This window comes from Rhea pennata, chromosome 21 (assembly GCF_028389875.1).
Source record: "Rhea pennata isolate bPtePen1 chromosome 21, bPtePen1.pri, whole genome shotgun sequence".
NCBI classification, from domain to species: Eukaryota; Metazoa; Chordata; class Aves; order Rheiformes; family Rheidae; genus Rhea; species Rhea pennata.
Genome location: NC_084683.1, coordinates 7,127,205 through 7,198,762, shown reverse-complemented (window position 1 = coordinate 7,198,762; position 71,558 = coordinate 7,127,205).

Below are 71,558 nucleotides of genomic sequence, written 5' to 3'. Positions count from 1 at the left end.
GCCCACGGCCACCACGCAGGTGGCAGCATGGCCTTGGCACCAGGGGCTGGTGGAGCATGGCCCAGGCTGCCATGTCATTTGGCCCTTGGGAGATGGAGCAACCTAGAGCACGCCAGCGCTTGGCCTGTCTTGCAACACCTAACCACAACTTGCACAGGGGCGAGACCCTGCCCCGGCAGTGGGCATTGAGCAGGAACCCCACATCACCCCCCACTGCCAGCCCCAGTCTGTTGGGGGGATTCCCAAACCCTTCCTGACCTGTGAGCAATGTTGCGGGTTGCCTGAGCTCGGGGATATGGCAGCAGTGCCTGGGAGGCTTTCACAGCCCCGCATATGCCTGACGCCTGCTATATAGAGGCTCTCACCTTCTTGGCTTGGTCCGGTAGTGGGGTCTTAGTTTTCTCCTTCCGCCCCCTGCAGCAGAGCACCAGTCCATTGACTCGACAGGTACAGTGAAAACCTAGGAGGACAACAGATGCCTTGGCTGTGGGGATGGCCGCATCAGAGGTAGGCCGGCTGGCACACAGGGCTGAATATGACGCTGGCAGCACAGCCTCTATGGCACATTTCTCAGGGGAATAATGTGGGAGCGGGATGGCTGTGAAGGCAGCTGGCCCTTCAGGGAAAGGTGTGAATGCACCCCACGCCTGCCCCAAGCCTGGTCCAAAGAAGCAGTCAGAGCTAGGCAAAACTGAAAGGGGGGAAAGGATAGGTCTGGTTGGCAGGCAATGAGAGAAGGCAACATCATCTCCCTCTCTGCCCCACGACCATGGCTGCTCTGATTCACAGGGTCTGCTGCACGAGCTGAACGCGACACCGTGCTCCCCCACCATCCCATGACATGCGCCCTCTGCCATAGCCCCTCCAAAGCCCTTCCTCACAAGGTCTCTGGCCTCAGATCACTGCTTTCACGATACCTGGGCACCGATGCCATGGGTCACCACGACCTGCTCTGTCTGATGATCCAGCGTGGCCCTCTTGGCCCTCTTCTGAACCTGAAAAAGCAAAGGAGGCATTTGCAGCAAGAGGGATGAAGCCAGCCCTAGTCCTGGCGGCACGGGTGCCTAATGGCAGCATCACCCCACTGCTGAGCTGCCTCCCATCTCAACTCAGGCCCTTTAATACTGGGCTAAGAGCACCACAGAGGAGAGGCATCCCACGACTCTGTTGGGACTTCAGCTGTAACATCCATCTCTTCCTTTGGCTCAAGACCAGCTAGGAAGGTTTCTCCCCTGGAACCTTCTATAGGGTGGAGAGCAGCCTGACAGCAGATCATGAAACATCTCCCTGCCCCTGGCTAGGATCCCATAGCAATACACAGGATCCTTCCTGGGAAAAATCAAACAGAAAATCGCCCATATCTCTCCATCCTCTCCCACTGCCTGAGCCAACTGTCAAGGTGCAGTGGACACCAGAGAGCATTTTGTGCCTCAAAAACACTAAAATGGGCTTCTACATTTCAGTGCGGACACTAGGTCAGACTCTCCTGAGGCTGGTGGTGTGGTGAAACCTGCTGAGCCTGATGCTGGGACTTTGCATTCTGCAACACAAGGAAAGAGAGCCTGGTCCCATTTCCTGGTCCAGGAACAGGGCAGAGTTACAAGCAAAGGCTTGTGATGCTCTGGTACGGAGTCAAGTTGGAAGCCCTGCTGCCTAGCAGCTCAATTTAACCTCTTCCAGGAATTCTATCCATCAAGGGCATAGGGGACACCCAGCCGATGGGACTACCCAGTGCCATGTAGTGCGTGTGCCAGCCAATCAAAAGGCCTCACCTCCGTCTCCTCTGCAGAAGGCCATCTATGCCGTTTCCTTGCAGAGTGAATCCGTGCGGACTCCTCGCCCGTCACTGTAGGTCCTCTGCGCACTGCCTGCAAAGCCACCAAGGGCAGATTGTCCCAGAGCATCACCAGGGGAGGGAGGGGAAGGTGCTCGTGCATCCAAAGCAGCACTGGTGGTACAAGACAAGCCGCACAGAGGGGCACGGAGGTTCTCGACATGCAGCTCCTGCTCAGGGTGCATGTGCGTCCCCTCCCACCACACAAATTCCTCCTGGATGCCTTGCGGGTGCCCAGCACACAAGGGCCCTACTGACACATGCACCCTTCCAGGGGCACGCCGCAAAGGGATCAGGCCCCTTGTCAGGCACGTGCTGCCCACAACAACCACAAAGACCGCCCTTCCCCACGGGCACCGCTCACTCTGCCAGTGCGCGTTCTAGTGCTCGCTCTGGCATGCTGTCTCACACGGACACTGGGCAGAGCCTCCCTTTTCCTCACTCGTTTCAGTATGCCCCTTTTCTCAGCTCTGCTACCAAACCTGCGCCAAGACACTCATCTGCAGAGCCCGCCCAAGCTACACGTGCAGATAGAGCAGCACGAGAGCAAGGAGGATGGCACCTCTGATAGGCGCTTACCTTTTTCTTCACTGCTCGGGGGACTCCGCTTGCCACTCCAGTCCTTTCCAGGCTCTGGAAAGGAAGCAGTATTTGGCACATGAGATGGAAGGAGCCTTCTTCGGCCCTTTGGACATTGGCAGTGAGCTCCCAGCCACAACCCGCCCACCCCATCTCAAGGCAGCAAAAGCCTTGAGGAAATAAGAACAAGCAAATAGCCCAAGAGCCTCAAATCCTTTGAGGGCAGTCCCACCACAAACTGCTCCCATCCGCCTCCACGCTGACCCTTGGGGCACCGCTCTAGGGCCTGCCTCTTCCGCACCATCCCATCTGCAGAGCCTTACAAGGACAACAGAGGCCTTGGCTCCAGACGTCCCCAGCTCACAGGGCAGCTGGCTCCCACACCATGCCCAATACCAGGCCACCAGCACAGCCTCTCCCACACCTTTCTCAGCAGCATAGCGGGGCAGCTGCATGCCCAGGCTGCAGCTCTGAAGGCAACGTCTCCTTCACGGAAAGGGGCGAATGCACCACAAGCCGGCCACAAGCCTGCCAAGAGGGCCAAACGATGCCTCTGCTTGGCGCGGCAGTGACAGAAGGCAACATCATCTCCCTCTCTGCCCCACGACCATGGCTGCGCTGATTCACAGGGTCTGCTGCACGAGCTGAACGCGACACCGTGCTCCCCACCAGCCCATGACATGCGCCCTCTGTCACAGAACCTCCAAAGCCCTTCCTCACAAGGTCTCTGGCCTCAGATCACTGCTTTCACGATACCTGGGCACCGATGCCACGGGTCACAACATCCTGCTCTGTCCGACGATCCACCATGGTCCTTGGGGCCTCCTTCTGAACCTGAAAAAAAGCAAAGGAAGCACTTGCAGCAAGAGGGGTGAAGCCAGCCCTAGTCCTGGCGGCACGGGTGCCTAGTGGCAGCATCACCCCACTGCTGAGCTGCCTCCCATCTCAACTCAGGCCCTTTTCTACAGGGCTAAGAGCACCACAGAGCAGAGGCATCCCACAACTCTGCTGCGACTTCAGCTGTAACATCCATCTCCTCCTTTCGCTCAAGACCAGCTTGCAACGGTTGGGCTTTCCCTGCAGCTTCCCATGCACAGCACTGTCTGCCCCGCGCTGCGCAGCACCTTGCCAGCTGCCGGACAGCAGTCTCCACCACTGCCACCGTCACCCGTGGCCGACGGATACGCACCAGCTCCCTGCAGCCACAGCTCCCTGCTCTCAGCACGCAAGCGCGGGATCAGCGTGTGTCCACCCTGCCTGTTCCCAGCATGGCATCCAGCTCCCTGTTGGCACTGCCAGTGGCTGCTGACGCTGCTTGGCAGCCTGGCACCCAGCAGCACTCACACCAGCGGCTGCTTGGGCTCCACAGCCAAATGGGACACAGTGCCCTTAGCAGCCCACCTGCCCCAGTCCTCCATCCAGCACCCTGCGCATCCAGCACATCTACGGCCAAACGTGCACGGCGGCATGTTGTGCTGAAGGCAGCTCCTTCCTTAGCTCCCCGTCTGTTTCCTGCACAACACCACTCAACCCAATGCACTTGCTGCAGCTTGCCCCACCCTCCGCCTTCTGCAGGCTCTTCCTTATCCAGCTCTGAGACGGCCATCAGCCCACATTTTTGCTAGGCATGCTCAAAGGTGCCTTACGGAAAGATCTCCCTGTCCCCGGGCACCATCCCCTAGCAGTACACACGAGCCTGCCCGCAAAAATCAAACACGCACTCGCCCATCTCTCTCCGTCCTCTCCCACTGCCTTCACCAACTGTCAACGTGCTCTGCACAACACACAGCGTTTGATGCCTCAAACACACACAAAGGTGGCCTTCTACATTTCGTGGCGGACACTAGCTCTCAGCCTTGTGATGCCGGCGCTCTGCTGGCACCACTTGTGCCCACCTTGGGGGCCTCTTTTGCAGCTACACAGCGCAAGACACCCTGCTCCCATTTCCTGGGACAGCAGCACAGCACAGCTGCCAGCACTCTCGGCTGCCCTCTCCCAAGGCCTCACCGGCTCTGGCGTCTCCTCTGCACAACGGGAGCCGGACTGCTGCGATGTGGGCAGCCTCCGTGGGGCCTCCTCAGCCGTCATTGCAGCTCCTCCGCGCACCGCCTGCAAAGCCACCAAGGGCAGATTGTCCCAGAGCATCAACAGGGGAGGGAGGGGAAGGTGCTGCTGCCTCCCCAGCAGCACTGGCGGTACAAGACAAGCCGCACACACGGCACGGAGGTACTCGACATGCAGCTCCTGCTCAGGGTGCATGTGCGTCCCCTCCCACCACACAAATTCCTCCTGGATGCCTTGCGGGTGCCCAGCACACAAGGGCCCTACTGACACATGCACCCTTCCAGGGGCACGCCGCAAAGGGATCAGTCCCCTTGTCAAGCACATGCTGCCCACAACACCCGCAAAGACAGCCCTTCCCCATGGGCACCGCTCGCTCTGCCAGTGCGCGCTCTAGTGCTCGCTCTGGCATGCTGTCTCACACGGACACTGGGCAGAGCCTCCCTTTTCCTCACTCGTTTCAGTATGCCCCTTTTCTCAGCTCTACTACCAAACCTGCGCCAAGACACTCATCTGCAGAGCCCGCCCAAGCTACACGTGCAGATAGAGCAGCACGAGAGCAAGGAGGATGGCACCTCTGATAGGCGCTTACCTTTTTCTTCACTGCTCGGGGGACTCCGCTTGCCACTCCAGTCCTTTCCAGGCTCTGGAAAGGAAGCAGTATTTGGCACATGAGATGGAAGGAGCCTTCTTCGGCCCTTTGGACATTGGCAGTGAGCTCCCAGCCACAACCCGCCCACCCCATCTCAAGGCAGCAAAAGCCTTGAGGAAATAAGAACAAGCAAATAGCCCAAGAGCCTCAAATCCTTTGAGGGCAGTCCCACCACAAACTGCTCCCATCCGCCTCCACGCTGACCCTTGGGGCACCGCTCTAGGGCCTGCCTCTTCCGTACCATCCCATCTGCAGAGCCTTACAAGGACAACAGAGGCCTTGGCTCCAGACGTCCCCAGCTCACAGGGCAGCTGGCTCCCACACCACGCCCAATACCAGGCCACCAGCACAGCCTCTCCCACACCTTTCTCAGCAGCATAGCGGGGCAGCTGCATGCCCAGGCTGCAGCTCTGAAGGCAACGTCTCCTTCACGGAAAGGGGCGAATGCACCACAAGCCGGCCACAAGCCTGCCAAGAGGGCCAAACGATGCCTCTGCTTGGCGCGGCAGTGACAGAAGGCAACATCATCTCCCTCTCTGCCCCACGACCATGGCTGCGCCGATTCACAGGGTCTGCTGCATGAGCTGAACGCAACACCGTGCTCCCCACCAGCCCATGACATGCGCCCTCTGCCACAGACCCTCCAAAGCCCTTCCTCACAAGGTCTCTGGCCTCAGATCACTGCTTTCATGATACCTGGGCACCGATGCCACGGGTCACAACATCCTGCTCTGTCCGACGATCCACCACGGTCCTTGGGGCCTCCTTCTGAACCTGAAAAAAAGCAAAGGAAGCACTTGCAGCAAGAGGGGTGAAGCCAGCCCTAGTCCTGGCGGCACGGGTGCCTAGTGGCAGCATCACCCCACTGCTGAGCTGCCTCCCATCTCAACTCAGGCCCTTTTCTACAGGGCTAAGAGCACCACAGAGCAGAGGCATCCCACAACTCTGCTGCGACTTCAGCTGTAACATCCATCTCCTCCTTTCGCTCAAGACCAGCTTGCAACGGTTGGGCTTTCCCTGCAGCTTCCCATGCACAGCACTGTCTGCCCCGCGCTGCGCAGCACCTTGCCAGCTGCCGGACAGCAGTCTCCACCACTGCCACCGTCACCCGTGGCCGACGGATACGCACCAGCTCCCTGCAGCCACAGCTCCCTGCTCTCAGCACGCAAGCGCGGGATCACCGTGTGTCCACCCTGCCTGTTCCCAGCATGGCATCCAGCTCCCTGTTGGCACTGCCAGTGGCTGCTGACGCTGCTTGGCAGCCTGGCACCCAGCAGCACTCACACCAGTGGCCAATGGGACACAGTGCCCTTAGCAGCCCACCTGCCCTCTTCCTACATCCAACACCCTGCGCATCCAGCACATCTACGGCCAAACGTGCACGGCGGCATGTTGTGCTGAAGGCAGCTCCTTCCTTAGCTCCCCGTCTGTTTCCTGCACAACACCACTCAACCCAATGCACTTGCTGCAGCTTGCCCCACCCTCCGCCTTCTGCAGGCTCTTCCTTATCCAGCTCTGAGACGGCCATCAGCCCACATTTTTGCTAGGCATGCTCAAAGGTGCCTTACGGAAAGATCTCCCTGTCCCCGGGCACCATCCCCTAGCAGTACACACGAGCCTGCCCGCAAAAATCAAACACGCACTCGCCCATCTCTCTCCGTCCTCTCCCACTGCCTTCACCAACTGTCAACGTGCTCTGCACAACACACAGCGTTTGATGCCTCAAACACACACAAAGGTGGCCTTCTACATTTCGTGGCGGACACTAGCTCTCAGCCTTGTGATGCCGGCGCTCTGCTGGCACCACTTGTGCCCACCTTGGGGGCCTCTTTTGCAGCTACACAGCGCAAGACACCCTGCTCCCATTTCCTGGGACAGCAGCACAGCACAGCTGCCAGCACTCTCGGCTGCCCTCTCCCAAGGCCTCACCGGCTCTGGCGTCTCCTCTGCACAACGGGAGCCGGACTGCTGCGATGTGGGCAGCCTCCGTGGGGCCTCCTCAGCCGTCATTGCAGCTCCTCCGCGCACCGCCTGCAAAGCCACCAAGGGCAGATTGTCCCAGAGCATCAACAGGGGAGGGAGGGGAAGGTGCTGCTGCCTCCCCAGCAGCACTGGCGGTACAAGACAAGCCGCACACACGGCACGGAGGTACTCGACATGCAGCTCCTGCTCAGGGTGCATGTGCGTCCCCTCCCACCACACAAATTCCTCCTGGATGCCTTGCGGGTGCCCAGCACACAAGGGCCCTACTGACACATGCACCCTTCCAGGGGCACGCCGCAAAGGGATCAGTCCCCTTGTCAAGCACATGCTGCCCACAACACCCGCAAAGACAGCCCTTCCCCATGGGCACCGCTCGCTCTGCCAGTGCGCGCTCTAGTGCTCGCTCTGGCATGCTGTCTCACACGGACACTGGGCAGAGCCTCCCTTTTCCTCACTCGTTTCAGTATGCCCCTTTTCTCAGCTCTACTACCAAACCTGCGCCAAGACACTCATCTGCAGAGCCCGCCCAAGCTACACGTGCAGATAGAGCAGCACGAGAGCAAGGAGGATGGCACCTCTGATAGGCGCTTACCTTTTTCTTCACTGCTCGGGGGACTCCGCTTGCCACTCCAGTCCTTTCCAGGCTCTGGAAAGGAAGCAGTATTTGGCACATGAGATGGAAGGAGCCTTCTTCGGCCCTTTGGACATTGGCAGTGAGCTCCCAGCCACAACCCGCCCACCCCATCTCAAGGCAGCAAAAGCCTTGAGGAAATAAGAACAAGCAAATAGCCCAAGAGCCTCAAATCCTTTGAGGGCAGTCCCACCACAAACTGCTCCCATCCGCCTCCACGCTGACCCTTGGGGCACCGCTCTAGGGCCTGCCTCTTCCACACCATCCCATCTGCAGAGCCTTACAAGGACAACAGAGGCCTTGGCTCCAGACGTCCCCAGCTCACAGGGCAGCTGGCTCCCACACCACGCCCAATACCAGGCCACCAGCACAGCCTCTCCCACACCTTTCTCAGCAGCATAGCGGGGCAGCTGCATGCCCAGGCTGCAGCTCTGAAGGCAACGTCTCCTTCACGGAAAGGGGCGAATGCACCACAAGCCGGCCACAAGCCTGCCAAGAGGGCCAAACGATGCCTCTGCTTGGCGCGGCAGTGACAGAAGGCAACATCATCTCCCTCTCTGCCCCACGACCATGGCTGCGCCGATTCACAGGGTCTGCTGCATGAGCTGAACGCAACACCGTGCTCCCCACCAGCCCATGACATGCGCCCTCTGCCACAGACCCTCCAAAGCCCTTCCTCACAAGGTCTCTGGCCTCAGATCACTGCTTTCATGATACCTGGGCACCGATGCCACGGGTCACAACATCCTGCTCTGTCCGACGATCCACCACGGTCCTTGGGGCCTCCTTCTGAACCTGAAAAAAAGCAAAGGAAGCACTTGCAGCAAGAGGGGTGAAGCCAGCCCTAGTCCTGGCGGCACGGGTGCCTAGTGGCAGCATCACCCCACTGCTGAGCTGCCTCCCATCTCAACTCAGGCCCTTTTCTACAGGGCTAAGAGCACCACAGAGCAGAGGCATCCCACAACTCTGCTGCGACTTCAGCTGTAACATCCATCTCCTCCTTTCGCTCAAGACCAGCTTGCAACGGTTGGGCTTTCCCTGCAGCTTCCCATGCACAGCACTGTCTGCCCCGCGCTGCGCAGCACCTTGCCAGCTGCCGGACAGCAGTCTCCACCACTGCCACCGTCACCCGTGGCCGACGGATACGCACCAGCTCCCTGCAGCCACAGCTCCCTGCTCTCAGCACGCAAGCGCGGGATCACCGTGTGTCCACCCTGCCTGTTCCCAGCATGGCATCCAGCTCCCTGTTGGCACTGCCAGTGGCTGCTGACGCTGCTTGGCAGCCTGGCACCCAGCAGCACTCACACCAGTGGCCAATGGGACACAGTGCCCTTAGCAGCCCACCTGCCCTCTTCCTACATCCAACACCCTGCGCATCCAGCACATCTACGGCCAAACGTGCACGGCGGCATGTTGTGCTGAAGGCAGCTCCTTCCTTAGCTCCCCGTCTGTTTCCTGCACAACACCACTCAACCCAATGCACTTGCTGCAGCTTGCCCCACCCTCCGCCTTCTGCAGGCTCTTCCTTATCCAGCTCTGAGACGGCCATCAGCCCACATTTTTGCTAGGCATGCTCAAAGGTGCCTTACGGAAAGATCTCCCTGTCCCCGGGCACCATCCCCTAGCAGTACACACGAGCCTGCCCGCAAAAATCAAACACGCACTCGCCCATCTCTCTCCGTCCTCTCCCACTGCCTTCGCCAACTGTCAACGTGCTCTGCACAACACACAGCGTTTGATGCCTCAAACACACACACAGGCGGCCTTCTACATTTCGGGGCGGACACTAGCTCTCAGCCTTGTGACGCTGGCGCTCTGCTGGCACCACTTGGGCCCACCTTGGGGGCCTCTTTTGCAGCTACACAGCGCAAGACACCCTGCTCCCATTTCCTGGGACAGCAGCACAGCACAGCTGCCAGCACTCTCGGCTGCCCTCTCCCAAGGCCTCACCGGCTCTGGCGTCTCCTCTGCACAACGGGAGCCGGACTGCTGCGATGTGGGCAGCCTCCGTGGGGCCTCCTCAGCCGTCATTGCAGCTCCTCCGCGCACCGCCTGCAAAGCCACCAAGGGCAGATTGTCCCAGAGCATCAACAGGGGAGGGAGGGGAAGGTGCTGCTGCCTCCCCAGCAGCACTGGCGGTACAAGACAAGCCGCACACACGGCACGGAGGTTCTCGACATGCAGCTCCTGCTCAGGGTGCATGTGCGTCCCCTCCCACCACACAAATTCCTCCTGGATGCCTTGCGGGTGCCCAGCACACAAGGGCCCTACTGACACATGCACCCTTCCAGGGGCACGCCGCAAAGGGATCAGTCCCCTTGTCAAGCACATGCTGCCCACAACACCCGCAAAGACAGCCCTTCCCCACGGGCACCGCTCACTCTGCCAGTGCGCGCTCTAGTGCTTGCTCTGGCATGCTGTCTCACACGGACACTGGGCAGAGCCTCCCTTTTCCTCACTCGTTTCAGTATGCCCCTTTTCTCAGCTCTGCTACCAAACCTGCGCCAAGACACTCATCTGCAGAGCCCGCCCAAGCTACACGTGCAGATAGAGCAGCACGAGAGCAAGGAGGATGGCACCTCTGATAGGCGCTTACCTTTTTCTTCACTGCTCGGGGGACTCCGCTTGCCACTCCAGTCCTTTCCAGGCTCTGGAAAGGAAGCAGTATTTGGCACATGAGATGGAAGGAGCCTTCTTCGGCCCTTTGGACATTGGCAGTGAGCTCCCAGCCACAACCCGCCCACCCCATCTCAAGGCAGCAAAAGCCTTGAGGAAATAAGAACAAGCAAATAGCCCAAGAGCCTCAAATCCTTTGAGGGCAGTCCCACCACAAACTGCTCCCATCCGCCTCCACGCTGACCCTTGGGGCACCGCTCTAGGGCCTGCCTCTTCCGTACCATCCCATCTGCAGAGCCTTACAAGGACAACAGAGGCCTTGGCTCCAGACGTCCCCAGCTCACAGCTCAGCTGGCTCCCACACCACGCCCAATACCAGGCCACCAGCACAGCCTCTCCCACACCTTTCTCAGCAGCATAGCGGGGCAGCTGCATGCCCAGGCTGCAGCTCTGAAGGCAACGTCTCCTTCACGGAAAGGGGCAAATGCACCACAAGCCGGCCACAAGCCTGCCAAGAGGGCCAAACGATGCCTCTGCTTGGCGCGGCAGTGACAGAAGGCAACATCATCTCCCTCTCTGCCCCACGACCATGGCTGCGCTGATTCACAGGGTCTGCTGCACGAGCTGAACGCGACACCGTGCTCCCCACCAGCCCATGACATGCGCCCTCTGCCACAGAACCTCCAAAGCCCTTCCTCACAAGGTCTCTGGCCTCAGATCACTGCTTTCACAATACCTGGGCACCGATGCCATGGGTCACAACATCCTGCTCTGTCCGACGATCCACCACGGTCCTTGGGGCCTCCTTCTGAACCTGAAAAAAAGCAAAGGAAGCACTTGCAGCAAGAGGGGTGAAGCCAGCCCTAGTCCTGGCGGCACGGGTGCCTAGTGGCAGCATCACCCCACTGCTGAGCTGCCTCCCATCTCAACTCAGGCCCTTTTCTACAGGGCTAAGAGCACCACAGAGCAGAGGCATCCCACAACTCTGCTGCGACTTCAGCTGTAACATCCATCTCCTCCTTTCGCTCAAGACCAGCTTGCAACGGTTGGGCTTTCCCTGCAGCTTCCCATGCACAGCACTGTCTGCCCCGCGCTGCGCAGCACCTTGCCAGCTGCCGGACAGCAGTCTCCACCACTGCCACCGTCACCCGTGGCCGACGGATACGCACCAGCTCCCTGCAGCCACAGCTCCCTGCTCTCAGCACGCAAGCGCGGGATCAGCGTGTGTCCACCCTGCCTGTTCCCAGCATGGCATCCAGCTCCCTGTTGGCACTGCCAGTGGCTGCTGACGCTGCTTGGCAGCCTGGCACCCAGCAGCACTCACACCAGCGGCCAATGGGACACAGTGCCCTTAGCAGCCCACCTGCCCTCTTCCTACATCCAACACCCTGCGCATCCAGCACATCTACGGCCAAACGTGCACGGCGGCATGTTGTGCTGAAGGCAGCTCCTTCCTTAGCTCCCCGTCTGTTTCCTGCACAACACCACTCAACCCAATGCACTTGCTGCAGCCTGCCCCACCCTCCGCCTTCTGCAGGCTCTTCCTTATCCAGCTCTGAGACGGCCATCAGCCCACATTTTTGCTAGGCATGCTCAAAGGTGCCTTACGGAAAGATCTCCCTGTCCCCAGGCACCATCCCCTAGCAGTACACACGAGCCTGCCCGCAAAAATCAAACACGCACTCGCCCATCTCTCTCCGTCCTCTCCCACTGCCTTCGCCAACTGTCAACGTGCTCTGCACAACACACAGCGTTTGATGCCTCAAACACACACACAGGCGGCCTTCTACATTTCGGGGCGGACACTAGCTCTCAGCCTTGTGATGCTGGCGCTCTGCTGGCACCACTTGGGCCCACCTTGGGGGCCTCTTTTGCAGCTACACAGCGCAAGACACCCTGCTCCCATTTCCTGGGACAGCAGCAGAGCACAGCTGCCAGCACTCTCGGCTGCCCTCTCCCAAGGCCTCACCGGCTCTGGCGTCTCCTCTGCACAACGGGAGCCGGACTGCTGCGATGTGGGCAGCCTCCGTGGGGCCTCCTCAGCCGTCATTGCAGCTCCTCCGCGCACTGCCTGCAAAGCCACCAAGGGCAGATTGTCCCAGAGCATCAACAGGGGAGGGAGGGGAAGGTGCTGCTGCGTCCCCAGTAGCACTGGCGGTACAAGACAAGCCGCACACACGGCACGGAGGTTCTCGACATGCAGCTCCTGCTCAGGGTGCATGTGCGTCCCCTCCCACCACACAAATTCCTCCTGGATGCCTTGCGGGTGCCCAGCACACAAGGGCCCTACTGACACATGCACCCTTCCAGGGGCACGCCGCAAAGGGATCAGGCCCCTTGTCAGGCACGTGCTGCCCACAACAACCACAAAGACAGCCCTTCCCCACGGGCACCGCTCACTCTGCCAGTGCGCGTTCTAGTGCTCGCTCTGGCATGCTGTCTCACACGGACACTGGGCAGAGCCTCCCTTTTCCTCACTCGTTTCAGTATGCCCCTTTTCTCAGCTCTGCTACCAAACCTGCGCCAAGACACTCATCTGCAGAGCCCGCCCAAGCTACACGTGCAGATAGAGCAGCACGAGAGCAAGGAGGATGGCACCTCTGATAGGCGCTTACCTTTTTCTTCACTGCTCGGGGGACTCCGCTTGCCACTCCAGTCCTTTCCAGGCTCTGGAAAGGAAGCAGTATTTGGCACATGAGATGGAAGGAGCCTTCTTCGGCCCTTTGGACATTGGCAGTGAGCTCCCAGCCACAACCCGCCCACCCCATCTCAAGGCAGCAAAAGCCTTGAGGAAATAAGAACAAGCAAATAGCCCAAGAGCCTCAAATCCTTTGAGGGCAGTCCCACCACAAACTGCTCCCATCCGCCTCCACGCTGACCCTTGGGGCACCGCTCTAGGGCCTGCCTCTTCCGCACCATCCCATCTGCAGAGCCTTACAAGGACAACAGAGGCCTTGGCTCCAGACGTCCCCAGCTCACAGGGCAGCTGGCTCCCACACCATGCCCAATACCAGGCCACCAGCACAGCCTCTCCCACACCTTTCTCAGCAGCATAGCGGGGCAGCTGCATGCCCAGGCTGCAGCTCTGAAGGCAACGTCTCCTTCACGGAAAGGGGCGAATGCACCACAAGCCGGCCACAAGCCTGCCAAGAGGGCCAAACGATGCCTCTGCTTGGCGCGGCAGTGACAGAAGGCAACATCATCTCCCTCTCTGCCCCACGACCATGGCTGCGCTGATTCACAGGGTCTGCTGCACGAGCTGAACGCGACACCGTGCTCCCCACCAGCCCATGACATGCGCCCTCTGCCACAGAACCTCCAAAGCCCTTCCTCACAAGGTCTCTGGCCTCAGATCACTGCTTTCACAATACCTGGGCACCGATGCCATGGGTCACAACATCCTGCTCTGTCCGACGATCCACCACGGTCCTTGGGGCCTCCTTCTGAACCTGAAAAAAAGCAAAGGAAGCACTTGCAGCAAGAGGGGTGAAGCCAGCCCTAGTCCTGGCGGCACGGGTGCCTAGTGGCAGCATCACCCCACTGCTGAGCTGCCTCCCATCTCAACTCAGGCCCTTTTCTACAGGGCTAAGAGCACCACAGAGCAGAGGCATCCCACAACTCTGCTGCGACTTCAGCTGTAACATCCATCTCCTCCTTTCGCTCAAGACCAGCTTGCAACGGTTGGGCTTTCCCTGCAGCTTCCCATGCACAGCACTGTCTGCCCCGCGCTGCGCAGCACCTTGCCAGCTGCCGGACAGCAGTCTCCACCACTGCCACCGTCACCCGTGGCCGACGGATACGCACCAGCTCCCTGCAGCCACAGCTCCCTGCTCTCAGCACGCAAGCGCGGGATCAGCGTGTGTCCACCCTGCCTGTTCCCAGCATGGCATCCAGCTCCCTGTTGGCACTGCCAGTGGCTGCTGACGCTGCTTGGCAGCCTGGCACCCAGCAGCACTCACACCAGCGGCCAATGGGACACAGTGCCCTTAGCAGCCCACCTGCCCTCTTCCTACATCCAACACCCTGCGCATCCAGCACATCTACGGCCAAACGTGCACGGCGGCATGTTGTGCTGAAGGCAGCTCCTTCCTTAGCTCCCCGTCTGTTTCCTGCACAACACCACTCAACCCAATGCACTTGCTGCAGCCTGCCCCACCCTCCGCCTTCTGCAGGCTCTTCCTTATCCAGCTCTGAGACGGCCATCAGCCCACATTTTTGCTAGGCATGCTCAAAGGTGCCTTACGGAAAGATCTCCCTGTCCCCAGGCACCATCCCCTAGCAGTACACACGAGCCTGCCCGCAAAAATCAAACACGCACTCGCCCATCTCTCTCCGTCCTCTCCCACTGCCTTCGCCAACTGTCAACGTGCTCTGCACAACACACAGCGTTTGATGCCTCAAACACACACACAGGCGGCCTTCTACATTTCGGGGCGGACACTAGCTCTCAGCCTTGTGATGCTGGCGCTCTGCTGGCACCACTTGGGCCCACCTTGGGGGCCTCTTTTGCAGCTACACAGCGCAAGACACCCTGCTCCCATTTCCTGGGACAGCAGCAGAGCACAGCTGCCGGCACTCTCGGCTGCCCTCTCCCAAGGCCTCACCGGCTCTGGCGTCTCCTCTGCACAACGGGAGCCGGACTGCTGCGATGTGGGCAGCCTCCGTGGGGCCTCCTCAGCCGTCATTGCAGCTCCTCCGCGCACTGCCTGCAAAGCCACCAAGGGCAGATTGTCCCAGAGCATCACCAGGGGAGGGAGGGGAAGGTGCTGCTGCCTCCCCAGTAGCACTGGCGGTACAAGACAAGCCGCACACACGGCACGGAGGTTCTCGACATGCAGCTCCTGCTCAGGGTGCATGTGCGTCCCCTCCCACCACACAAATTCCTCCTGGATGCCTTGCGGGTGCCCAGCACACAAGGGCCCTACTGACACATGCACCCTTCCAGGGGCACGCCGCAAAGGGATCAGGCCCCTTGTCAGGCACGTGCTGCCCACAACAACCACAAAGACAGCCCTTCCCCACGGGCACCGCTCACTCTGCCAGTGCGCGTTCTAGTGCTCGCTCTGGCATGCTGTCTCACACGGACACTGGGCAGAGCCTCCCTTTTCCTCACTCGTTTCAGTATGCCCCTTTTCTCAGCTCTGCTACCAAACCTGCGCCAAGACACTCATCTGCAGAGCCCGCCCAAGCTACACGTGCAGATAGAGCAGCACGAGAGCAAGGAGGATGGCACCTCTGATAGGCGCTTACCTTTTTCTTCACTGCTCGGGGGACTCCGCTTGCCACTCCAGTCCTTTCCAGGCTCTGGAAAGGAAGCAGTATTTGGCACATGAGATGGAAGGAGCCTTCTTCGGCCCTTTGGACATTGGCAGTGAGCTCCCAGCCACAACCCGCCCACCCCATCTCAAGGCAGCAAAAGCCTTGAGGAAATAAGAACAAGCAAATAGCCCAAGAGCCTCAAATCCTTTGAGGGCAGTCCCACCACAAACTGCTCCCATCCGCCTCCACGCTGACCCTTGGGGCACCGCTCTAGGGCCTGCCTCTTCCGCACCATCCCATCTGCAGAGCCTTACAAGGACAACAGAGGCCTTGGCTCCAGACGTCCCCAGCTCACAGGGCAGCTGGCTCCCACACCATGCCCAATACCAGGCCACCAGCACAGCCTCTCCCACACCTTTCTCAGCAGCATAGCGGGGCAGCTGCATGCCCAGGCTGCAGCTCTGAAGGCAACGTCTCCTTCACGGAAAGGGGCGAATGCACCACAAGCCGGCCACAAGCCTGCCAAGAGGGCCAAACGATGCCTCTGCTTGGCGCGGCAGTGACAGAAGGCAACATCATCTCCCTCTCTGCCCCACGACCATGGCTGCGCTGATTCACAGGGTCTGCTGCACGAGCTGAACGCGACACCGTGCTCCCCACCAGCCCATGACATGCGCCCTCTGTCACAGAACCTCCAAAGCCCTTCCTCACAAGGTCTCTGGCCTCAGATCACTGCTTTCACGATACCTGGGCACCGATGCCACGGGTCACAACATCCTGCTCTGTCCGACGATCCACCACGGTCCTTGGGGCCTCCTTCTGAACCTGAAAAAAAGCAAAGGAGGCATTTGCAGCAAGAGGGGTGAAGCCAGCCCTAGTCCTGGCGGCACGGGTGCCTAGTGGCAGCATCACCCCACTGCTGAGCTGCCTCCCATCTCAACTCAGGCCCTTTTCTACAGGGCTAAGAGCACCACAGAGCAGAGGCATCCCACAACTCTGCTGCGACTTCAGCTGTAACATCCATCTCCTCCTTTCGCTCAAGACCAGCTTGCAACGGTTGGGCTTTCCCTGCAGCTTCCCATGCACAGCACTGTCTGCCCCGCGCTGCGCAGCACCTTGCCAGCTGCCGGACAGCAGTCTCCACCACTGCCACCGTCACCCGTGGCCGACGGATACGCACCAGCTCCCTGCAGCCACAGCTCCCTGCTCTCAGCACGCAAGCGCGGGATCAGCGTGTGTCCACCCTGCCTGTTCCCAGCATGGCATCCAGCTCCCTGTTGGCACTGCCAGTGGCTGCTGACGCTGCTTGGCAGCCTGGCACCCAGCAGCACTCACACCAGCGGCTGCTTGGGCTCCACAGCCAAATGGGACACAGTGCCCTTAGCAGCCCACCTGCCCCAGTCCTCCATCCAGCACCCTGCGCATCCAGCACATCTACGGCCAAACGTGCACGGCGGCATGTTGTGCTGAAGGCAGCTCCTTCCTTAGCTCCCCGTCTGTTTCCTGCACAACACCACTCAACCCGATGCACTTGCTGCAGCTTGCCCCACCCTCCGCCTTCTGCAGGCTCTTCCTTATCCAGCTCTGAGACGGCCATCAGCCCACATTTTTGCTAGGCATGCTCAAAGGTGCCTTACGGAAAGATCTCCCTGTCCCCGGGCACCATCCCCTAGCAGTACACACGAGCCTGCCCGCAAAAATCAAACACGCACTCGCCCATCTCTCTCCGTCCTCTCCCACTGCCTTCACCAACTGTCAACGTGCTCTGCACAACACACAGCGTTTGATGCCTCAAACACACACAAAGGTGGCCTTCTACATTTCGTGGCGGACACTAGCTCTCAGCCTTGTGATGCTGGCGCTCTGCTGGCACCACTTGTGCCCACCTTGGGGGCCTCTTTTGCAGCTACACAGCGCAAGACACCCTGCTCCCATTTCCTGGGACAGCAGCACAGCACAGCTGCCAGCACTCTCGGCTGCCCTCTCCCAAGGCCTCACCGGCTCTGGCGTCTCCTCTGCACAACGGGAGCCGGACTGCTGCGATGTGGGCAGCCTCCGTGGGGCCTCCTCAGCCGTCATTGCAGCTCCTCCGCGCACCGCCTGCAAAGCCACCAAGGGCAGATTGTCCCAGAGCATCAACAGGGGAGGGAGGGGAAGGTGCTGCTGCCTCCCCAGCAGCACTGGCGGTACAAGACAAGCCGCACACACGGCACGGAGGTACTCGACATGCAGCTCCTGCTCAGGGTGCATGTGCGTCCCCTCCCACCACACAAATTCCTCCTGGATGCCTTGCGGGTGCCCAGCACACAAGGGCCCTACTGACACATGCACCCTTCCAGGGGCACGCCGCAAAGGGATCAGTCCCCTTGTCAAGCACATGCTGCCCACAACACCCGCAAAGACAGCCCTTCCCCATGGGCACCGCTCGCTCTGCCAGTGCGCGCTCTAGTGCTCGCTCTGGCATGCTGTCTCACACGGACACTGGGCAGAGCCTCCCTTTTCCTCACTCGTTTCAGTATGCCCCTTTTCTCAGCTCTACTACCAAACCTGCGCCAAGACACTCATCTGCAGAGCCCGCCCAAGCTACACGTGCAGATAGAGCAGCACGAGAGCAAGGAGGATGGCACCTCTGATAGGCGCTTACCTTTTTCTTCACTGCTCGGGGGACTCCGCTTGCCACTCCAGTCCTTTCCAGGCTCTGGAAAGGAAGCAGTATTTGGCACATGAGATGGAAGGAGCCTTCTTCGGCCCTTTGGACATTGGCAGTGAGCTCCCAGCCACAACCCGCCCACCCCATCTCAAGGCAGCAAAAGCCTTGAGGAAATAAGAACAAGCAAATAGCCCAAGAGCCTCAAATCCTTTGAGGGCAGTCCCACCACAAACTGCTCCCATCCGCCTCCACGCTGACCCTTGGGGCACCGCTCTAGGGCCTGCCTCTTCCGTACCATCCCATCTGCAGAGCCTTACAAGGAAAACAGAGGCCTTGGCTCCAGACGTCCCCAGCTCACAGGGCAGCTGGCTCCCACACCACGACCAATACCAGGCCACCAGCACAGCCTCTCCCACACCTTTCTCAGCAGCATAGCGGGGCAGCTGCATGCCCAGGCTGCAGCTCTGAAGGCAACGTCTCCTTCACGGAAAGGGGCGAATGCACCACAAGCCGGCCACAAGCCTGCCAAGAGGGCCAAACGATGCCTCTGCTTGGCGCGGCAGTGACAGAAGGCAACATCATCTCCCTCTCTGCCCCACGACCATGGCTGTGCTGATTCACAGGGTCTGCTGCACGAGCTGAACGCGACACCGTGCTCCCCACCAGCCCATGACATGCGCCCTCTGTCACAGAACCTCCAAAGCCCTTCCTCACAAGGTCTCTGGCCTCAGATCACTGCTTTCACAATACCTGGGCACCGATGCCACGGGTCACAACATCCTGCTCTGTCCGACGATCCACCACGGTCCTTGGGGCCTCCTTCTGAACCTGAAAAAAAGCAAAGGAAGCACTTGCAGCAAGAGGGGTGAAGCCAGCCCTAGTCCTGGCGGCACGGGTGCCTAGTGGCAGCATCACCCCACTGCTGAGCTGCCTCCCATCTCAACTCAGGCCCTTTTCTACAGGGCTAAGAGCACCACAGAGCAGAGGCATCCCACAACTCTGCTGCGACTTCAGCTGTAACATCCATCTCCTCCTTTCGCTCAAGACCAGCTTGCAACGGTTGGGCTTTCCCTGCAGCTTCCCATGCACAGCACTGTCTGCCCCGCGCTGCGCAGCACCTTGCCAGCTGCCGGACAGCAGTCTCCACCACTGCCACCGTCACCCGTGGCCGACGGATACGCACCAGCTCCCTGCAGCCACAGCTCCCTGCTCTCAGCACGCAAGCGCGGGATCAGCGTGTGTCCACCCTGCCTGTTCCCAGCATGGCATCCAGCTCCCTGTTGGCACTGCCAGCGGCTGCTGACGCTGCTTGGCAGCCTGGCACCCAGCAGCACTCACACCAGCGGCTGCTTGGGCTCCACAGCCAAATGGGACACAGTGCCCTTAGCAGCCCACCTGCCCTCTTCCTACATCCAACACCCTGCGCATCTAGCACATCTACGGCCAAACGTGCACGGCGGCATGTTGTGCTGAAGGCAGCTCCTTCCTTAGCTCCCCGTCTGTTTCCTGCACAACACCACTCAACCCAATGCACTTGCTGCAGCCTGCCCCACCCTCCGCCTTCTGCAGGCTCTTCCTTATCCAGCTCTGAGACGGCCATCAGCCCACATTTTTGCTAGGCATGCTCAAAGGTGCCTTACGGAAAGATCTCCCTGTCCCCGGGCACCATCCCCTAGCAGTACACACGAGCCTGCCCGCAAAAATCAAACACGCACTCGACCATCTCTCTCCGTCCTCTCCCACTGCCTTCGCCAACTGTCAACGTGCTCTGCACAACACACAGCGTTTGATGCCTCAAACACACACACAGGCAGCCTACTAAATTTCGGGGCGGACACTAGCTCTCAGCCTTGTGATGCTGGCGCTCTGCTGGCACCACTTGTGCCCACCTTGGGGGCCTCTTTTGCAGCTACACAGCGCAAGACACCCTGCTCCCATTTCCTGGGACAGCAGCACAGCACAGCTGCCAGCACTCTCGGCTGCCCTCTCCCAAAGCCTCACCGGCTCTGGCGTCTCCTCTGCACAACGGGAGCCGGACTGCTGCGATGTGGGCAGCCTCCGTGGGGCCTCCTCAGCCGTCATTGCAGCTCCTCCGCGCACCGCCTGCAAAGCCACCAAGGGCAGATTGTCCCAGAGCATCACCAGGGGAGGGAGGGGAAGGTGCTGCTGCGTCCCCAGCAGCACTGGCGGTACAAGACAAGCCGCACACACGGCACGGAGGTTCTCAACATGCAGCTCCTGCTCAGGGTGCATGTGCGTCCCCTCCCACCACACAAATTCCTCCTGGATGCCTTGCAGGTGCCCAGCACACAAGGGCCCTACTGACACATGCACCCTTCCAGGGGCACGCCGCAAAGGGATCAGTCCCCTTGTCAGGCACGTGCTGCCCACACCACCCACAAAGACAGCCCTTCCCCATGGGCACCGCTCGCTCTGCCAGTGCGCGCTCTAGTGCTCGCTCTGGCATGCTGTCTCACACGGACACTGGGCAGAGCCTCCCTTTTCCTCACTCGTTTCAGTATGCCCCTTTTCTCAGCTCTACTACCAAACCTGCGCCAAGACACTCATCTGCAGAGCCCGCCCAAGCTACACGTGCAGATAGAGCAGCACGAGAGCAAGGAGGATGGCACCTCTGATAGGCGCTTACCTTTTTCTTCACTGCTCGGGGGACTCCGCTTGCCACTCCAGTCCTTTCCAGGCTCTGGAAAGGAAGCAGTATTTGGCACATGAGATGGAAGGAGCCTTCTTCGGCCCTTTGGACATTGGCAGTGAGCTCCCAGCCACAACCCGCCCACCCCATCTCAAGGCAGCAAAAGCCTTGAGGAAATAAGAACAAGCAAATAGCCCAAGAGCCTCAAATCCTTTGAGGGCAGTCCCACCACAAACTGCTCCCATCCGCCTCCACGCTGACCCTTGGGGCACCGCTCTAGGGCCTGCCTCTTCCGTACCATCCCATCTGCAGAGCCTTACAAGGACAACAGAGGCCTTGGCTCCAGACGACCCCAGCTCACAGGGCAGCTGGCTCCCACACCACGACCAATACCAGGCCACCAGCACAGCCTCTCCCACACCTTTCTCAGCAGCATAGCGGGGCAGCTGCATGCCCAGGCTGCAGCTCTGAAGGCAACGTCTCCTTCACGGAAAGGGGCGAATGCACCACAAGCCGGCCACAAGCCTGCCAAGAGGGCCAAACGATGCCTCTGCTTGGCGCGGCAGTGACAGAAGGCAACATCATCTCCCTCTCTGCCCCACGACCATGGCTGCGCTGATTCACAGGGTCTGCTGCACGAGCTGAACGCGACACCGTGCTCCCCACCAGCCCATGACATGTGCCCTCTGCCACAGAACCTCCAAAGCCCTTCCTCACAAGGTCTCTGGCCTCACTCAGATCATGCTTTCACGATACCTGGGCACCGATGCCACGGGTCACAACATCCTGCTCTGTCCGATGATCCACCATGGTCCTTGGGGCCTCCTTCTGAACCTGAAAAAAAGCAAAGGAAGAGGATGCAGAGGCATCCCAACCAGTGGCTGTTGACGCTGCTTGGCAGCCTGGCACCCAGCAGCACTCACACCAGCGGCTGCTTGGGCTCCACAGCCAAATGGGACACAGTGCCCTTAGCAGCCCACCTGCCCTCTTCCTACATCCAACACCCTGCCATCTCCCTCTCTCAACTGCCAGTCCGTACTGCTGGTAGTCTTGCCTCTTGCCTGCTCTCTATGTACAGAGGCTCCATTTTTTTCACTGTTTTCTATATGTCTTTTTTTTTTTTTTAGCTCTGCTGAAAAATCTGCCCTCTTCTATAGAGGCTGAGTAAGCTACCCCTACGTAGAGCAGCACAAGAGTAAGGATGTCAAATGGTAGGATTGACGCTTACCTCGTTCTCAGCTGCTTCTGGGCATTGCATCGGGGTTATCATCCTTTCCAGCAGCTAAAATAGGAGAAATATTTGGTACAGTGAGTCAGAAGGAGACTTCTTTGGCCCTTTTCGGAGATTGCTGTGAGCTCCCAACATGCATATCCCATCACAGCGAATAACCCCAAAGAACAATCACAACTAAACAACCCCAGGAAACCCCCACTTTGTGAGAACTCACCACAAACCCCTCCCATTGCCCTCCCCACTTGCCACAATCATTTGGGCTGATGGGCCCTGTCTCTTCCACTGCATTCCAGTCCCCTCCAGGCACTGCTGCACGCCCACCTGCCCGAGACACACACGCAACCCCCTTTACCTGCACCGAGGTTGAAGGCTTCTCCTGGCTCTCGGTGGTGTCCTGGGTCCAGCAGACAACAGTGTCCAAAGCGGGGGCTGGTGGTGGTGTGGTGTCGATGACAGTCGGCAGGGGTGAGCAGGCCCATGGCTCTGGGCTCCTTGCCCACTTCAGCATGGGCTGTGGACTCCGGGCAGGACTTGGCACAGCAGGTGGCCTGCGGCGCGTTGGCATATCCCTCATCTTCCAAGCAAATCTCTGGCAGGACCCATCAAAATTAAGGCTTTTACTTACCCCTGCATTCTACACGCACAAGACAAGGGACCACTATCCTGCACATAACATCCTCCTTCCCACCGGCATCTGGGGGAGTCCCCTCTACTCCTGACTTTCCTAAACGCTTGCATGGGGACATTCATCCTTGCAATGATGATGTGCTGCTTGCCTCTGGGGAAGATGTGAGTGAAACCCTCCCTTTGTATTAGCTAGCGACCTCTGCCCATAGCGAACACTCTGCAAAAACCTGCTCACCGATCAACGTCCACCCCAAAATTACCCTCATACAGCCCAATCCTTTGCTCCAGATGTGGCTACGGACCTCTCAGAAAGCCCCATCTTCCAACAGCACCCTGTATCGTGGCTCACACCCCACATGGCTGGGCTCACTGCTCCGTGATCCCCCCAGGGGTTGTGCGGCTCCCAGTGCCTCCTTTCCCTCTGCTCCCCCAGACCCTCCTTGGTTGCAGCTGGCAACCCGCCGTCCCGGTGCCTTGCCCCAGCACGCTACTCTTACGCAGACAGGATGTCGCTTCAGGCAGCGGCAGCTCGGTGCCCCACAGGTGCCCCGGGCCACCATCGCTGCAGACATAAGCTCTGCGCAAGCTCAGCTTCGGAGCAGAGCAGCCCAGAGCTGAGGACATAGAGGACTGCAAGCAGCGCTTACGTTCTTCACGTTGGGGTTCTGGACTGGGAGCCACATCCTGCTTGGCTCCAGAGTCTGCCAAATTAGAATTGTCATGTCAGTCGGTCAGAAAGAATCTTTCATGGCACTTTCAGAGAAGAAACACAATTACAGCCTCGGCACACCGGGAAGCTGGAAATAAACCTCCTCACTGCCCCAAAGCACTGAGTAAGCTTTAACCCTAAAACACCCTCATTTCACCTACTCCTCTGCTCCACACAGGACATCCGGACTTAATCCCTCCCCTCTCAGTTCCACAAGTGAGGAAAAACCCACCAGTTACCCCCCTTTTATGCAGCACCCACCACTGAGGCTCCCATCCCTTGTGGCTAGGTAGCACGAGCTCCTGACTCTCCCCTCCGGGCTCTGCCGAGGGCCCAAAGCTGCCCACCCCCCCACTCCCCCAGCCCTTCCACAGCACAGCGGGACATGCTGGCGCTGCGCCTGGCACCACCATGCTTCTCTTACGCGGACAGGAGGGGAGAACGTTTCAGCAGTCGCCATCATCGTGCCACCCAGGTGTCCCCATCGGCCTGCCGTCCTGGTCTGCTTCGGTGTCTCGCAGCTTGCCATCAGGGACTGCAATGACACGCGGCTCACTGGGCTGAGCAAAGGGGGAGGTGCGATGCTTTGGGGATGGGGCTACCCCCCCAAGCAGGGCCCAACACCCGCGGGTTGCAGGAGATTCTACTCCAGGGGCAGCTGCCAGCCCTGACACTCACAGCAATCCTCTCATTCCCCACATGGCACCGCACAGCTCTTTTGCCCCACTTGCTGCCCCACGGTAGCCTGACCATCCCGCACACTGCCCCATGATAGCCCATTGCCCTGCATGCTGCCCCATGACACCCCTTTCCCCCCCACAACAGGCCTCACAAGGCACACCGTCACCCTGCATGCTGCCCCACGGCAGCCCCAGCGCTTCCTATGGAGCCAGGCAGCTGCTCCTTGGGTCCCTTTTTCTCTTCCAACTTTCCGTAGCACCCAGGCTACTTGCACTTTAAAAGCACAGCTGCTGAGTCACCCACAGGTTCCTTTGTGGCCATTCAGGACTTTTTAGGAAGAGGCACGTATTTCCAGAGCTACCAGTTTTGCATCAGCACCCTACATGGTCCTGGGTGTGCCTGCACTCTCTTACCCTCACTCTACAGACAAGCAACCTCTCCTGCCCCTGTGGGCTGCCCTCACCCCAGCCTCCTCAGCTGCACCAGTCAGCAATTGCCCTTCACTGCTGCTCTTGGGCTGCCCTGACCACTCCATCCCAGCTTCCATCTTGCTTCCAATCTTGATCCCAGGCCCCATCCCACTCCCACAACCCATCCTGCTCTGACAGGGCGTTGGTAGCACAACCCTCATCCCATACGTGCCTCGGCAGAGCATGCTCTTCTCAGTCTATGACGGCACCAGATGGAGCCTCTTTTCTCAGACTGTTTCTACACTGTCACTCCGCATAGTCCCATTCCTGTCTGATACCACCACCGCGTTGAAAGGTCCTCCCGGGAAACACCATGAGGAGGCCCACTACAGCCTGGGCTTTGGCCAACACCTTTACCTCAAGCCTTGCTTGTTGGAGAGCCTTGAGCTTGACTCTCCTCCCACCTAGCCTACAAGCTGCTGGCAGGTCGGGGGGGAAAGGACTATAGGCAAGATGGGGAAAGTGAGGCAGGGAGCTTGTGGTGAAGGCACAAAGATGGAGGAAAAAGGGCACAAAACAGCCTCTTCTCCTACCTCACAGGGAACACGTGTATCTGGCGGTCTTCGCCACAGGATGCCAAAAGCCTGGGTTTTCTTTCTTCTCTGGCCAGAGGTAGGAGCCGAGGTCTGAGGAAAACCAAGTCAGCTGCCATCACGGATCGGGCACCGGTGGGGCACCAGAGCCCACACCAGCCTGGGACTCACCAAGGCACACATGACTTCAGCCACAAAGGACCCAGTCAGTTTCCTCCCCTGGACAGTAGCTCTTTCTCTGACGATGTATGGCTGCACACAGCGGTCAGACGTGGCTCCTGCAAGATGCACCAGGCTGCTGCCTGACGGGGCTGCCACAGCTCGTCTTCCCCAGCAGGGATTGTCCTCATGGGAGCAGGAGAAGGGCTGTGGCCCTACGGGCCATGCCACAGTCTCACCCAGATCCTGTCCCGGGAACTTGGGGGAAGGGGAATGGCATCTTCCCCATCGCCTCCAGTGCCAGGGGTACTTCTGGCCATGAGGCTCTTACCCAGCCGGGTGTGTTGCAGCTTTGCTTTTCCTCTGCTCGCTCTCCGCTTGCCTGTCCCCCAGCCCTTCAGCTGGCTCAGACACCACAGCCACAGCTCCCAGAGGACAGTCCCCAGGAAGGTTACAAATCGCCTCACAGGGCCCTGCTGGGAGAGGGGACAGTGCACAGCCGACTCTCTCCGCAGCCTTGCTGTGGCCTCGGTCAAGGACACAGCAGGGACACACTTCTCCATGGCAACAGGGCAGAGTGCCTTGAGGAATGGAGGTGCCAGCCCCAAGCACGTGGCCATCAGGGAGGCGAGCACGTCCTGTGGCCCCCAGCCCCACAATGGGGCTCGTGCAGTGTTAGGGACTGCATCCCTGCGGCTCCAGCCCGCATGATGCACCCGGAGCCAGGGCTCTTCCCAGCGGTCCATGGCAGCCCTTCACCTTCCTGTCAGCCTCCTCTTTGCCTAGATGCTTTATGGGGCTGGTGCTGGGCACTTTCAGGGATTTTAAGACCGAAGGAAAAGTTCTTTGTCTTTTGATGCAAAGAGACTCTGCCCTACAGCTACTCCTGCCACATGCTTGCACCCAAAGGCATTGCTTGGATTTTAAAGGAGAGCATCAGTCATGTGTGTGCCCCAGGGACCCTCACCAGCAGGAGCGTTAGCCCCCCAGAAAGCTCTCCTGGGAGGGGGAGGGGGCCTGGCAGGGGATGTCTGCGGCATTCAGGTTGGAAGAGCTGTGCGGACCCAGCACAGGACAGCTGTCATGACAACAGCATCCAAGGTACTGCTTTGGTCCCCATCTGCCACCCCCCCCAACCCAGCAGTCTGGAGATGCCGGGAGGAATGAGCCTGACCCCCCAGCCCCACGGCCATCGCCTGCTTCCCATCCCACCCCAACACACCCAGCCCCTCCTACCGGCTGCGGCTGCAGCACCCTCCTCTCCACTCTGACTCGCCTCCTCATGGCTGGTGCCGAGGGGTGGCAGGACCCTGTCCTGCTCTGGGGAGAGCCGGGACCCTCCTCCTGCCTCACGCAGTGCCACCGACTGTGCCTGAAGCCTGGTGCATCCGTGTTGCCGCGGCGATAACTGCCCCACAGCGATGGAATCAGGGTCGGGCTGAACCATGGGGCTCAGGGGGATCCCGCAACTCCCCTCGGGGGCAGGATGGGTCTCCCGGCAGGGATCAGCCTCAAAGACGGGCAGAGACCCCTCCTCAACGGCATCACGCCTCGGCCGTGCCACCACTGTCCCCGCAGGAGGGATCGGGGTCAGGGGGTAACTGGGGACCCCATGGTCGGGGCCACTGTTCCACCTTTGTTGCAGCCCATGCCGTGGTAGATGCTGCCCTCGGCTATTCCCTGTGCGGGGATGGGGGGCTGTTACAGTTTTTGCACAGGTTTCTGCTTCCCAAGCAACACCTTTTTACTTAAAAACGCAGTTAGCAACACTGTAATTCGGGAATATCTTTACCTGTTTTCTCTTTGGATGCCAGAGGGTTAATAGCTGGATTAAAAAAAAATCCTCCAAAGCTTTTGTCTCTCTTGCCTTACTAGGTAACTGGGCATTGAAAACTTCTCCATCACGGTTAATCAGCAATGAACAACTCTAGTACCTAATCACTGAGGAGATTTAAAACAAAAAAGAAGAATAAAAGTGGGGCCCCAAAAGAGCACATTCTACTCCAAAAAAATAAGTACCCTTGTAAAGGAGGCTTAATCATGACCTGAATATGACAGAAATGAGGCAAAGCTAGCTTCTTGGTTTTAGAAGGCAAGATTTTCATAAGTTAGCAGGGCAATTTAAAATGCCTCCTTATCAAACACCTCTAGAATTAAAGCTCAGAGAGGTGCTCATTAAGATACAGAGATAAAGTGGTTGCCTTTGCCATCCCTTAGTTTGCCTGTGTTGTATTTACTCCTCTGGCCACCCTTTGCTTTGAATCTGGAAGGCAGCTCCAAAGGAGCTGGAAGGCAGGTGAGGTTCAGCTGACCAGACCGGGCTTTGATGGGCAGCTTCTGGTTTTAAACTGAACTAAGCTCTCTGAAGTTGCATGCACAGTGCTCTCACCACCACGATGCCAGTGAAAAGCAGGCTTCCTCCTCTGGCGGTAATTTGAGGGAAAATGCTCACATTTCCCAGGGAGTTTGCAAGGAGCGTCTGTGCTGGGCATCTCAGTATCTGCCTCCCTGAAACGGGCAGGCAGGAGCTGTGGGCACAGAAGTGCTGCCTGCACTTACCTTCTCATACGCTCCAACAAACAATCCTTTCTGCCCCTACCACTAGCAAAAAGGGGCTCATGCCACCAGACCTCTTTGCTGAGCACCTCTGCTGATGTGCACACACCAGCCCTGCACAGCACTTGTATAAACCCACACACTTGCATTTACCCCTCCAGCCTTTGCACTTCCTTGCCCACAGCCCTGGGCAGACCATTACCCATAACAGGCACACACAAGCGCTGCCTGCTCCACGTTTACTGCACAACCAGGCTGCTCCTCCTCAGGGCACTGCCGGTATCTCAATCTGGCACCGGATGTGGGTTTCCTGAGGGACACTCTCCAAATCCATCTGCAAGAAGCAGCCTGTGACCTCCCTGGGGGTGGCCAGACAGATTTTTAGTTTCTTTGGGACTAGGCTTGTGGGCAACAAATTCCTAGCTGTCTTCTTCAGCCCGCAAAACCTCTCTGGGGTTACAACACTGCACGGCAGTTCCAGTACTTGGTAACATTCGTAGTTCTTTCCAATGTGCCCAGGATGGCAAGACAGTTTCCTCTGAGCCTGCTGAGCATTTGTGGCACTGGCCAAAGACGGGTACTGCATGCCAACACGTATGGGCATGAAGGGGCAAGAGCAGGCATCATTTGGAAGGACGGGGAAAACTGGAGGAAGGCGATGACACAAAACCCCAGCCATGCTGTGCATTCGAGCAGTACCTGGACTAGTCATTCTGCCTTAGGGTACCACCACCTATGTGGGAGCACAGTCAAATGCAGGCAGTCCAGAAGGAATCCTAAGAGCAATTTAGCAAACATTCTTTAACATCTCCAGTAAGGACCTAGCTAATAGGACCAAATGAATCCTAGACAAGCTTGCAGATGACAGAAAACTGAGGGGAGCGGCTGATTCAGCAGATGCTTGTGCTGACAACCAGAGGGACCCGGACACACTGCAGAAATGGGCAGAGAGAAACTTCATGAAGTTCAGCCATGGGAAATGCCAAGCACAAAAGTAACCACGTGCTTGAGGCTGGCTAATCAGGCACTGAAGCAAAAGTCACTTCACCAGTACAAAAATGAGCAACGTGGCTGCTGGTGGCCTAGCTGATCCTGAGGCCCAATGCCTTCACAAACACAGCCCTCAGCAATATGCGTCAAGCTGGACTGTCAGCTACTGAGTGAGGCTCAAGGGACCTCACAGGCAGCCATGAAGCCACAGATCTGCTCCCGGCCTCTGAGGGACTCAGGCACAATAGACCCAACCAAGCACAAACAGCAGCTATGGGCCTGCTCCCCATTTATGACACGCTGAGACACAAGGGACCTAACCATCACCCCCAAAGCTAGGGGTGTGCTCTTGGCCTATCAGGTTCAGAGGCACAACTCACCTCACAAGCCTAAGTGGCCTCAAAGGGCCTGCTGCTGGACTGTCCCATTCTGAGTCACAAGTAATCTGAAAAGCTCAACCCTTCAAAGAGGAGAAGCTCACTTGGGTCATTCTCATGGCCCTTCATTACACTCTTACCACTCCGAATAAAACAGTCTCCTGCAAACGGCTTTCATCTCCTGCCAAGACTCTCTCCAGGTCATGGGACAGCTCCGCTCTGTCACTCTGGGTGCAAAGCACAAAAGGGAACAATTGGTCTTGCCTTTCCTTTATTACCATCAAGTCCGAGCTGTGAGCCTTTGCCCTGGAGCACCTACCCCTTGACAGCAAGATGCCACTTCCCTTTCTAGGGCCTTTAGAGACCAACTGAGGCAGCAGCTTCACTGGAAAGGGCTTTCACACTCTCACATCAACATGCCTTTGCACACTCCCCAGGCACTGCTCTGCTCACTGTCTTCTCTTGGCTCCTCAATCCAACACACAGGGAAGCTCTTGCGCTTACACCAAAGGCTCTCAAGGTACGCTAGGCTCACAAGGCATGTGCAAATGATCAGCACAAGATCAGGCAGCGACAAAAATGGATCACTGCCTGATGCTGCTCTTTTCAGAGGGAAGGACCATACCTTTGGCAGAGCAGGCTGCTGCTTTCCACCTCCATCTCCTCAGCAACCTCCACCTACGGATGGGAGGAGAGGGATTTTGTTAAGTAATACAAAAGATACCATGTAGAAACATTGGAGAGTCCTGAAGGCCTCCCAAGCCCAAAGTAGCCTCAGAAAGTTTTCCTCTCCTTACTTGAGAAAGAGCCCCTGTGAAGGGAAAAAGGGGAGCAGAGGCTTTGAAATGACACTCAAGCAATGAGACAGCCCCAACCGGGAGAGCTGCTGAAATGCCAGCTCTCCTCGCTGCACGGGCTCTGCAGCACGAGTTCAGGCTCCACACCTCGGTTCACACAGCACTGAGGGCTGGCTGGCATGCACAATGTGACCTTGGGCACAGCTTCAGCCCTCGCAGAGCCTGCAGCCCAAGGGCTCTGCGACTTCCACCGGTCAAGCTACCAAGGCTTTGGGGCCCTCTCACAAACGCACTCAACAGATGCTGGCATTTACCATAAGTCTTTTGGACCACCCTATGGGGCACCACAAACCTCTAGGAAAAGGAGCGGACAGAATATCATTTGCTGAGTGGGCTGCCACTAATAGCATTTGGGCGATGCAGAATGTGCAGCCCAGCAGAGGCACCACAAGGTGAACCCACACCCCAAGTCATCATGGAAGCCAGGCACATTTATGGAAGCCTTCGCATCCATATGTAGGCTCATCTCATTCACTTGCAGCTGCTTTCACACAGGGCTCACGATGCTGCCAAAGACGCTGACAGCTACAGGCACACACCCTGACATCCTGCCTCCATTCTCAGCGGCTCCAGGGCTGTGCTGGGAACCTAGATGACTGGAGCACCCTGGAAAGAAAGACAGAATCAGAGTGCTACTCTCAGTTCTGCTGGCATACATAGTCTCAACAGTCAGGGGCCAATGTCTCCCCTCTATGCTGACCTGTATCTGTGAGAGCACAGCCAGCAGGGCCACCAACACATTCTACTCCCCTTTTTGGCACAGATGACACCATGTCTTTATACCACGTCCCCCAGAAAACGGCTAGGGCATGGCATGACATGCGGGACAGCTTCTCTCAAAGACGCTCTGAAAGGCAGTTTTCACACAACAAAACTGATCGTTGTGTGAACAACAAAGATCGTTGGGAAGGACACTTCACGAGGACACCAGCAACCTGCTCTCACTTTGCCCAGCAGCTCCCAAACACAGCTCTGAGCAGCACCTGGGGGCTCAGGGGGCAGCAGCACCTCAGGAAAACTCTTGGAAATGCATCTCAGACCCACAACGCAGGCAAAGCTTCCTGCACTCAAACCCCACCAAGCTGCACAGGCCCAGATGCTTGGGGGCAGGCCGGCACACCTGCCTCGCAGGTCAGTTCCCCCTCGGTTACAGGGCGCTGTGTCCCGTGGTCACAGTCCCACCAGCCCCTTCGGGGAGCTCCTAAAGCAAAGCAGCCCCAGCGCCATCATTCCAGCACTCAAACACTCCCACTTGTTGTCCAAAATCTGGGTTCTGTTACCCGGTGTGCAAGCAACCAATACACACACACGGTCGAGATATTTATTTCATTTCTGCACAGAGATGGGCGCTTGGTGGTAAATCCACAAAGCTAGCACACCTTCTCCCCCTCTCATTCTTGATTTACACACACTTTTCAGGGGGCACTTTATACAAATCTTTCTATTGGTTGCAATTTCATTACCTCAGGTAATCGCTCTGCGCTTGTGCTTTCACATTCCTGTTAATTAGCTCAGGAAGCAAAGAAGAGGCGGCAACATCATTATCATGTCATTTCCATCTCATTATTCATTTAGGGGTGTGTAGTTTGATATGTTAATAAGCCTTAATGAACCTAAGGTCACTCCTGGGTTATTCTGCTTGTTTTGTCTTGCCTACCTCTCACATTCTTCAAAGTGCTGTGGTTTCATCAAGGTTATTTAGCCGGAGTCGTTTATCCTTTGCAGTACTGTTTTTTTCTCTCCCTTGTACTTGACTCCTGTAAACTATTTGCAAGGTTTTTCTCACAGCATCGCTCCCACACACTCACTTCTCACCTGCTCTGCTCCCGCACCTCTTGCACCTCGCGCTTTCCTTTTCCTTTTCCCCTCTTGGACTCCAATTGGCTGAGAGACACATCATTCAAATCCATGCCCGCCCTCGTCCTCATGACAGCCAATAGGAGGGCTGCACTGGGGCGATGCCATGGCAACGCTGCGCCCTCCTGCCCTGACAGCTAGTCCCGCCCCCTCCCCCGCGGGACGGCGCCATCTTGTGGGCAGCTACGCAGGGCGCAGGGTGTGGAGGGGGGTGGCTGCAGGGGGGCAAAAATGCACCTTTGCCAGTGCAAGAGTGACCACTCTAGGGCCCCATTTACCTATTTCCTTGACTTTGGCATCATCTGGAGACATTCCTGAAAGGATTTATCAGAAAGTTTGGGAAAATAACTGAGGGAAGGGAGGGGACTGCTTTCCAGGAGGTGAGAGGAAATCTCTCTGCTCTCTGCCTGGCTGTGCCATCGCCATGGCGCCAACATACAGAGCCCCCAGATGACTTGAGCTGAGGTCACAGCAGGATGTGCCTGCATCACAGGGAGGTGACACACCCTGGTGTCCTGGGTGGGGGCCTCTCTTCCCGGTGAGGCCCAGGCGCTGCTGGGCACTGCTCATGCTATCCCCACCACGGTCCTTCCCAGTGGCTCCATGGCAAGGAGTGGGGACAGGAGGCAACGAGGCTGTGCTAGGACCCCTTGTCAACATGCAGAGGAGCAGGAGCATGTTGGAAAGGAGAACTGCGTGATGAGACGGGGAGAGCGTCCTTCCTCCTGGGCTTGAGAGGAGAACTGAGGGCAAAGGGGCAAGTGAGAGGGAGGATTGCTGGGTGACACAGTCAGCCCAGAATGCACTTCCTTGTTTCCAGCGCTTCTGTGGCTCTCCAGTGAGGAGTAGGTCTTTGGGTACTCCTTCCCGAGGTGTCGCACAGAGACTGTTAACTGCCTACCGGTGTGGCTCTAGGACTGTGGCGCTGGCTGGAAAGGGCTGGGGGCGGCTGCAAGAGTTCTGCCTGAGGGTCCCGTTTGCCTCAGGGGACAATGTGACAGGCAATACGCTTGGATCGTGGTGCAGGGACTGCCCAGAGCCCCAAGGCTTCTGTGGACCCAGCTCCACTGCTGCTTAGGTTGGGGGATGGGAGCAGGGGATCCCTGGGACTCAGTCCCCCCTTGGGATTTGGGTCTGGGAAGAATGAGGTCCTGCATCCTGGAGGCTGAGGTGGCCTGCAGCTCCCAAGGGACCCTCAAGAGCCTGCTGGAAATGTCCATATATGACACTGAAACCACCTTCTAATTACTCCAAGGCCTCTGTGTGTTTGGAGAACCCCTTTTCCAACCATTTGTATCCTTTTGATTCTAACTTGGTAGAGTGTATTTGGGGCTCAGAGATGCCATCTTGAGGTGGCCACAGCCCCTGTCCTCCTGCAACTTGGGCCCAGACCTCTGCACCCAAAAGCAAGCATGTTTGGGAGAGCATTTTGCGAACAGGTGGAGGTGCCATTGTCACCCCATAATTCCTGGCTACCCCAAGGACTTTTCTCTGTGGGGTGCGTGCATGGGTGAGCCCAACATGGCCATCTCCCCCAATACCCCTCATGACCCCACACCTCCACTGCCCGGCACCGGCAGGCTCAGAAGTGGTCTCCACCTCGCTACCCTGTGCCCCCATGGGGCTCCTCAGCCCTCTGGATCGACCCCTTGGGTCACAGCCCGGCCCCACAGAGAACAGCCCCTGCTTGGCTGCAGCCCAGCCCTTCCTGGTACAACAGGAAGGCTGCCAAGCCCTGGGGCTCCCACTGGTGAAGAGGCTGGGGCAGAAGGGGTGAGAGGAAACTACCGTGCCCTGGGGGCAGCAGCACGTTGCCCACGGGCTCCGGCGCCCCGGCCATTCCCAGGGCCCCATCGACGGCCCCGGGGCTGCCCTGCATGCCCAGCATGGCCCCAGCCCGCAGGGCAGCGAGGACCCCATGGGGCCCCCGCGGCAGACCCCAACCCTGTGGGGCAGCGGCCAGGTCCCGGGGCCCCGCACTGTGTGCCCAATGCCGGGTAGCCCTGAGGCCCCGCCACACCCCGCACCCTGCGCTGCCAACCACAAGATGGCGCCGTCCCGTGGGGGAGGGGGCGGGACTAGCTGTCAGGGCAGTGGGGTGCAGTGTTGCCATGGCATCGCCCCAGTGCATCCCTCCTATTGGCTCTTATGGGGAGGAGGGCAGGGATGGATTTGAATGATGGTTCTCTCCGCCAATTGAAGTCCAAAATGGGGTGGGGGAAGGAAAAAGGAAAGTGAAAGGTGCGAGAGGTGAGGGAGCAGTGCCGGTGAGAAGTAAGTGGGAGTGTTTGAGTGCTGGCGGGTGCCTTTGTGCTGGGGTGGGTGCAGCAGTGCTGGCGCCGGGGCTGCTTTGCTTTAGGAGCTCCCCGAAGGGGCTGGTGGGACTGTGACCACGGGACACAGCGCCCTGTAACCGAGGGGGAACTGACCTGCGAGGCAGGTGTGCCGGCCTGCCCCCAAGCATCTGGGCCTGTGCAGCTTGGTGGGGTTTGAGTGCAGGAAGCTTTGCCTGCGTTGTGGGTCTGAGATGCATTTCCAAGAGTTTTCCTGAGGTGCTGCTGCCCCCTGAGCCCCCAGGTGCTGCTCAGAGCTGTGTTTGGGAGCTGCTGGGCAAAGTGAGAGCAGGTTGCTGGTGTTCTCACGGGGTGCTCTTTCCAAGGCTCTCTTTGATTGTGAAAAGGGTGTTTCAGAGTGTCTCTGAGACACGGCATGGCATGCTGTGCCCTAGCTGTTTTTTGCTGCCTGCCTCTTGGTTTGCCCCAGGTCCTGTGACCTTGGAAGCAGCCTGAGGGGTGTTTGCAGGACAGTTCTCTTAAGTGTGAACTGATTTTGGTTTGGAAGGGCCTTGAAAGTTGATGACTGGCCAGATGTATTTCCATAGTCCTAGGTGAGGATGAAGAGTTGCTGAATTCTAATTGCCAGTTTCACCAACTGGAATGCATTGGCCTGATTTGTTCCCTGTATCTCAGATTGCCAGGGCATAAAGTTGAAGAATGTTTGTAGTGCTTGGTGTGTAGAGGATTTGCTGGATTTGTTCAGCATTGGGGAAGGAACTAAGCTTCTAAGCTGTGGGAAGACTTCTCCCTCTGAGTAGGAGAGGAGGCCCTGCTGTCTTGCTACACACAGAGACTCCCTAGGCAAAAGCTAATCCTTTTTAGAGGGTTGTAACTATTACCTAATGTGTGTTGTGCTGCACTATGAGTGTTGTGAAGCCACCAAGTGAATCAGCCATTTGGGAGCTGGCTTGTCCCTGGTTGAAGGCAGAGGGAGCTGCAGGCAGCAACAGGTTGAGTAGTGAGGTCCCCATTGTCTAGGAGAGCTCTACCAGAAAAGCCATTGTGTCAAATCAAGTCTTCGTAAGTAGCTGATAGGCCCGGGGGAAGTACATGGCTCAGCTGTTGATGATGAGGTCACTTCTGCCTGAGTAGCTGATAGGCCAGGTGGAAGAAGAAGGGTTGGCTGTTGCTTGTGATGTCAGTTCTTGCTGAGCAGTTGATAGGGTGGCAGCAGGTCCACCCTAGGATGTGGCTTGGAGCTCATTTCTGCCTGAGCAGGTGATAAGGCAGGATTTAGCACATAGCTTCTGGCAAGCTGCGGATTTTTGCCTGCACGTTGAGTGTGTGTGAGGAGCCCCACTTAGCCCTACGTGCATTGCTCAGAGTCAAGGCAGTGGTGGCGAGCACATACCTCCTAGCACTAGCCTCCCGACTGTTTGGCATGCCTCGTGTCCCCTCTGTTCTTGAAGCATGTTACCGCTGCCTCCATTGTGGATAAGTTCAAGAGCTGTGTCATGTCAGGTGCTGCTCTGGAGATTGCTGAGCAGCACATTTTGTCCTCTGGCATCACTGCCTGGGTTCTCTGAGGATGATCAATGGCAAATGGCAGGTCATCAAGGCCAGGGCCCAGGTCTGTGTGCTCCCTGCCTGAGTTTCAGTGCCAGCCTCAGCTGTAGAGTGTTTTGGAGTCACTTGAGAATGGGACAGTGGAGCCCTTCTGCTCCTCAGGCAGGCATGGTGAGTCGTGCTTCCTGGTGTACCTGAAACTTGGATACCATCTTTGTCCTTTTCAGGCCAAAAGCATCCTTTTGGCAGCAGGCGATGCCCAAGCAGCCTTGCATTTATTTCAGAGATTTGTAAAGCTGCCATGAGCTCCAGCAGTCTCTCAGGGCACTGCATTTCCCTTGGTGCTGAAAGGCACCTCCAGCCTGTCTGCTCTGGGTACATGGTGGGCTGTCAGGAGCAGCTGTCATCCTTGTGTGGAGAGAGAACCTGTGGTTCTGTCCTTCTTTTTGTTCAAATGAAGCTGCCTTTTGCCATTTCAGAAGAAAGTGTTTGTCCTGCCTCCCAGGTGTAGGGAAGAGAAGGCCTGAGGAAGAGCGTCCCCGTGAAGGTTCCAAGAGCCTGTCAGTAGGGAGGCCTTTCTGGGTGAGTGCCTTGAGGGCACGTGAGGCAAAAGTGAGCGGCAAGGTCTGGCCTGATCAGCTGCTATGAGAGCGCTTGCTCTCTGCTTCCTGGAGGCGGGAGATGACGAGGCCAGGGCTGTGAGTGGGTGTTTGGAGGAAGCACTGTTGCAAGGCCTTGGAGGACTGGAAGGGACTGGAAGAGCTGGAGAGTTGGTCTTTCTGTGTTGTGGGGTGCTTGGGGGTGTCCTGTCTGCTGCCATATGTGGTGCTGCACCCGGTCTGTTGCTGATGCATATCCATGTGTGTCGGCTGCAAACCGTCTGTGAGGTGTGGGAGTAGTGGAGTGATAGAGTGTGGGGCGCCCTGTGGCAGAGCTGAGTGCTGGCCTCCGTGTTCTGGTGCTCTGCATGCGAGGAGGTGTCTGGCGAGAGCAGTCTTCTGCTCCCAGAGCCCAGGCTGCCCTGCCTCACAGTGTCCTTCTGGGAGACCTGGATGAGGACTGCTGGTGACCGTGTTTTCTCCTTGGAGCATGCTGGTGTGAGCCAGGGATGCTCAGAGCTTGTTGGTTTCTGTCAGCTGAGGTTCAGGCTTGCAGTTTCTGAAGGTCGTGATGCTTCCTGAGTCTTTGGGGTTTTACTGGCTGAGCTAGAGAAAGCGATCTTCTCACTCCTTCAGGGCTTTCTGTTGAATCTGGACCCTCCGTGCATCTTCCCATCTCAGACCGAATCCATTGCGACCCATGCAAGGGATGGGTAGTTAAGGAAAGCAGTCAGAGGCCTTTGTGCACTTTGTGCCTATGCAGATGCTTGCAGACCGGGGAGATGCCACCTCCCAGAAAGTCAGGTCTCTCAGGGTGATGAGTGTCTCTGAGACACCTGTCCTTGGTCAGTGGTGGAGGCAGCAGCTCCAAAGCCACTGCTGCTTTGGAAAGACTCTCAGAATAGCAGGTTGCTTGAGGCTGCAATGGGGGAGCCATCCTGAGGTAGGGATCTAATGCCCTGCTGAAAGCCGGTCCCAGTAGATGAGGTATTGTCAGGCCTTTCCCCGTGAGGTTTGATTCTCCCCAGGGCTGGAGATGAGAACCTCTCTGGATCCCTGTGCCACAGTTTGGCCGCTCTCACGGAGAAAACGGTTTCTTCTTAACTTCTCAGAAGAATTTCCCATTGTTTAATTTGTCCCTGTTGCCTCCCGTGCTATTAGTGTGCACCTCCAAAGAAATCCAGCTCAGGCTTCTTTGTAGCCTCCGTAAGGTACCTATGCACAGCCTGCAGATCCCCCTTGGCCTTCTCTTGTCTAGCTCGCCCACCCTCTCCTTGTATACCGCATGCTCCAGCTTCTGCCTATCTTATTGTCCCTGTGGTGTACCCCCTCATCTCTGTTTGTGCCTTTGCAGAACTGGAGAGCCCAAACGGGTCTCAGTGTACAAACATGGTCTTGCCTGTGCCAAAAAGAGGGGTAAAACGTCTCAGTGGCTTTGCTGGCTGCGTTCTCACAAATAGAGCTCAGCACAGAGGGGAAACATTTGCCCCTGACTCTTGTGACTATGTAAGGCCAGCAGAACTGATAGCAACACTGATTCATTCATTCATTCATTCTTTCTTTCTTTCTAGGTTGCTCCAGTCGTGTAGGTTCCCAGTGCAGTCCTCGATTCCTTGAGGATGGAGGAAGGATGCCAGGATGTGTCCTTGTCAACATGTTTGCCACCATTGTGAGACCTCTGTGAAAGCAGCTGCAAGTGAATGAGATGAGTGTATGCATGAACGCAAAGGCTTCCATAAATGCGCCGACTTCCATGGGGGACCTGGGCTGTGGGTTCACCGCCTGGTACCTCTGCCGTGCTGCATGTTCTGCATCCCACAAATGTTGTTAGTGCCAGCCCCCTCAGCCAGTGCTATTGTTTTCCTTCCTTTTCCTAGAAGGTTGCGGTACCCTATAGGATGAGTGAAAGACCCTTATAGTAAATGCCAGCATCTGGCAAGTGTCTGTGTGTCAGGGTCCCAAAGCCTCCGTAGCTTGAACTGAGGAAGTCTCAGAGCTCTTGAGGTCCTGCCTCTGCGAGGGCTGTAGATAGGAGCAGGGCCAGGTTGGCTGTGTCACGCAGCCCTCAGTGCTGTGTGAACCCAGGTGTGGAGTCCGGACTCGTGCTGCAGAGGCTGTGCAGCCAGGAGAGCGGGCATTTCAGCAGACCACCAGCCTGGGGCTGTCTCATTGTTTGGGCCTCATTTCAAAGCCTCTGCACCTTTTTCACTTCACAGGGGCTCCATGTCCAAGTAAGGAAAGGAAAGGAACTGGGGTTACATTGGGCTCAGCAGGCCCTCAGAACTCTCAAATGTTTTTACGCTGTATCTGTAACTTTTTGATTACTAAAGAAAATCCTCATCCCTCCAGCCCCAGGTGGAGGTTCCTGAGGGGATGGAGGTGGAAAGCAGGAACCTGCTCTTCCCAAAGGAATCAGGATGCTGCCCTGTGAAAAGAGCTGAATGGTGCAAAGAGCCAGCTCTGTGCCTGATGCTGTGCCGATCCTGTGCGCGTGCCCTGTGAAGCTAGAGTGCCTTGGCCACCTTCTAGTGTTAGCGCAAGAGCTTCCCTGTGTGTCTGGGTTTTGGAGGCAAGGGAAGGCAGCAAGCAGAGCAGTGCATGGGGAGTGTTGTGCATGCATCTCCTCCCACTGGCACTTGGTTGTATCTAGGAGAAGAGGCATCTCTTTGGGGCAGAGACAGTGTGTTTGTAGACTGGCTGGCACAGCAGAGGTCTGGCATGACGTTGATGGCTGGTGCAATGCTGAGTTTATCCGACAGTGTCAGAAACGCTGAGTTGATGTGGCGGTATCAGTCACCCTTTCCAGTGAAGCTGCTGCCTGGGCTGATCTCTGTAGCCAGGCCCTCGAAATGGAAGTGGCATCTTGCTGGCATTGTGTAGGTGCTTCAGTGCAAAGGCTCTTAGCTCAGGCTTGATGGTAATAAAGGAAAGGCAAAATGAATAGTACTTTCTTGTGCTGTGTCTCCAGAGTGACAGAGTGGAGCTGTCCCATGGCCTGGAGAGGGTCTTGCCAGGAGATGAATGCCATTTGCAGGAGACTGTTATATATGGAGTGATAACAGTGTAATCAAGGGCCGTGAGAGAGGCCCAGGTGAGCTTCTCCTCTGAGAGGGTTTGCACTTTTGGGGTCACTTGTTACTTGGTACCAGATAGTCTAGCAGCAGGCACATTGATGCCATTTGCACTTTTGAGTTGTGCTTCTGAACCTGGTAGGCCAAGAGCATGCCCCTAGCTTTGGTGATGGTGGTGAGGTCCCTTGTGTCTCAGTGCCACATAAACAGGGAGCAGGCCCATTGCTGCTGTTTGTGCTTTTGTGGTCAGTTGTGCATCAGTATGTGACCGGTGACCAGCACGCTGTATCCGTGCTACGTGATACTTGATGGGAGTGGTCCGTGTTGCAACTTTTGTATCTGTACCACCTGCTACTTGGTGAGAATAGTCTAGTGCTGTAACTTTTTAGTGCCTAGAACAATACTGCTGTGTTAAGCGGGATACAAATAAGTAACTAACAAGGTCTTGGAAATCTGTGAGAAAGAACAGCGGCTGGTCACATATAGATTCTGTGGCTTCCAGCCACAGAATCACCATGAGAAGCAGTCAACATGAAGGTCAGAAGCTGAAGAGTAGTGAAATAGCGACCCCCAAAGTCAAATGTGGCTCCCGACATAAGTCTGCACGTGTGCGCAGTATCATAGCCCGGTTATGCAACCGGGGCGGAGTTGGGCTAGACTCCCCGCACTTGCTGGCCCCAGGTGCCAGGACTCCCGCCTACCGCAAGTAATCATAAATGCCTGAGTTTTCCAAAGGAGGATGAGGCTGCTACACAACAGAGGACCACGTTGCCTCCTCGGGGACGCCCGAAAAGATTGTGCCTGCCGACTCTCCCTCTCGCCATGCAGACGATTGGGACAAGCATTGAGGTGGTCCTTATCGAGATTATCATCGGGTCGGTCTGTTTGTAAGTATCTACTAACAAACTGCTTGCTACTGAAGAATGTTTGTGCGTGTGTGTGTGAGTTTGTGCTGGCTGGCCAAACCAGATGTTTGGCCCCCGGGAATCTAACTAAAACACATGCACATAGCTGCATTTTGTGCTTGGTTAGGTCTATTGTGCCTGAGTCCCTCACAGGCCAGGAGCAGATCTGTGGTTTCATGGCTGCCTGTGAGGTCACTTGAGCCTCAGTAGCTGACAGTCCAGCTCGCTGCATATTGCTGATGGTTGTGTTGCTGATGGCATTGGGCCTCAGGATCAACTAGGCCACCAGCATGTATAAACATGACTCCTGCTGCTCATTACCAGTACCCATGAACAAAGAAAACAGAGCAGGTAATTTCATCATTTTACACCCCAGATGGGACACAGGGAGCTTCTTACGCGGTGAAGGCCAGCGCTGTAGTTGACACAGCCAGCACAGGGTGAGTTCACTGAGCGTTGTTGTGCTGGTGATGCTCCCCAGGGAGCTACTAAGATGAGGTCAGCATGAATCAGGGGAGGCTGTCTAAGAAAGGTAAGATGGGTTCACTACTAGCAGAAATTCTGGCAAACTGGAAGGAAATCTATGGTACCTCAGGTCTCAGTAAGGACAGAGCAATTATCCTCTGTGAGGAAGAGTGGCCTTGAGAAGGGGACGCCCGCGGAGCTCTGGCCAGGTAGAAAGAATGAACTGTACACAAAAAATGAAGTTAGCTAAAATTTGTAGGAAGGCTCAACTAAAGTGGACAGAAGCATTGCCGTTAGCGTGTGGGAATGAAGACGATGCCTGAGCCCAAGGCCTGGGTTGACTCATTTTGACATTTTGTTTGGCAGGGCAGAGAAGATCCCAGGGACTTTCGTCCTGGCACATACAAGCCTTTTGGCAGGAGATGAAGCTGTTACATAACATCCTGGGTATCTATCTGCAGCAGACTTTCAAGAAAAGAGATCTGGAGCTGTAATTAAGCAAGCTCTGCCTTTAGGAGGTTGCCTCCACGCATCCATATCAACCTGGAGATTATGTGAGGGCAAAAACTCGCAAAGTCAAGAATGCGTTATGGCCAAAATGGGAGGGCCCTGTCCAGTTGTTCTTATGCCCTTATTCTGCTCTTAAGGTTGCAGGTAATGACACTGGATTGATCACTCCCAAAGAAAGGTGGCCCCCAGCACTGCCACCTCCTCTGAGGACATTCCAGTTCCTTGAGCCTCTATGGAAGAAGAGAGAATACCTGTGCAACAGCAGGAAAACCTGTTCAAGCAATACTGTGTCCGTCTGTTCCACTGTGCAACTGTTTTGTGCTGTGTGTTTAAATGTGATTTTGGGGGGGGTCATTTCTGTCCTTTTTAGCTATTACAGATGTAACGCTCGGCTGGGGAACTAATTGCCTTGTCCAATTTATGGCTAGGGTCTCTCATTTGGGGAATGCGTCAGAATGCTGGTACTGCCAACACCTCCCTCAGTCCCTGGACATCACAGAGCCTCTTTCTGGTTTGGCCTGCTATCAGTTGAATTTGACATATGTACGCCCTCGGGTGCCAGATTTTCTGCAGCAACCACCCTTTAAGGCACAGTCATACGATAAAACTCCATGGTGTGTCAGCATGCCTCGTGGAAACCTTGCAATTTGAGTAGGAGAAACAACAGACTGTAACTACACACTGTGGTATAGTTACAGGCAGGCAAGGTTTCAGTTGGAAGGCTCAAGGTTCAAATGGCACCTGTATCTGAGGGAGCAATGGTCGACTTAGCCCTGGTAATAGCAATTGGACCATGTGCGTTTGGAACAATAGTAACCGACGTATAGGCACAAACCCTTTTCAAATGATCTATGTAGGCACATGGGAACTATGAAAATGCAAAAGTGCCACTGTGACTGCTGTTACATCCTGTCCTACTGGGCATAGAAAAAATATCATCCCAGTGGGGAAGCATTCTATTTTGACATGCAGATGGTTCTGCATAGGTGGCCCAAATGCCTACAGAAGTTTACCACCATGGTGGGCCAGCATCTGTACCAGTGGGTGCCTAGCCCCTTACGCCTATCAAACAAAGGCGTTAACACAAGGCTTTTGGCACAGTCACTCTGAAGGGCACAGAAAAAGGGACACCTTTAACCCCATAGGGAACAGACCAAAACAGTTCCATCCATTTGCACAGGTGCTGTTTCCAGGTCTGGGTGTGGTTGAGTTTAAAAAGCTCTTGTCAGTATCTCTGCCTCCCTTGCAGTCATTCAAAACGCTGCTGCAGATACCTTAAAACACCTACAGAGGGAAGTGAACTCTCTCTCTCTCAATTAATCATCCAAAATCGATGTGCCCTAGATTACCCGTTGGCCACACAGGGAGGAATGTGTGTACTGGTATACAGGTGCAAAATCAGCTAATGAGTAAGATAGACCATGTGAGGCTGGCATGGAATTCGTACTGTAACACAGCAAGGGGATTGGTAGTATGGTATTACTGGTATGTAAGAACTTACTCTTCCTTAGAAGTTAAAGAGCTGCTCAGGCTCCCTTCCTGTGCTGTCAGCTAAGAGGACGCTTATTGCTAGCAATAAAAAATATTTTCAAAAAAACCTTAGAAAACGTGACTCCTGCTGTTCAAACTGGTGCTGTCGAAAGAAAAAAAAAGGGAAAAGATAATTTTAACAGTGGGCTCTGCCTGAGGACCTCCTCCAGCAACTGTAAGCCCGGGCCTGCCATGGAAGCAGCTGCTCCCCTCTCCTGGAAGCCTCTTCCTACTCACGGGGCTCTTTTTCCACCAGAAATCCCTCCATCTCACCACTGAACTGCAAGGAGTGCCATGGGCTGAGAGCAGCACTGGCAGCGATGGACCGCATGCTGCTGCACCAGGGTTTTACACCCCCTTCAGCTCTGTGTGTCAGCAGCCCCCAACCTGCCACCGCGACAACAGAAAAAAAAAGCTGACCTCCACTGCAGAGGTGCATGAGCTGGGCTAGCTTTCCTCCACGCTCGTTTTCTCTCCCCAAGCCCCCTGCCCTGGGGCTGCACTCCAGAGGCAGGCCAGAGCCCATTGACTGCCTTTTCCCATTGTGCACATGTGGAAACACCTGCACAGCCAGAAGGAAATGAAGCCCTTGAGTTGGAAGGCTCAGGGAACGGAATTAATTAATTCATTGCAATCAATACGCAGCCTACTGTATTTTTTTTTGAAGAAAAAAGTTTCTTTTCTCTTCTTGCTTTCCATTTCCTGCTTTTTCCCAGAATGAGCCAGCAGAAAATCCGTCTCTTTTAGCAACCTTCCCTAGTTATACATACCTGCTTTCTGCACCTTTTAAACACCCTCTGTGTTCTCCAGCTTCCCCCAACAAACACCCGAGTTCCTTTCATTTGCTTCAGCAGCATGCTAAGATTGAGAAAGCCAAAGTGTGTGTGCGGGGGGAAATACAAACATGAAGAGCAAGAGAAAGGCAGAAGAACATGGTGTATGAAAACGCTTGCAAGCCATATCAGACTCAGAGAAGAACTCATGTCCTTTCAAAATGGGTAGAGTGAAAATGACCCAAGAAGTGAACCCATTCTGAATGCTTGTGGAATTTGGTACCTCTGTTTTTGCATGTTGCCAGAGGCACACTGCTGTAATAAGCACTTTGGAGCTGACCAAACCGTCCAAGAGGCAGGCGAGCCTGGAGCTGAGCCATTGCAGGAGCAGGAGAGAGCAAGGCAGGTGTCTTGATGGTGCTCTGCTGCTACTCCTCGCCAGGCTGGGTGGGAAGAGGGTTGTCAGTGTTGGGCAAGAGATGGGCAAAGGCAGCTGCCTTGCCCACCCTGGGGCACATCCTTTCAGGCTGCAGTGCAGAGCACATAAGCAGAGCGGCTCCTGCAGTGCAGGAAACCTCAGGCAAGGGAATCTCCCAGCTACAAACAGCCTGGCTGAGCTGGTTCCAGAGCTGCTCTCTGCCCATCAGGGCAGAGCTCATGCAGTCCATGTGGGCCTTGCAGTATATACATCAGGGTGCTTGACGGACAATCCCCAGGGCCAGCAATAAACACTCTCTCACCGGAGGAGCTCATGCCTGGCTGTTTCGCTTCAGTTCCCTTCCCAAACCATCCTGGTGCTCTCTGTGCGGCTCCCATCCCTGCTGCCTGCCCCTGGCTCCAGCCCCATGGCTCACCTCGCTCCTGTGCTCTGGCATGTCTGGCCGTCCATCCGCAGACTGGGAGCAGGCATTCACCTGCTGAGCCTTGCCCCTCTTCAGGGTCCTCTCCTGGGGACCTGCCACTCAGGCACCAAGGGCAGCTGCTGCCTCCTGATCCAGCTGCTCTCTTCAGAGGGAGGACCACATAGCCTCTGTTCACAGCAGAACACAGCCTCTGTTCCTCTCCCCAGATCTGTGCTCCTCGCGCCTTACAGAGGCTGCCCTTCTTCAGGCACTCCGGAGCAGACATCCAATACAAGGCCACCTCTCTTGGTGTGTCTGCTAACACTCGCCAGCTCTCACTTTTACACGTTATAGACAGCTTAATCAATATTACAATCATCAAATGGTCTTTTCTCACAGATTTATGGGGTACATGTGTATTACATCTTTCTCCTAAGATATAAACAAGCTTCGCACATCCGTGAGCAGATCTCTATAGTTACTGCTTAGTAACATTAGCCTTGAGCAACATTCTCAAGTCCTGGACAATAAGCTGCTGTCTTGCCTGGCTCCTCTCCATTGTGCTGCATTAACCCTTACAAGGGGTAAGCAGTGCTCCCCCTGCAGCAGTAGCCTGACAGTTCCACAGAGGGACCACGGGAGATCATGTGGTCCAACCCCACGCTCGAGCAGGGTCACCTAGAGCACATTGCCAAGCGTTGTGTCCAGACAGCTTTAGAACATCTCCAGGGAAGGAGACTCTGCAACCTCTCTGGGTAACCTCTTCCAGTGTTCTTTTACCCTCACAGGAAGGATGTTTTTTTCTCATGTTCAGGTGGGACTTCTTGTGTTTCTGTTTGTGCCTGCTGCCACTTGCCCTGTTGCTGGGCACCACTGAAAAGAGTCTGGCTCCACCCTCTATACGCTCTCCCTTCACATACTTGTACACATTGATAATATGAGTTTTCTTGCGTTTTGAGCAGCCCAGCAAGAATTTTTAGGCGGTAGGGTTGCCTGCCAGTACATATGAAAATCTTCTCCCAAGCATGCAGATGGCAGGCAAGAAAACACCATGCTTCTGCATTTTTGTATAGAGGGACTACTCAGTGAGAGGTGCTGTCAGGGCTGACTTGGAAAAGTCAGAGCTGTCCTCTGGGTACTCAGTGGGAAATAATGTAGGAATGAGGGGAACTCGTGAAAGGCCTTGAGCTGATCATGCCTTGAGGATGAGATGTAATTATGCAATCCCTCATGAAGGCGGAACCTTGACCATCTTCTGCAGCCCGTGCAAGTCTTGAACACGGGGAATAAAGATACATAAAAAGGTTCAATCCAAAACTTGCATGCATCATAATTATCCTTCTGTATGCATCATGAATAATTTGAGCTCTCTCAGCAGTGCCCTTCTTGACCTCTCCTGCTCTTTCGGTAACACTTGTGAACACAGAATTCAGGAGGCATCAGGGGAATAGAGTCACAAATACAGTTACTTTGCAAGGCTCTGGAATAGCATATGCAAAAGTCAAACTGCATATGTAAGGGTCAGGTGGGGTCACTGCCTGACCCCCACCCCCACCCCGGCACGGATACATACACACACACAAGGCACACTGTGCTCAATACTGAGTGTTTATTACCTCTGCATCTAAGCAAGGGTTCCCCGGACGTTTTCCAGTCGGGGCAGTGAAGGTGCAGGGGAATCCACGGCACCACTGAGCATCAGTCATGGTGAGGAATACTGTGGGGGTGGGGGGAACCATACAAGGTTTTAATGTACTATACACAGGTGCAGTACATGTATGGAGCTCATGGCTCATTTTGATTCAAAGCACAGCTGTAGCACCACACTGGCACGGGCCCAGCTGAGTGACCACGCCTATGGGTCAACATGCCCTGTTGATGCTCCTTGTCCCATGGAACGGTCTGGCTAGCTTCCACCACCTATCTCCTCAAAGTTCTTCTGCATTTTTGCCATACAGCATATAGGTACCATGCGCTTGTCTAGTCCCTCAAAAGCCAACACCAGTTTCTTCTTGGAATATTTCGCTATAGAAATACTCTTAAACAAGAAAAAAACCAAGAAGAAGAAAAAGATGTTTTGCTTGATATGAACACTTCCTTTGGTATTCTTTAAGCAGTCAGCTTAGGAAAGAAGAGGGTGCGTCAGCTTTAGAAGATCGATTATTAAATAAGTGCAAGGGCTTTATGTTTTACAGAGTGCATACTTAACGCTCAGTGAAACTGGATGCTTTGTGTGTCAGACTGATTAGCGAAAAAGAGCTAATTGTAGCTGAATTTTGGCTGGGAAATAGCTAAATTCCGTATTTGTTCGGAAGGTAAAAATCTTTTGCTCTCACACAGAAAAGCATGTAGTGCAGTCTGAAATCAGATGCATGGGGAATACATAGAATGGACTGGAAACATCACTGATCTCACAGGACCTTCTGGGGTAGACTTCACTTGATTTTCTTGATGTGACTCTGTGTGACCTAATGTTGTTTCTGCCACTGCCTTTGAAATGCTTGCAGATGGAAACATGCAGATGCCCCATCCTCTGCAGCAGATGATGAGGGACATTCCACAAGGTGCAGGAAGTGGAGCCCTAGCAGAGCTGTCAGTAGGTGAGTGGGATCAGAGAACAGGAGAGGAAGGAACTGACTGAAGAGGAGGTGCAGCTGACTGTGAAGTGTTCTCCTCCCTGTGCCTGTACAGACTCTAAACGGTGGCAATCTTTAATTTCTTGGCATTTGTTGACACGGGTGGCTCTCAGCGGGCTCTCCGCAATTGGAGTTCTAGAGCTGACTCTTTTAAGAGCCACTGGACTTCTTTGAAGGGGTTTTAGGCATAAACTCTGAATATTTTAATGTAAAATTCTACTGTCCCTCTGCTTTGCAGTAGGCTCTTCAGAAAGAACCCTCCCATCACAGAAAATTCATAAATGGAGGCAATGACACAGTTTCTTTGCCTTCCTTTAACCTAGGACATGGGTTCTGTTGAATTCCTCTGTAGCTACATGGAGGCACCAATACATTTGTGTGCTGGAAAAACTTCTGCCAACGTGGAGTTTTTACAGAACCAGTACAAAGTCCTTTCTTAAGAATTTTTAAAATCCAAAACATACATAGATTCAAAGTATAAGGAATTTGTTGCATAATTAAAGGCTCAGTGTCTTGTGTGCTAAAAGGAAATTATATTGAAAACATGTCCTGGTTGAATAAGGTGGTTTGCGTTTTCTTTTCTTTTGGCTTTTCTTGTCAGCTTAATTGATCTGTAAGTAGGAAAGGTTTCTCTTTCAGATGTCAATTGTAATTTCCTCCTTGAAAGACCAGCTGTTTCTTTTCAGGAGCATAATATCTATAGATTGTAAGGTTTAAATCCAAAGAGTTACATATACGGTTAGTCAGCAATATTCAGCTCACAGCAGGATAAAATACAACTTTAAATTCTTTGCTTTCAATAATGGAAGAAGCACTGCAAGTAATAAAAAAAAAACCCTTCAAATATTTATTCATGTTATTCATTTTGAAGTTCTTTTCTAAACAACAGTAGGCTAGGTCTTCTGGCTAGTATATCAGTCTTATCCGGAAATGCAGAGGAACTTTTTCTTCCTCCCAGCTGTAGGGCTTCTTCTCAGGTATTGCCGAACAATTCTGGAGGACAGAATCCAATTCCTTACAACTTTGTAAAGAGGAATGAAAGGCTTTAATATCAAGTCTTACCTAGATCTAGATTGGATATATGGATGAGGATTGACTAGTGAGGGGAGTTTAGTGACTTGTGGAATACATGAAATGGAAATGAGAGAAGACAGATGGGCTGCAGGGAAGCAGCAAAAGCCTGGGGAGGAGCTGCAAAGCTTCTGATAGTGGGACAGCATTAGCCATGGCATTTCATGAAAAAATCTGAAGGAACTGCAAGAACATCTTCAGGGAGGGGCTCAAAGATGTCCATGTTTGAGGTACTCGGGCTGAAGGGCTTGGAACTCTTTGAAGAGGCCTATATTAACAAGTCTGTCCTACATCCATTTTTGTCTCATACTCTTGGGAAAAACGAGGTGGAAACCTAGCACCCTGGCTACTGGACCATTCCATCAGAGAGCAACAGGACTTCTCCGGTCCTGAGGAAATGGAGGACTGCTTCCAGTGACAGCACAGACTCTTGACCTGCAGGCTTAGCCCTGGACTACAGGAGCCTTCTGTCAGAAAAAGGACCTGCTTCAGTGCCAGAAACTGTTGACAAGCTGGAATTGCAGTAGTTACTTTAGGAGGACTCTATCAACATTCTCTAAGTCCCTGGCTGCAATCCTGTCAAACATGCTCTAGGGGACCCTGCTGAGCAGGGAGGTTGGACTAGATGATCTCCAGAGGTCCCTCCCAACCTTGCTGATTCTATGATTCTATGGTTCTAATTCACTGACTTTGAAAGCCTTTGGCGATAAACCCATCCGCTTAAGTTTGTATTTCCAAATTCCAGGAAACACCATCAGCTGAAGAGTAGCCTGGTTCCACTTTTAAACACTTTCCTTTAGCTGGAGTGTAACCTCTTTCCATTGTTAAACACCTTCCTTTAATGCCAGCTCTCAGAAGTCGAGAAGGTGAAGGCTGTACTCCTCCTGAAGCCTGTCGATGGAAATCGGTGCAGTTGTCTTCTCAATGTTACTGTAACACAAGGTGGAATTTAGCTGCCACATACATAAGCTTTGGCCTTAATGAAAAAAGAGCTGACATTTTAGTGAAGGCATTGGAATGCTAAATGGATTTCTGTTATGAACACTGGAACAAGGCTATTTTGCAATGGCACCCTCTCAGAAGGTATGCTTTTAGTGAACAATCTTGTATGCCTTTTACATGCCAAAGCTTGCATGCACTTGACTCAGGCCAGAAAAAAACTATTTTGAAGTCACTAGATTTATTCTCCTAGGCAAAGTTCGACATCTGTCTAGTAAGTCGGTGTGTGCAGGAGGTGTGGGAAGGCTGGCTCCATGTGAGTGTCTTGACACAGATAAATGCTTTCAGTAGTGTTCTGCATAAGAAACTCTTCAGAGGTTCAAGTAGGGTGTCCTTGCAATACTAGTAGGCAGTTCCTTGGGAAAGCATAGCATTCAGGTGCTTCAGGGACACATAAGTGAAAAGGAAACAGGAAAAAGAAAATGCACTGAAACGCAAAAACATATGCATACATCCCCTGGAATTTGCAAGCAAAATAACCTGGTGCATATGCTGGACTGTCTGTAGGAATGTTGTAAATGGAGCTCCCAGGGAGTCTCCAACAGCCTCCCACCATACATGGACATGTGGAGCCTAAATGATAGTTGGTGCTGTCCTCTGGGCTTCCCGTGTGCTGGTGAAAAGGAAGTTTGGATGAGAATATTGAGCCAGGAAGAAAAGGCTGCTATGTAACCGATAACTATGTATCTATGCACACTAACACATGTAAACACATGCAAATAGGATGTAAACTGAAAACTGGATCGACCACATAGGACACAGAGACAAAGGTGTGTCAGAACACACCTACCGAGACAAAACAAGTCCTTAATAATGAGGTACAATTTCTACTTTGATCACATGAAAGACATAGCTACACAGCCAGAAAAAGACCATAACCCCTGCATGACTTCAGAGCTACTGAGCTGTAAGATCACTCCTAAGGAGTCTCCCATCTCATTTTTTGTGTGTGTATGGGCGGGTGCCTGAGGAAAGAAACTGAGCCCTTCAGCAAGGTGGAGGAGCCTGAGTGTACTGCTGCACCCCCAGGACTGTCAAGTGGTCAGTTCAGGATGGGCTTGTGCCCAGGTCAGTCGGGAGCACAAGTAGCGCAACACCAGGTTGAGCTTTTACCTGCTGTAGACAAGCAATGTTTCCTTTTGTCTCATGTGCAAGTGGTGAGATCACTCATCTTCTGAACCCTGAAGTGGACTCCTCATCACTATACAGTGCACCCTCTTACAAAAAAAAAAAAAAAAAAAAAAAAAAAAAACGACTTAACTCTCTGAAAGACGAGAGATGTACACTTTCTAAATAAGTGCTGAAATACATTACCTTCCACTTGATTTAATGGGAACAAAATATATTCTGAAGTCTTCAGCCTATCGCACAGCAAAGGAGATTGTACAAGTATCTACAAAGCTCTCCTAAACACCACGTTTTGGCTCTGTAAATATCTCCAGTGATGAAAATGCCTGTCCTCCAAAGAACAAAACTAGATAACAATCAGGAATGCATTCCGCAGTATATAACAATATCTAACAGTATATACAACAATAATATAAACAGTAAATTGGAGATATTATATATATTATAGATGTACATAGAGATATATGCGGGTATTATTTTCATATATGCATATATCTGTATGTATATACACAAATATAATTAATGACACATCACTTGTGTACAACAACAGACTCACCACACAACTGCATGGATTCTGTTTTCATAGCTCTGGGCGGTGTGTTATTCGTTTCTCCTGTTTTTGCACAGAAATTTATTTGACTCTGTGAGGTGTGTCATGAGCCTATGTCATGAGCAGTCAGAGGAGGCAGCATTCAACTCCAGGGCAACTGGCTTTTCTAGGCCTCTGCTGGCAGCTCTCGTGCATACACTTTGTCTTTCAGTGGACTGCCCAGGCTGCCCAGATTCTTCACAGGTTGTTTCCCTGCATTCAGTTCTTTCTCCACACATCTGGTCTATGATGCAAAGGAAAAAACAGAGTGCACTGCAGACTGGAGTGACCAGAAGAAATGTCCCTGAAAAGCACGGAAGGCATCAAGTAGTTTATAGTCACTCGCAGCACATTCAGTCCTAATCTTTTCTCTTTCAAATGAGACTCAGGCTTCACCCCAGAGCCACTGAAGCCAAGGGAAAGGGCCATCTTGGTAGGCTCTTTTCCCCCACATTGCTGTGCTTAAGTGTTTGTTCTAAGGCTTTAATTAAAAAGGTAGACTTGCAAAAATATGTTCTATCACTAAAGAATCCTAATCCTGGCCATGCTATTAGAGGCAGAGTAAATCAGAAGTTGCCCAGAGCTCTCACCCTGGAGCAAGTCTGGGTACATCTCGCTCTAGCCACTTGGCAACTGGCATAAACAACTTTTTGTTTTGTTTTGTTTTTTAATGTTTGCAGTGCCTGGTCACTCTATTGTTAAGAACATTTCCACTGTCCTTCAGCTTTTGCAGAGGGAGAACATGCAAGATTATGGTGCCCTGCAAGCAAAACATCTTATCTAACCTAGCCTGAGTCCTGCTTTTCATGTAAAGCTGAGCATCTGCACAGAGCCTGCTTTATCCAGCCAGCAGCACAAAACCTTGTCCAAAGGTAACACCAGAAGAGGTGCAAATCAGCTAATGAAAAATTAAAAATGGAGCATAAAAAGCTGCCAGGGAACTATCTCGCACTGTAAAACTTCTTCCAAAGCAAGCACCACAACCTCACTGAGGGTTCAGCTTCAGGACCTCCTCCAGCTGCTGGAAGCCCAGGCCTGCCATGCAAGCAGCTGCTCCCCTCTCCTGGAAGCCTCTCCCTACTCACGCGGCTCTTCTTCCACAAGAAATCCCTCCCTCCCTCCTCAAACCTGCAACAACTATCATGGCTGAGAGCACTACTGGAGGCCATGGACCATGGGCTGCTGCAGTATGGCTTTACAGCCCCTCAGCTCCATGTGCCAACAGCCCCCAACCTGACACCATGACCAGTGCTGACGTTCAGTGCTTAGTCTGGCTACAAAGCCACACTGCAATCCTGAACAAGGGAAAACATCACATCAGCTTCCAGCAGTATTCTTTCGGAGCAGCAAGAATGAGAGGGAAAGAAAGCTCAGGTCCTTTCCCACTTACTTCCCTCAACACTTGGCAGGAGCCTTTCTCTTTCGCTGTGCCGGTTTCACTCAGTTGCAAAAGGGGGAAGCCGCCACCACCTCCTCTATAAAGCACTTAGTGATCTACTGGGGAAGAAGATTGCAAGCTTGGTGTTAGCCTGCCCGCGAAAACAGGAACATTCCGAACCATACTTGCATCCAAGCACAGTTAGCTCGCTCAAACCAAAGACCAACACATGGAGTTACAAGTGGACGTTTTCAAGATGCTCACTTGCGTTTCAGAGGCTAGCCAGCAGGGTGACTCTCTCCATTTGGAAAGGAGCATCATTAAAAGCACACATGGTTTCATGACTTTCATGACTCTGAACACCAAACAAATACATACGCATTGAAGATGCCCGTAAATATGCCCCTCAAAAGGAGTACTTCCACTGGCTCCAGAGATGGGACTGTTCACTCCACTCCACCTGAGCCTTTGGGTCTAACACATGGCTCAGGCTGAGGCCTCACATACGCCGGGAGCAGCACCATTAGGCTGCAGCGAGAGCAAACACATACTCCACATCCTCAAGGACAAAAAGGATGAGGTCTGCTACCCTGTCAGGTTTTCCAGTAACTGCTCGTTTACACCTGTCCAGAACTCTTTGGAATTAAGGCAATCCTTTCCCAGTAACCAAAAGGACCAATAAGGATGGCAGGGACCAAACTTCCCAGCTGGAAGGTACAAATACACTGGTCCAATCAAATGGGCTTTCAAGTGGATCCAGCAGCACTTGGGCTGCTCAGGGTCCTGTGCGTCCCGGTTCTGATTTAGACTTCCTTGACCAAAAGAGCTTAGACTTGCTGCTGAAATGCTCTTGCTGCTGCCCACGTGTAGACGCACACAACCTGCAGCCCAGGTCACTCTGCTGACTTGGGATCCCTTCTGCTGGCACTAGACACAGTGTATCCTGTCAGAGTCACACTCAACACAGAAAATATCAGTAACTAGCAACAATATACTGCCCTGGCCTACATGTAAAGCTTGTCCCTCCTTCCTCAAGGAAAGCAACATGCTCAAGATTACTGAGCCATTTAAGGTCAGAAGCCAGCATGTAAATCACACCTCTCTGCAAGCTCCAGCAAAAGGAAAATCCGCACAGGAAAGGAAATAAAAGACGGAAAAGCAACTCTCAGACATCCCCATAAATAACGTTCTGCTAAAGCACGGCTCAGGAGCTACGTCTTTCAAAAAGGCTCAGCTGCACACTTCCTCAGCAGGCAGTGAGGAAGGCAATACTCAGGGGAAATATTTGGCAGCTGATACAGAGTCTTGCAAGTAGTCCTACTTCAGGAACAGGGACTGAAAGCAGTTTCTAAGTTTTCTTCTAGTTGTTTTCAAAACAGCTAGGCAACTCTGTAAGGATTCTTCACTCCTTCTACCACAAAATCCCTTCTTTTCAGCTCTTCTGCTCCCAAACCCAGCCTCGACCAGCTCCCTTCTACGTCTGCTGCACACATACTCCCTCCAACAGAACTGGGAGCTTTAACTGTACTTTTCACTGAACACAGGGAACAGTTGCTCTCAATATGCTACTAACGTCAAGCAGACAATAATAAACACAAACCTATTCCTATAAAGATATAGTTTCATTCAGCATGGTCTGGTATTTCAGAAGGTAAAAATCAAGAAGGCAAAACATTTCTCTGTCCTCCAGTTCAACTTTTAGCACAACATCAGAGCCAGTAACAATACCTGCTCTTCAACAGAGGCGCCCCTCAAGGACCTGGGGGTGTAGAAGTAGTCTGATCACGCAGGAAGAGTCGTCTTCCCTTCACAGTTTAGGAATGCATGGGGAAATCTTGGATTTTCCAAAGCAGTCAGAGCCAGGAAACATGGCGGAACACAACACAGAAGCAAGAGCGAATCTACGCTTAGCTCCCTCCGTCTCTTAAAGGAACGCACACCTCGATGAGAGGCTTACACTCTGGCTTAACCACTTAGGTTTATCCAAGGACTTGGGAGAAAGAAATATGGTTACTCGTGTTGACTATTATTGGATATCAAGTGAAACAACGGGTCCTAAGCAGTAAATATTTTGAAACTGCTCTCCAGGCAAGGGTGTGTTCAAATCCTCCTCCTTAATCTCGCAAGGACAGTGCCCATTTGTGGCCATCCTTTTACTTTCCCCCTTAGCAACTGCAGGAAGAGAGGAAGCTACCAAAAAAGTGCCTAAACTCTACATATACTCACATCAGCTCAGGCCCTGCTCTTTTCTCTGCCCCCTTTTCTCCCCATTCCTGCAGAGGACAGACTGCTGAGGTTTCTAAGTTAAAGCTGAAAATAAATCACATTTTCACAGGTTAATCATGCAAACTGAATGCCACACTGCCCCAGCACTGTACAACAGCAGCTCCTGCCTATCTGCTTTTCCCACCACTTTCCCCACACACGCACAGAGCCCTTCAGCTTTCCACCAGGGCAGAACAGCCAGGGGCAGAAGCAGCACAGCAAGCAGCTGCTCTGTTCCTCTCCCTCCTGCCCTGCTGCCTGCGCTGTCACTAGTGCTGCAGCTCTCACAGCTCAGGGCTTGTCGGCCCCTGCCAGGCCGCAGCGCGGGCTGAAAACCCCCGCTGTGTCCCCGGAATGCTCACAGGCAGCAGCTGCCCCCAGTGCAGCACCCAGGTTTCTCTCCCGCCCCTCCCCTCCCCTCCCCTCCCCTCCCGCAGACTCGCCCAGGCCCCAGAGCAGAGCAGGACCCTGCAGCAGCAGCACCCGGCAGCACCATTTCCCGGCACCCCTGCACCGGCAGCCATGGACACACAAGCACCGCCCCCAGAGCCGGAAGTGACGCCTCTCACCCCCTGTGGCCCCGCCCACTCCACGCTCCTCCATTGGCTCCCGGGGGTGTGTGGCCTCCTGGGGCTGGACTCCGGGGCGGGGCGGGAGGGAGGTGGCAGTGCGCCTGCGCAGTGCAGGGGTGGGGTGGGGAGGGGCGGGCAGGGGAGCAGAGGGGAGGGGCAAAGAGGAAGGGGCGTGGCCGGGTGAGGTGGAGCATGCGCACTGGCACAGAGGAGGGTGGTGCGGGGTGGGGCAGGGCGAGGGGTGCACGGGCGCCGTGAGGAGGGAGGAGGCGAGAGGCGGCTGCTGCTGCAGGACAGCGTCTGCCGCCTCGGGGCCGCCCAGAGCCTTCGGCCACAGCACCGGGAGCTGCTGCGCTGGGGCCGAGTGCTGCGGGCTGGGCAGAGCGAGCGGCCGTGTGCGCGGGGGCAGCCGGAGGCGCCACGGCCTGGCTGTGTGGCAGCAGCGGCTGGGGAAGGCCTGGGCTGGCCTGGGCCGCCTCCAGCCCGCAGGGACCACCGGCTTTTGCGCCCCTGCTGGGAACTGGGAAGTGTCGTGGAGGTGAGCGGGAGCTGTGAGCAGCCCTGCCCCACGCAGCCCCCTCTCCATGGGGGAATGACTGCAGCTGCGCTGCTTACATGCTAAGGTAGCTCATGTTTTCCTCTCATATCTAAACACAGAGGATTATAGTATTTCATATCATAGAATCGTAAAATTGGTAAGGTTAGAAGGGCCCTCTGGAGATGATCTGGCCCAACCCTCCAAGGAGTGGCCCGTGCGGGGATCGAACCCGCGACCTTGTCATTATGAGCACCATGCTCTGACCAGCTGATCTAAATGACCCTGCCTTGCTGGGGCCGCTCCTTCCCCGCCAGAGTTTCCCCAGCCCGTGTTCAGCCTGGTTGTAGTTTTCCCTGGATGTCTGAACTGGAGGACACAGGCCTTTTTTGCCACCTTGAGTGTTCCCTTCTGAAATGCCGGCAGAGGGGTATTCCGGTGAGGGAATGCGTTGGTGAGGGGTGTTGCCACGGTGAGCAGCAGGGCTTTGTGATGCTGGCGGCATGGTGCCCACAAGGCCGCTGTAATGGGACGGTCTCCATGGGGACTGTGTCCCTGCTGTGACGAGGGCTCCCAGGGTCCTCACTGTGAGGGGAGAGGCTGGATCAGGAAGGAGCAGCTCCCTTTGGTGCCAGAGTGGCAGGTCCGCAGGAGAGGATCCTGAAGACGGACAAGAAGCATCAAGCAACCACCTTGCTGGAGCACAGGGCCAAGGTGAGCGTTGGGGCTGGAGGGAGAGACAGGCAGCAGGGATGGGAGGCACACAGAGCGCACCAGGATGGTTTGGGCTGACCTGCTGGAAAGCAGCTCTGCCGAGAAGAACCTGGGAGTGCTGGTGGAAGACAAGTTGACCATGAGCCCGCAATGTGCTCCTGTGGCCAAGAAGGCCAAGGGCATCCTGGGCTGCATTAGGAAGAGTGTTGCCAGCAGGTCAAGGGAGGTGATCGTGCCGCTCTACTCAGCCCTGGCAAGGCCTCCTCTGGAGCACTGCGTCCAGTTCTGGGCCCCCCAGTACAAGAGAGACATGGAGCGACTGGAGAGAGTGCAGCTACAAAGGCTACAAAGATGATCAGAGGGCTGGAGCATCTGCCCTCTGAGGAATGGCTGCGAGAGCTGGGCCTCTTTAGCCTGGAGAAGAGAAGACTGAGAGGGGATCTTGTCAATGTAGACAAACACCTTAAGGAGGAGGGTGTGTCAAGAGGATGGGGCCGGACTCTTTTCAGTGCTGCCAAGTGACAGGACAAGACGCAACGGGCACAAACTGAAACACAGGAAGTTGTGCCTGAATATACAGAAGAACTTCTTAACTGTGAGAAAGACATAGCACTGGAGCAGGTTGCCCGGAGAGGCTGTGGAGTCTCCTTCTCTGGAGGTACTCAGAGAAGGCCGTGCCTGTAATGATTGAGAAGGTGAGGACTATCATTTTAGTGCTAGACCCTAGGGAAGAGGTTTACCCCTTTGTCTGCTTTTTGACCTAATGAGTACGTACAAATGAGGTTTGTTTCACACAGTAGGGCATCCTGTCAATTAGAGAGCCAAACCCCAGCCCTTCCCGAAGCCTCTCCCTGCTCCCGAGCCATCAAAGCCATTCCCCCATCTGACTTCCTGCCAGAGCACAGCTCTGAAGCCTCTGTGGATGCAAACACTGGAAGAGACACACTTGTGACAGCAGAGAGTTTGAGTGTGCTGGTCAGAGTAGAGGTTGTCAGCCACCCAGGGGCCGGCATGTGCCTTTTGAGAACTTGAGGCTTTCTCTGTCCCAGCTCCTGTCCTGGACTTTTAACTGTCAGCTGAACCTTGTCTGATATCACCAATCCCAAGGCAGGGGGAAAAGGTGATCTGAGGGGAGATAGTTTGCCAGAGACCGTATCCTTTGGTAGCACCCATAGTGATCTGGGTTTCTCCAAATGGCAGCAGGAGGGTGTTGGAGGGTGCCGAAAGACACGCTGAGGGGGCTGTGGGGGAGACCCATACCCAAAGAGCCACCGAGGAAGCTCTCGCCCCCTACCAAGGCCTTCCGTCTCCATCAGCACTGAGCCCAACCTCTGCCAGAGCAAAGAAGGGCAAAATACTCATCGGAGCCCCCCTGAAGCGCCTTCCGGAAAAGATAAGCTTGGTAGTAAGGTAGAGGGAGCTCTCCCCCCCAAAAAAAAGGAAAATAAAACTTGAAATGAGTTTTGAAAATAACTATTACAACATTTGTATTTCCTTGTATTTATTTAAATTGATGAGTACTTACATCACATAATTATTAACTGATGGTTGTAGGATTTTCTTAACATTCATGAAGGAATATTGAGATCAAGCCCAACAATGTCACTGTGCCCCAAATTCTGCTAAATACTGATGAAACTCCAGAAGGATGTGGGGGGCCATGGGCTGCCCGGGAGGGCAGGTGAGGGGTCCTGAGAGGAGCAGACCCTGACTGGAGGCTAGAGGCATAGAAGGCCCCCACAGCCCAGCCGGTTCCAGCTCCCAGGCTGACAGTGACCTGCCAGCACCCACCCACAGGGCACAGCAGTACATGGAAGGTCCCTGGCACCCGGCCCCATGTGGACAGCTGCCCGTCCGCTGCCGGCCCCAAGGGCCGCACGTCCGCCTGCCTGCTTGGGGCACAGAGCCAGCCTCAGGGCTGGGGTGTCTCCTCACATTCCCCTAAAGGCCTCACAGTGCCTCGCTGTAGCTCAGGAGGCTGTGGGGGCCGGGAGGGAGGGGGCAGCAGGGATCAGGCCCTGCTATGGGATCCTGCTACCTCCTCCCCACCCCGCTCCCACGCAATGTTGGAAGAGGGACCCTGCAGCGTTTGCTGAGTTCCCAGGTTACCCAGAGCTCCCTGCCCAGGACCTCTCCAGCAGCATCATTCAGCTCCCCATGCAGAATGTCATACAATTTTATTTATGTATTCATTATTACATAAGTGTAAAACAAATTAACAGCATATAGTAAAATTTACAGTATAATCTGCCAGACTACTGTACAATTTACACAAAACTGTATCTATTAGAAATCTGCAGGTAGTATAGTACAAAATTATGAGCCTATTGTCTTACGAGCCTTTTGCCTTAAAGCCCTCCTGTGCTGTATCTTAACTCCCCCCTCCATTACACTCCTGATTTTCTTTGTCTCTCTAGTGACCAAAGTGGCGATTGTGGGCTGCCGCGGGGGATGACTGCTGGCTACACTCTGTCTTCCTGGTGGCTCCTGAAGGCTTGCAGTCCAACGCTGCGCGTCTTTTGAGGCTAAAGACAATGATGCATTAGAGTTGGCAACAGTTGTTCCTGATTTAATTTCCTGCTTTTGCCAAGAGAGTGATCAAGTAGGCCTGCAGGCCCATTGTTTTGGTGCCAGGGAAAAGCTTGGGTCCCTGTTAGTGTCTTTACCGGGAGGTTATTCTCCCACGACAGCATTTCCAACCAGGGCGCTCCTCAAAACAAGCCTCCCCTCAGGGGAGCGCGTTTGTGCTGAACTGCAGCAGAAGTAGAAGTTGGTGCAGCACAGGAAGGGCTGGGGCTCAACGTCTGCCCCATCTGCTTTGCCAGGTGTTAATAGCATACAAGACAGTGCTGTCCTTTGCAGCAATCCCTGTCTTTGGGCACCAGCGCAGCATTTTCCAGTATTTTAGATAGTAGACTGAGGCCCCTCTTCCCAGACCGCTAAAACTCTGGGCAGCATTATAGAAGTCCATTTAGAGCTGCCTTAATCAAATAATTTGTTTTCTCCTCATGGCTGTGTTCAGTGCTTTATGCTCGGGGAGGGGACCAGTAAAGCTGGGGGCGACTGGTGCGCTCTCCTGTCTGTCTTACCAGTGCATGCCAGCCTGATGCACTGGGAACGCCCACGGCTGAGCGCTCTGCTGGCAGGAGCCGTCCCTCCAGCACTCCCCTCCCCTACTGCTCCCTCCCACCCAGCAGTGGTGGGGAGCAAGGGCGTGGGGTGGCCCCTTCCGAAATGCACAGGCCTTACTGCACCTCCTTGCTGTGGTCCCTTGAAGGTCAGCAGCACAGTGAAGTGGGCTCCTGATGTCAGATCAGTCAGCGGCTGCTGTGTCCTACAGTCACATGTGCTGGGCTCAGCATTGGGGAAGGAGCCCAGAGTGATTCCCCCCAAATCCCTCTGAGGCCCACGGCCACCACGCAGGTGGCAGCATGGCCTTGGCACCAGGGGCTGGTGGAGCATGGCCCAGGCTGCCATGTCATTTGGCCCTTGGGAGATGGAGCAACCTAGAGCACGCCAGCGCTTGGCCTGTCTTGCAACCCCTAACCACAACTTGCACAGGGGCGAGACCCTGCCCCGGCAGTGGGCACTGAGCAGGAACCCCACATCACCCCCCACTGCCAGCCCCAGTCTGTTGAGGGGATTCCCAACCCCTTCCTGACCTGTGAGCAATGTTGCGGGTTGCCTGAGCTCGGGGATATGGCAGCAGTGCCTGGGAGGCTTTCACAGCCCCGCATATGCCTGACGCCTGCTATATAGAGGCTCTCACCTTCTTGGCTTGGTCCGGTAGTGGGGTCTTAGTTTTCTCCTTCCGCCCCCTGCAGCAGAGCACCAGTCCATTGACTCGACAGGTACAGTGAAAACCTAGGAGGACAACAGATGCCTTGGCTGTGGGGATGGCCGCATCAGAGGTAGGCCGGCTGGCACACAGGGCTGAATATGACGCTGGCAGCACAGCCTCTATGGCACATTTCTCAGGGGAATAATGTGGGAGCGGGATGGCTGTGAAGGCAGCTGGCCCTTCAGGGAAAGGTGTGAATGCACCCCACGCCTGCCCCAAGCCTGGTCCAAAGAAGCAGTCAGAGCTAGGCAAAACTGAAAGGGGGGAAAGGATAGGTCTGGTTGGCAGGCAATGAGAGAAGGCAAGATCATCTCCCTCTCTGCCCCACGACCATGGCTGCTCTGATTCACAGGGTCTGCTGCACGAGCTGAACGCGACACCGTGCTCCCCCACCAGCCCATGACATGCGCCCTCTGCCATAGCCCCTCCAAAGCCCTTCCTCACAAGGTCTCTGGCCTCAGATCACTGCTTTCACGATACCTGGGCACCGATGCCATGGGTCACCACGACCTGCTCTGTCTGATGATCCAGCGTGGCCCTCTTGGCCCTCTTCTGAACCTGAAAAAGCAAAGGAGGCATTTGCAGCAAGAGGGATGAAGCCAGCCCTAGTCCTGGCGGCACGGGTGCCTAATGGCAGCATCACCCCACTGCTGAGCTGCCTCCCATCTCAACTCAGGCCCTTTAATACTGGGCTAAGAGCACCACAGAGGAGAGGCATCCCACGACTCTGTTGGGACTTCAGCTGTAACATCCATCTCTTCCTTTGGCTCAAGACCAGCTAGGAAGGTTTCTCCCCTGGAACCTTCTATAGGGTGGAGAGCAGCCTGACAGCAGATCATGAAACATCTCCCTGCCCCTTGCTAGGATCCCCTAGCAATACACAGGATCCCTCCTGGGAAAAATCAAACAGAAACTCGCCCATATCTCTCCATCCTCTCCCACTGCCTGAACCAACTGTCAAGGTGCAGTGGACACCAGAGAGCATTTTGTGCCTCAAAAACACTAAAATGGGCTTCTACATTTCAGTGCGGACACTAGGTCAGACTCTCCTGAGGCTGGTGGTGTGGTGAAACCTGCTGAGCCTGATGCTGGGACTTTGCATTCTGCAACACAAGGAAAGAGAGCCTGGTCCCATTTCCTGGTCCAGGAACAGGGCAGAGTTACAAGCAAAGGCTTGTGATGCTCTGGTACGGAGTCAAGTTGGAAGCCCTGCTGCCTAGCAGCTCAATTTAACCTCTTCCAGGAATTCTATCCATCAAGGGCATAGGGGACACCCAGCCGATGGGACTACCCAGTGCAATGTAGTGCGTGCGCCAGCCAATCAAAAGGCCTCACCTCCGTCTCCTCTGCAGAAGGCCATCTATGCCGTTTCCTTGCAGAGTGAATCCGTGCGGACTCCTCGCCCGTCACTGTAGGTCCTCTGCGCACTGCCTGCAAAGCCACCAAGGGCAGATTGTCCCAGAGCATCACCAGGGGAGGGAGGGGAAGGTGCTCGTGCATCCCCAGCAGCACTGGTGGTACAAGACAAGCCGCACAGAGGGGCACGGAGGTTCTCGACATGCAGCTCCTGCTCAGGGTGCATGTGCGTCCCCTCCCACCACACAAATTCCTCCTGGATGCCTTGCGGGTGCCCAGCACACAAGGGCCCTACTGACACATGCACCCTTCCAGGGGCACGCTGCAAAGGGATCAGGCCCCTTGTCAGGCACGCGCTGCCCACAACACCCACAAAGACAGCCCTTCCCCACGGGCACCGCTCACTCTGCCAGTGCGCGCTCCAGTGCTCGCTCTGGCATGCTGTCTCACACGGACACTGGGCAGAGCCTCCCTTTTCCTCACTCGTTTCAGTATGCCCCTTTTCTCAGCTCTGCTACCAAACCTGCGCCAAGACACTCATCTGCAGAGCCTGCCCAAGCTACACGTGCAGATAGAGCAGCACGAGAGCAAGGAGGATGGCACCTCTGATAGGCGCTTACCTTTTTCTTCACTGCTCGGGGGACTCCGCTTGCCACTCCAGTCCTTTCCAGGCTCTGGAAAGGAAGCAGTATTTGGCACATGAGATGGAAGGAGCCTTCTTCGGCCCTTTGGACATTGGCAGTGAGCTCCCAGCCACAACCCGCCCAACCCATCTCAAGGCAGCAAAAGCCTTGAGGAAATAAGAACAAGCAAATTGCCCAAGAGCCTCAAATCCTTTGAGGGCAGTCCCACCACAAACTGCTCCCATCCACCTCCACGCTGACCCTTGGGGCACCACTCTAGGGCCTGCCTCTTCCACACCATCCCATCTGCAGAGCCTTACAAGGACAACAGAGGCCTTGGCTCCAGACATCCCCAGCTCACAGGGCAGCTGGCTCCCACACCACGCCCAATACCAGGCCACCAGCACAGCCTCTCCCACACCTTTCTCAGCAGCATAGCGGGGCAGCTGCATGCCCAGGCTGCAGCTCTGAAGGCAACGTCTCCTTCACGGAAAGGGGCGAATGCACCACAAGCCGGCCACAAGCCTGCCAAGAGGGCCAAACGATGCCTCTGCTTGGCGCGGCAGTGACAGAAGGCAACATCATCTCCCTCTCTGCCCCACGACCATGGCTGCGCTGATTCACAGGGTCTGCTGCACGAGCTGAACGCGACACCGTGCTCCCCACCAGCCCATGACATGCGCCCTCTGTCACAGAACCTCCAAAGCCCTTCCTCACAAGGTCTCTGGCCTCAGATCACTGCTTTCACAATACCTGGGCACCGATGCCACGGGTCACAACATCCTGCTCTGTCCGACGATCCACCACGGTCCTTGGGGCCTCCTTCTGAACCTGAAAAAAAGCAAAGGAAGCACTTGCAGCAAGAGGGGTGAAGCCAGCCCTAGTCCTGGCGGCACGGGTGCCTAGTGGCAGCATCACCCCACTGCTGAGCTGCCTCCCATCTCAACTCAGGCCCTTTTCTACAGGGCTAAGAGCACCACAGAGCAGAGGCATCCCACAACTCTGCTGCGACTTCAGCTGTAACATCCATCTCCTCCTTTCGCTCAAGACCAGCTTGCAACGGTTGGGCTTTCCCTGCAGCTTCCCATGCACAGCACTGTCTGCCCCGCGCTGCGCAGCACCTTGCCAGCTGCCGGACAGCAGTCTCCACCACTGCCACCGTCACCCGTGGCCGACGGATACGCACCAGCTCCCTGCAGCCACAGCTCCCTGCTCTCAGCACGCAAGCGCGGGATCAGCGTGTGTCCACCCTGCCTGTTCCCAGCATGGCATCCAGCTCCCTGTTGGCACTGCCAGTGGCTGCTGACGCTGCTTGGCAGCCTGGCACCCAGCAGCACTCACACCAGCGGCCAATGGGACACAGTGCCCTTAGCAGCCCACCTGCCCTCTTCCTACATCCAACACCCTGCGCATCCAGCACATCTACGGCCAAACGTGCACGGCGGCATGTTGTGCTGAAGGCAGCTCCTTCCTTAGCTCCCCGTCTGTTTCCTGCACAACACCACTCAACCCAATGCACTTGCTGCAGCCTGCCCCACCCTCCGCCTTCTGCAGGCTCTTCCTTATCCAGCTCTGAGACGGCCATCAGCCCACATTTTTGCTAGGCATGCTCAAAGGTGCCTTACGGAAAGATCTCCCTGTCCCCGGGCACCATCCCCTAGCAGTACACACGAGCCTGCCCGCAAAAATCAAACACGCACTCGCCCATCTCTCTCCGTCCTCTCCCACTGCCTTCGCCAACTGTCAACGTGCTCTGCACAACACACAGCGTTTGATGCCTCAAACACACACACAGGCGGCCTTCTACATTTCGGGGCGGACACTAGCTCTCAGCCTTGTGATGCTGGCGCTCTGCTGGCACCACTTGTGCCCACCTTGGGGGCCTCTTTTGCAGCTACACAGCGCAAGACACCCTGCTCCCATTTCCTGGGACAGCAGCACAGCACAGCTGCCAGCACTCTCGGCTGCCCTCTCCCAAGGCCTCACCGGCTCTGGCGTCTCCTCTGCACAACGGGAGCCGGACTGCTGCGATGTGGGCAGCCTCCGTGGGGCCTCCTCAGCCGTCATTGCAGCTCCTCCGCGCACCGCCTGCAAAGCCACCAAGGGCAGATTGTCCCAGAGCATCACCAGGGGAGGGAGGGGAAGGTGCTGCTGCCTCCCCAGCAGCACTGGCGGTACAAGACAAGCCGCACACACGGCACGGAGGTTCTCGACATGCAGCTCCTGCTCAGGGTGCATGTGCGTCCCCTCCCACCACACAAATTCCTCCTGGATGCCTTGCGGGTGCCCAGCACACAAGGGCCCTACTGACACATGCACCCTTCCAGGGGCACGCTGCAAAGGGATCAGGCCCCTTGTCAGGCACGTGCTGCCCACAACAACCACAAAGACAGCCCTTCCCCATGGGCACCGCTCACTCTGCCAGTGCGCGCTCTAGTGCTCGCTCTGGCATGCTGTCTCACACGGACACTGGGCAGAGCCTCCCTTTTCCTCACTCGTTTCAGTATGCCCCTTTTCTCAGCTCTGCTACCAAACCTGCGCCAAGACACTCATCTGCAGAGCCCGCCCAAGCTACACGTGCAGATAGAGCAGCACGAGAGCAAGGAGGATGGCACCTCTGATAGGCGCTTACCTTTTTCTTCACTGCTCGGGGGACTCCGCTTGCCACTCCAGTCCTTTCCAGGCTCTGGAAAGGAAGCAGTATTTGGCACATGAGATGGAAGGAGCCTTCTTCGGCCCTTTGGACATTGGCAGTGAGCTCCCAGCCACAACCCGCCCACCCCATCTCAAGGCAGCAAAAGCCTTGAGGAAATAAGAACAAGCAAATAGCCCAAGAGCCTCAAATCCTTTGAGGGCAGTCCCACCACAAACTGCTCCCATCCGCCTCCACGCTGACCCTTGGGGCACCGCTCTAGGGCCTGCCTCTTCCGTACCATCCCATCTGCAGAGCCTTACAAGGACAACAGAGGCCTTGGCTCCAGACATCCCCAGCTCACAGGGCAGCTGGCTCCCACACCACGCCCAATACCAGGCCACCAGCACAGCCTCTCCCACACCTTTCTCAGCAGCATAGCGGGGCAGCTGCATGCCCAGGCTGCAGCTCTGAAGGCAACGTCTCCTTCACGGAAAGGGGCGAATGCACCACAAGCCGGCCACAAGCCTGCCAAGAGGGCCAAACGATGCCTCTGCTTGGCGCGGCAGTGACAGAAGGCAACATCATCTCCCTCTCTGCCCCACGACCATGGCTGCGCTGATTCACAGGGTCTGCTGCACGAGCTGAACGCGACACCGTGCTCCCCACCAGCCCATGACATGCGCCCTCTGTCACAGAACCTCCAAAGCCCTTCCTCACAAGGTCTCTGGCCTCAGATCACTGCTTTCACGATACCTGGGCACCGATGCCACGGGTCATAACATCCTGCTCTGTCCGACGATCCACCACGGTCCTTGGGGCCTCCTTCTGAACCTGAAAAAAAGCAAAGGAAGCACTTGCAGCAAGAGGGGTGAAGCCAGCCCTAGTCCTGGCGGCACGGGTGCCTAGTGGCAGCATCACCCCACTGCTGAGCTGCCTCCCATCTCAACTCAGGCCCTTTTCTACAGGGCTAAGAGCACCACAGAGCAGAGGCATCCCACAACTCTGCTGCGACTTCAGCTGTAACATCCATCTCCTCCTTTCGCTCAAGACCAGCTTGCAACGGTTGGGCTTTCCCTGCAGCTTCCCATGCACAGCACTGTCTGCCCCGCGCTGCGCAGCACCTTGCCAGCTGCCGGACAGCAGTCTCCACCACTGCCACCGTCACCCGTGGCCGACGGATACGCACCAGCTCCCTGCAGCCACAGCTCCCTGCTCTCAGCACGCAAGCGCGGGATCAGCGTGTGTCCACCCTGCCTGTTCCCAGCATGGCAGCCAGCTCCCTGTTGGCACTGCCAGTGGCTGCTGACGCTGCTTGGCAGCCTGGCACCCAGCAGCACTCACACCAGCGGCTGCTTGGGCTCCACAGCCAAATGGGACACAGTGCCCTTAGCAGCCCACCTGCCCTCTTCCTACATCCAACACCCTGCGCATCCAGCACATCTACGGCCAAACGTGCACAGCGGCATGTTGTGCTGAAGGCAGCTCCTTCCTTAGCTCCCCGTCTGTTTCCTGCACAACACCACTCAACCCAATGCACTTGCTGCAGCCTGCCCCACCCTCCGCCTTCTGCAGGCTCTTCCTTATCCAGCTCTGAGACGGCCATCAGCCCACATTTTTGCTAGGCATGCTCAAAGGTGCCTTACGGAAAGATCTCCCTGTCCCTGGGCACCATCCCCTAGCAGTACACACGAGCCTGCCCGCAAAAATCAAACACGCACTCGACCATCTCTCTCCGTCCTCTCCCACTGCCTTCGCCAACTGTCAACGTGCTCTGCACAACACACAGCGTTTGATGCCTCAAACACACACACAGGCGGCCTTCTACATTTCGGGGCGGACACTAGCTCTCAGCCTTGTGATGCTGGCGCTCTGCTGGCACCACTTGGGCCCACCTTGGGGGCCTCTTTTGCAGCTACACAGCGCAAGACACCCTGCTCCCATTTCCTGGGACAGCAGCACAGCACAGCTGCCAGCACTCTCGGCTGCCCTCTCCCAAAGCCTCACCGGCTCTGGCGTCTCCTCTGCACAACGGGAGCCGGACTGCTGCGATGTGGGCAGCCTCCGTGGGGCCTCCTCAGCCGTCATTGCAGCTCCTCCGCGCACTGCCTGCAAAGCCACCAAGGGCAGATTGTCCCAGAGCATCAACAGGGGAGGGAGGGGAAGGTGCTGCTGCCTCCCCAGCAGCACTGGCGGTACAAGACAAGCCGCACACACGGCACGGAGGTTCTCGACATGCAGCTCCTGCTCAGGGTGCATGTGCGTCCCCTCCCACCACACAAATTCCTCCTGGATGCCTTGCGGGTGCCCAGCACACAAGGGCCCTACTGACACATGCACCCTTCCAGGGGCACGCCGCAAAGGGATCAGGCCCCTTGTCAAGCACGTGCTGCCCACAACACCCGCAAAGACAGCCCTTCCCCACGGGCACCGCTCACTCTGCCCGTGCGCGCTCTAGTGCTCGCTCTGGCATGCTGTCTCACACGGACACTGGGCAGAGCCTCCCTTTTCCTCACTCGTTTCAGTATGCACGTTTTCTCAGCTCTGCTACCAAACCTGCGCCAAGACACTCATCTGCAGAGCCCGCCCAAGCTACACGTGCAGATAGAGCAGCACGAGAGCAAGGAGGATGGCACCTCTGATAGGCGCTTACCTTTTTCTTCACTGCTCGGGGGACTCCGCTTGCCACTCCAGTCCTTTCCAGGCTCTGGAAAGGAAGCAGTATTTGGCACATGAGATGGAAGGAGCCTTCTTCGGCCCTTTGGACATTGGCAGTGAGCTCCCAGCCACAACCCGCCCACCCCATCTCAAGGCAGCAAAAGCCTTGAGGAAATAAGAACAAGCAAATAGCCCAAGAGCCTCAAATCCTTTGAGGGCAGTCCCACCACAAACTGCTCCCATCCGCCTCCACGCTGACCCTTGGGGCACCGCTCTAGGGCCTGCCTCTTCCGCACCATCCCATCTGCAGAGCCTTACAAGGACAACAGAGGCCTTGGCTCCAGACGTCCCCAGCTCACAGCTCAGCTGGCTCCCACACCACGCCCAATACCAGGCCACCAGCACAGCCTCTCCCACACCTTTCTCAGCAGCATAGCGGGGCAGCTGCATGCCCAGGCTGCAGCTCTGAAGGCAACGTCTCCTTCACGGAAAGGGGCGAATGCACCACAAGCCGGCCACAAGCCTGCCAAGAGGGCCAAACGATGCCTCTGCTTGGCGCGGCAGTGACAGAAGGCAACATCATCTCCCTCTCTGCCCCACGACCATGGCTGCGCTGATTCACAGGGTCTGCTGCACGAGCTGAACGCGACACCGTGCTCCCCACCAGCCCATGACATGCGCCCTCTGTCACAGACCCTCCAAAGCCCTTCCTCACAAGGTCTCTGGCCTCAGATCACTGCTTTCACGATACCTGGGCACCGATGCCACGGGTCACAACATCCTGCTCTGTCCGACGATCCACCACGGTCCTTGGGGCCTCCTTCTGAACCTGAAAAAAAGCAAAGGAAGCACTTGCAGCAAGAGGGGTGAAGCCAGCCCTAGTCCTGGCGGCACGGGTGCCTAGTGGCAGCATCACCCCACTGCTGAGCTGCCTCCCATCTCAACTCAGGCCCTTTTCTACAGGGCTAAGAGCACCACAGAGCAGAGGCATCCCACAACTCTGCTGCGACTTCAGCTGTAACATCCATCTCCTCCTTTCGCTCAAGACCAGCTTGCAACGGTTGGGCTTTCCCTGCAGCTTCCCATGCACAGCACTGTCTGCCCCGCGCTGCGCAGCACCTTGCCAGCTGCCGGACAGCAGTCTCCACCACTGCCACCGTCACCCGTGGCCGACGGATACGCACCAGCTCCCTGCAGCCACAGCTCCCTGCTCTCAGCACGCAAGCGCGGGATCAGCGTGTGTCCACCCTGCCTGTTCCCAGCATGGCATCCAGCTCCCTGTTGGCACTGCCAGTGGCTGCTGACGCTGCTTGGCAGCCTGGCACCCAGCAGCACTCACACCAGCGGCTGCTTGGGCTCCACAGCCAAATGGGACACAGTGCCCTTAGCAGCCCACCTGCCCTCTTCCTACATCCAACACCCTGCGCATCCAGCACATCTACGGCCAAACGTGCACGGCGGCATGTTGTGCTGAAGGCAGCTCCTTCCTTAGCTCCCCGTCTGTTTCCTGCACAACACCACTCAACCCAATGCACTTGCTGCAGCCTGCCCCACCCTCCGCCTTCTGCAGGCTCTTCCTTATCCAGCTCTGAGACGGCCATCAGCCCACATTTTTGCTAGGCATGCTCAAAGGTGCCTTACGGAAAGATCTCCCTGTTCCCGGGCACCATCCCCTAGCAGTACACACGAGCCTGCCCGCAAAAATCAAACACGCACTCGACCATCTCTCTCCGTCCTCTCCCACTGCCTTCGCCAACTGTCAACGTGCTCTGCACAACACACAGCGTTTGATGCCTCAAACACACACACAGGCGGCCTTCTACATTTCGGGGCGGACACTAGCTCTCAGCCTTGTGATGCTGGCGCTCTGCTGGCACCACTTGTGCCCACCTTGGGGGCCTCTTTTGCAGCTACACAGCGCAAGACACCCTGCTCCCATTTCCTGGGACAGCAGCACAGCACAGCTGCCAGCACTCTCGGCTGCCCTCTCCCAAGGCCTCACCGGCTCTGGCGTCTCCTCTGCACAACGGGAGCCGGACTGCTGCGATGTGGGCAGCCTCCGTGGGGCCTCCTCAGCCGTCATTGCAGCTCCTCCGCGCACTGCCTGCAAAGCCACCAAAGGCAGATTGTCCCAGAGCATCAACAGGGGAGGGAGGGGAAGGTGCTGCTGCGTCCCCAGCAGCACTGGCGTTACAAGACAAGCCACACACACGGCACGGAGGTTCTCGACATGCAGCTCCTGCTCAGGGTGCATGTGCGTCCCCTCCCACCACACAAATTCCTCCTGGATGCCTTGAGGGTGCCCAGCACACAAGGGCCCTACTGACACATGCACCCTTCCAGGGGCACGCTGCAAAGGGATCAGGCCCCTTGTCAGGCACGCGCTGCCCACAACACCCACAAAGACAGCCCTTCCCCATGGGCACCGCTCACTCTGCCAGTGCGCGCTCTAGTGCTCGCTCTGGCATGCTGTCTCACACGGACACTGGGCAGAGCCTCCCTTTTCCTCACTCGTTTCAGTATGCACATTTTCTCAGCTCTGCTACCAAACCTGTGCCAAGACACTCATCTGCAGAGCCCGCCCAAGCTACACGTGCAGATAGAGCAGCACGAGAGCAAGGAGGATGGCACCTCTGATAGGCGCTTACCTTTTTCTTCACTGCTCGGGGGACTCCGCTTGCCACTCCAATCCTTTCCAGAGGCTGGAAAGCAGTATTTGGCACATGAGATGGAAGGAGCCTTCTTCGGCCCTTTGGACATTGGCAGTGAGCTCCCAGCCACAACCCGCCCACCCCATCTCAAGGCAGCAAAAGCCTTGAGGAAATAAGAACAAGCAAATAGCCCAAGAGCCTCAAATCCTTTGAGGGCAGTCCCACCACAAACTGCTCCCATCCGCCTCCACGCTGACCCTTGGGGCACCGCTCTAGGGCCTGCCTCTTCTGTACCATCCCATCTGCAGAGCCTTACAAGGACAACAGAGGCCTTGGCTCCAGATGTCCCCAGCTCACAGCTCAGCTGGCTCCCACACCACGCCCAATACCAGGCCACCAGCACAGCCTCTCCCACACCTTTCTCAGCAGCATAGCGGGGCAGCTGCATGCCCAGGCTGCAGCTCTGAAGGCAACGTCTCCTTCACGGAAAGGGGCGAATGCACCACAAGCCGGCCACAAGCCTGCCAAGAGGGCCAAACGATGCCTCTGCTTGGTGCGGCAGTGACAGAAGGCAACATCATCTCCCTCTCTGCCCCACGACCATGGCTGCGCTGATTCACAGGGTCTGCTGCACGAGCTGAACGCGACACCGTGCTCCCCCACCAGGCCATGACATGTGCCCTCTATCACAGAACCTCCAAAGCCCTTCCTCACAAGGTCTCTGGCCTCACTCAGATCACTGCTTTCACGATACCTGGGCACCGATGCCACGGGTCACAACATCCTGCTCTGTCCGACGATCCACCATGGTCCTTGGGGCCTCCTTCTGAACCTGAAAAAAAGCAAAGGAAGAGGATGCAGAGGCATCCCAGCCAGTGGCTGCTGACGCTGCTTGGCAGCCTGGCACCCAGCAGCACTCACACCAGCGGCTTCTTGGGCTCCACAGCCAAATGGGACACAGTGCCCTTAGCAGCCCACCTGCCCTCTTCCTACATCCAACACCCTGCCATCTCCCTCTCTCAACTGCCAGTCCGTACTGCTGGTAGTCTTGCCTCTTGCCTGCTCTCTATGTACAGAGGCTCCATTTTTTTCACTGTTTTCTATATGTCTTTTTTTTTTTTTTAGCTCTGCTGAAAAATCTGCCCTCTTCTATAGAGGCTGAGTAAGCTACCCCTACGTAGAGCAGCACAAGAGTAAGGATGTCAAATGGTAGGATTGACGCTTACCTCGTTCTCAGCTGCTTCTGGGCATTGCATCGGGGTTATCATCCTTTCCAGCAGCTAAAATAGGAGAAATATTTGGTACAGTGAGTCAGAAGGAGACTTCTTTGGCCCTTTTCGGAGATTGCTGTGAGCTCCCAACATGCATATCCCATCACAGCGAATAACCCCAAAGAACAATCACAACT